Raw genomic sequence first — 71741 nt, 5'->3', positions numbered from 1 at the left:
AAGAGCTACACCTTAATATAGGTCCTCCTGATGAGAGGAGATATGACATATAAAATGAAGGATGAAAACAGCAATAAAAGGTTTTTGAGGATGATAAAAATATGATTTATAGTCAGGACCTAGTTTTAAATCTCATCAGCACTTACTAGAGCTATACTTACATATTGCTACGTTGTTGAAAGAAAAGTTGGTAAAGAATTCAGATTGTGGTGTTTAATTCACACAGTTACCTGCACAAGTTGCAACTGGCTTGAAAAATGCCAGTGTTAGTAAAAGTAAGAGAAGAGTGGTAATTGTTTATATTAATGGGGTAGCTGCCTTTTAAAACTGTAGTCAACCCTGTTTTGGGGTCTGAAATGTGCAGAACATATAAAATTTTATAGGGTAGTAGCAGCTGCTCCCAGTAACAGGTATTTGCTTCACAGCTTGTAACAGTTCAGTGATTCAGCTGCAACCTTTGATTTATTTTATTGTCTCATAACTTCATACTGTGTGTTTGGCCTTGATCTTGTTTCAGATGTTGTCTTCAGAGCATCCCAAACCTGATCTTTATAAACTGTTTGTAAGTGTTTGTGTGGAAAAAACATCTGAAGGAAATCAGGAGTTTCTCAGTACTACACCCTGCTCTTTAGCTATGTCACTGGAATGATCTTTATCAACAACCCCCAGCATATTATTCCCAAGACAGGTGATACTTTATCCTTCTGGCTTCAGAGGTTCCAACACAGTTCTGAAAAAAACCCTTTTAATAAATGATTTTTTGTTATTGGTGTTTTCAGGTTATTAAAAATGGTTCTGTGTACAGGCAAATAGAAACACAAAGCCAGGGCAGCAATATCCAGGGAATCATCAACTATGAGCTCTTTGCTGAATCTTCCCTCAGTGACATTTTTCCTTTAGGATTGTACCTATTTTCCAATTCCAAGCAATTGTTGAGTAGTTTCTACTTGCAAAATCCTCAAACAGATGTAATTCTCTGCCTGCCATGGGCAGAAAAAAAATCTCACATCTGTAAATCTTGTATTTTCTTCCTGACCCTGATACTTTTGAGAGCAGTGGCACGTGGCTGGACTTGCACAGCAATTTCTACTGTAACAGGGGTGCAGTGCAAGATGCTGACGGGCACCAGCAAATTCATAACCTCTAAAGAGGTTATGCAAAAAAAAAAGCAATACCAAGAAAATCCTCTCTTCACTTGCCATGCCACAAAATTTTGAGGCCAGGGCTGATTTTTTAACCCTGGGAAGAATTTGAAGCCTCTGAGGTTTGGGAGCCTCTGAGGTTTGGGAGCTTCTGGGCCTGAGTGGATGAGCTGGAATAAAATCCAATTTCTTGGCTGACTCTGCAAGGTTTGGGGTTTGTTGGCTTCTGCATTGGGATCCCTGGCCAGGGTTGGCCCTGAGCACCAGTAGCCTTGGTTACATGCAAGAGGGAATATGCTTTTGAGGATTGCAGTGAAATACTGCTGAGGGTGCTTTTGTGGCAATTTGGGGTCTGTTCAGCACCTGGGTAGGAGTTAATTGATGCTTCCTGAAGGGGCTTTCCCTATTATAACCTGCCCATGGCACCTCCTAGGCTGAGCCTTGGAGCTTGGCATGGCTGTGCTGCAATCCCTGAATTCCTGAGGAGCCTGCCTGTGTCCCCTGGCCCGTGCTGCTGCTGGCAGGAGGGGCTGGGACACCCTGTGTGCTAGCTTGGGCTGCTTTTGCCTGTGGCAGAGTGGGCTTAACACTAAGCAAATGTCAGAGCAAAGCCTTGCACAGATTTATTCTCATTCAGGGAAATGTGCAAATCTTGGCTACAAATATAGGAGCACAAATATTTGAGGGAAGGAAAATGAAGGATTAGTGCACACTCATATCATAACTGTGCCTCCAAATAGAGTTAATTATGGATATGCTTCCTCAGCCCTCCTGCTCCCCACAGGTTTTCCTTGACTAAATGAATTGTGAATCCTGTTCCTGTTGTCCGAGTTAAGTAGAGTGAAACCTGCCCTAAGTAATACTGGGAGGAAGTTTCAGTTGTGATTTTTTTATGATGAGCTTTGCCATTTAACATCATTAAACTCAGTTACCACAATTAAGTTTGCTCTAGGGCTTTTCTTGGTGCTTTTTTTGGATGTTTATTTAGTTGATTTATTTCAGTTCCTGAATATATAGAGCTTTAATGTTCCTGGTTTTGTCAACCTTCTAAAAAAATTCAGCTTTAAAAAAATTTATTTCTGAGAGCTTCCCAGATCAGAGAAACAACACTCTTGATTTCAGCATGAAGAGTCTGGAGTTGTTAGTGATTAAACTAATGAGCTGTATAATTATAACACAGAATGAGGTGCAGAGGTTTTGCAAACCATCCTTGCCCAGTTGCTGTAAAGCCAGTGCTTTCTGCCCTGCTGTTCCAGAGACTCTTTCCATGCAGGAATTGATTACATTTGCAAAATTTTCTTGTAAAATCTTTTTCCTTGTAAATATATTCTTTCCACACATCCAATGCTGATTCAGTTAGAAATGGGTTTGCATTTAGAGGAAACTTTTTCCCTTGTTCCGGGTAGAGCCTTTCTTACAGGTCCCAGACTGGATCTGGTAGGCAAAACCTGTGTATAACTATTGCCATCGTCATGATTCCTGGTCTCCAACCCTTGTTGTCTCTGGATCATGGCAAACAGATGGTGCTCAAGTTTTATTTGAATATCCAACTGCATTGGAAATGAGGCAAGATGAATTCAGCCATCACTAATAGTAACAATGCCAAACCCTCAGGAAGTTTCTTTCCTCTTCTGCTTTTCCATGGTCTTCTTTATAACTGTTACACAACTGTTTCATCTGGTTTTGGAGGTGCATCTATAAAATTTTCTGGTGTTTTGTGAGCTGAATCAAGATGATCAGGGTTCCTGTGCACACAAGTGTCCCTTTAGGTCTGTTCATCTTGTTGCTGTGTACAGAAATTGGATTTAATGCTGGAAAAAAAAAATAATCTCCATAAAGTTGAGTTACTGTTCTAGCAAGGTAAATGCAGCATTTTAATTGCATTTATAATTTGAGCCCAACCACTTGTGTATTAATAACTGTTTTCCTCACAGAGGTAACCAGCAACAACCACAGGCATTGAGCTTTGATCTAATTTTTGGAAAAATTGTTTAGCAATCACTGCTAATAGCTGGCTGATACTTGCATAGCATCCAAGTTCAACTGTACATTTGCCTTTCACAGGGCAGACTTGCAAATATGATCTGGCACCCAAACAGGCCTGTGCTAGACTAAAACTATTCATGTGTAGTTGGATAAATAAACAAATAAGGAATTTGGAGACTTTCAAGATTATTGAATATTTTTAATTGGGTATCTGGCTTTTTAACTAAGAACCACTCAGAATGGTCTTGAAACCAAGCTTTTAGGCTTCAAAAAGAATTTATTTGTTTCTAGATTTGGTATTTGTGATTAATTAATGGATTTCATGAGCTCTGAACAGTCTTAAGAGGGGGAAACTCTTCTCCAGGATGACGGATATATCCAAATGAACAGGTCTGTACTCTTTACTGTCAGGTTGATGCCCCTGAAGTGATGATCTCACTGATGGTTCTGTCCTGCTCTGCAGAAAAATGTTATTCTCTTGATGTCTGAAAATCACAGAAAAGGTGTGTGAGCCCTTAAATGGGAGTAAGTGCTTTTGCGAAGGGTGACATGAGGTGAAAAGGGGAAGTGGCAGCACAGGGGCTGTGCCGGCTCCTGAGCTGCAGAGCATAGGAAATGCTCCAAATATCAGATGTGTAAATTGAAATGGCCTCAAGGCAGCTTAATCTTATAGGGGAGAAATTGGCATGGTGCATAAACCAAGCAGAAATGGGCCTTGGCAGCTGCAGAGCAGCAGCAGCAGCAGCTCTGGGACAAGCTGTTCTGAACACTTTATTGCTCGTGGGCTCATGCTTGCTGCACTTCTGACCTGGGCAACATCTCCTGGTTTGATCTCGGCCTGATATCCCCCTCAACCAGGCCATCTGTGCCTTATCCTAGCCTGAGCCAGCTTTCCAGGGAATTCCTCCTTGCTGCCTATGATTTGCAGTGCTAGGGAGCGCTGCAAAACCACCCCAGGGTGGTGCAGGAGGTGGCTGAAGCAACCTTAGAGCTGAAGAAGGGAAGAAAACAGTGTCATGGAAATAATGCTTTCCCAAATACAGGCCATTCCCTGCCTTTTTTTGGGGATGGAGTGGGCAGGTTCCCCAGCACCTCTATGTTCAAATCTACTTGGGCGGTTTGGTGCCATAGGACTCGTTTCTGCTCTGCCATTGCTCTGTTCTGAGACAGTGTGGAGGGGTCATTGGGGCAGAATTAAAAGCTTTTTTGTTGCTCTTCTGCATGGTTTTTGGCACTGGGAAAACCTGTAGCTCTTGCAAAGCGTTCAGCATCCCTGAGCCTAAATACTATCGTAACATCAGACCTCACTGGATTTTGGCTTGAGGCTTGCATCCGGAAGTATTAAAATGCTTGTGTTAGACAGGAATGTTACCCTCGATATAAATTTCCATATAAAAACCTCGACTTGTCGTTTCTCCACATATTCCCCCTGATTGTCTCACTCTGATTTCTTTTTAATGCTGTTTCTGCTTGGCAAACACCACTGTGGTCCTAGCTGCATATCAGCCTTCGAGGGAGCTCCTACAGGGCAATGAGGCTTTAAAAATAAACAAAAATTAATATTTTTGGGGTTACCATGTGCTGTTTAAGGCTTGTACCTGGTGAAGGAAATATGCGAGCAATGAGTCGAGGGTGATGTGGGGGAACCCTACAGACTTCTCCCAGTGCCTGGGTGGCCACAGCTGTGGGCTTTCCCTGTGGGATGGGGCACCCTGTCCCTATCCCTGCGTTCTCCTGGTGCTGCTGTGCTGGGCGGGATGGCATTTACACCTCTAAAGCCTCCTGAGCTCTGCACTGGCAAAGGGCTGTGTGGTTGTTGGCTCCAGCCTCGGTGCTGCAGGGCATGATTTCAACCATGTCTATGGAGACCAATTTTCAACATCAAAACAAACCAGCGTAAGTGGAATTTATATTACCTTTTAAAAACACGAGTCAACAGAGCTGAGGGCTCTGCATCGAGGAAACCTCTTGGATTTGTTGGGAGAATCACTACAAATATTTTACGTCCTTTTGGGAACTCCAGGCAACCTCAGGAAGCTTCTGACGAGGATACCTGTTGAAATACCCCAGGTTAAATAGCTGGTCAGAGGGGGCTTGGGGCCTGTGGTGTGAGGCAGCACCCCCTCATCACCAAATATGTTCCACTGCTCGAAAGCACTATCTAATTTTCAAGGCCAGGCTGATCATTCTAAATTTCTAGAAAGTATTTTCCCCCCCTGAGGCACAGTATTTTCATTTTGGGTGATGGTGGTCAGGAGCAATCAGACCAAAAGCCTTGATCCCAAGTGTCTGAGTGTGTGCAAATCTGGGTGATCCCAGGGGGTGAAGAAATAGTCTGCTGTGCAGAGCTTAAAAATATCCCTGCAGCAGTATAACAGCAATGGAAGGGTTGCATTCAAATAAGAATATGCTGTAGTTGAGGATGTGTTGTGATGCTGCCCAAAGTCCATTGAAGAAGCAGAGTAAAGTAGGGCTGGGGGTGTTCCACCCTTCTCCAAAATGTACTTGAACACTCAGTGCTCAAATTCAAAATAATCTTGTAAATTCAGTAATAGAGGCTAAAAACCAGAATCTCAAAATTTTATGAGTATGTTTTATTTTTCTTCCTGAGCTGGTTAATGCTTATCCCAGTCTGGGGAAGGGAAACATACCAAGCTACTGGACTTAACATTTGCAAATAGCCTTGTTTAGGGATTTTGGCCTAAGTACAAGCATCAAATTATGACAAGATGAATAGTGACTTAAGTGCTTTCTTTTGTGCCAACAAGCTGCCAGCTTAGAGACATGTTTCCATTACCTGGGTACCTGCAGGTAGGTGGATTTGGATGGGATGTTGGTACTGAGTGGATCTTCATTTCTTTATGTATCCTACAACTGTAGCAGGTAGAGCTTTATCTGCATCTTTGATTGCTGTGATGTGAGTGTGGTGCCTCTCCAGCTTTTCTTTACTCTGGTATGCAAACAGCCTTTGTGCAAAGCACAGAGTGAAGCTTCACAGGAATGGCACAGTGGCCTGTTAAGTTCTGTCACCCCAGAGAATGCAGGTAATTTTTTTTTAAAAACAAGTAAGGAAATATATTCCTGCAAAATGTTTACTTGTGTTAGAACTGAGTAGCTTTCAGGCTGGTATGATTGATTGTCCATGAAATTCAGTTCTTTATTGGACATGTTCACTGTGCAATTCAAATCTTTCCTCCTCAGCATACCAGAGCAGAGGCAGAAATCTCCTGACCCCATTAAAGTTTCATGTTACTATTTTGATCCTTGTGGTTCAGTTTTTAGTACAAAATCACAGGTCTTGCAGAGAATTCTTGGCATGTTGGTTCATGTTCCTCTGCCTACCTACCTCTGCCAACTTGTAGAGCTCTCCTGAAACAAAACAGCCCTACTAAATATTGGGGTGCAGTCTATGGACTGATCCTGGGTTGCAAAATTTTCTGAAACCAGGTTTATTTTGGGAGAGAAAGCAGCAAATGCAAATTTCTGTTTTAATCACTCCAAGGATCAATTCGTGCTTAATTAGTGTGTGCAGAAACAGCTTTCTTGGAAACACCATTGTCTGCAGTGCTCTGGTTCCTGCTGCCTTCCCCCCAGGCATGCCTTTAAACTGGGCAGAAGTGTAATTTTTCTCCCTTGAAGGTGACTTTTTTTACAAACATTTGCTGCTGGCTGAGTTGGCTTTGATGCAGTTGTTGCCACTGCTGAGCTGGGTGTGATATTTGGGCACCGAACCTGGTGCTGGCAGCAACTATACAAAAACCTCACTAATGCAGGGGATGAAGGCAGCACCAACATGCTCTGTGCAGGCTGCTCCCTTCTTCTTTTGGTGGGATTTTCAGGTTTTGGGCATTTGGCACCATAAGAGCTGGTGCTGACGGCAGAGCTCCTGGCAAGGGTGTGCAACAGCTCCGGAGCTGCCGATGGCAAACTGGAAATGTTTCCCCTGTGCCTGCGGGTGCCAGGGGAATGGCTCCTGTCCAGGACAGCCACGTATTTAATGATCTTGGGAGGCTTTGCTGTGAATGTGTGCAGTTAAATCTCAGCCTGGTCTGGGCTTTAACATTCCCAGCATCTTGCTGTAACAGGGGGACAGGACCCAAACTCCAAGCTGTGTTTATGCTGTAGTGCATCTGCACAAGTGTGCAAAGGTTCAGCTTCATTCCCTGCTCTGATCCCCAGTTATTCCCAATGCTGGATTAGCTTTGTGGAGTTGTGGTTTCCTCTTTGCATGGTCTGCCATAACCCTGATGCTCTCCTGGGAGGTAGTGGTCAGTCCAGAGGCCTTTGCTGTTCAAATAAGCTGGGATAACTTCCTGCATGTGCATCACTTTGCATTTATCCCCTTTGGTTTTATTTGGCATTTCCTGCTCAATATTCAGAGCACTATAGGGGCTCTGTTTTCCAGAGGATGCTCATCTTTACCTGAACAACTGGATACCATTAGCAAAGTTTACTGTTCCCTGTCTTTTATCCACTTCTTACTCTGGGGCAGGTCCTTTGATACGTTGCCTGTAAGAGCAGCTCTGGCACAGTGCTGTTGAGCCAAATTCCTCCTCCAGGCACGCAACAGAAAATTTCACTTCATTTTTTTCACCACGGCATTATTGTTTCTTGCTTGTCTCCCTGATGTGTGGGTCCCCTTTGGCCCCATCAGCCTCCTGGGATGTTGCTTTTGCTGTGATTGTGAGAATTTTGATTTGCCAGTGCAGGCATTTGCAAGCTGCTCCTTTGGCCTGCCGTGTTTGTTTTCACCCGTGACCTTCCAGAGCTCAGGAACGTTTCCATTTGCTGTGTTCATGTAAAGCCTCAGCTTCTCAGAGAATGACTTATTGATTTTAATAATGCCTTTTACCCTGCTGCTTTGGTATGTTGGCTTCCCCTCTGCAGCCCTTGCTCCGAGCTTCCAAAATTTGTTTGTTTTCCTAGTTTCCATGCCGCCTGCAGGAATTTTGCTCTTTTGACTTCCCACTTGGGTGTTTGTTGTATATATTCTGTATAGGAAACATTCCTGTATGTTACACAGAGATACTTCAGAAACACTCCAGTGCAAGAAGAAAATGTGACCCTCCAGAGGAGGTGGTCTCAGGTTCAGATGTTTCTCGAGTGGCACTGGTAGGATTTAAACCTTGAGGTGCCTGTGTAACTTCCATGGCTGTGGTTTCAGAGTTTAACAGCATAAATATATTGCTTTTGTCAACCCAGCTGGCAGGCTGCTCCATTTGAAAGCCTTTCTGTGTGCTTGTTCAGGTGTATGGATGGGGGTGGGCCATGTCTTTGCTTTGGGAGATTTTGTGGACCTGCAGAAGCTTTAGTGGGTGTCTTAAGTGTTGAGGGGAGAGGAAAAATGAATGTTTTTTTACAGCAATGCAATGAAATGCAGCAGAGTGTGTTTGCAGGGCAGGGGCTGCTGGAGTGCTTAGCAGAGAGCTGCACCTTTTGAATGTTTATGCTGTTTGAATATAAATGTACTTTCTGGTTAGGTAGAAGTTACAAAAATATGATTAATATTTAAAAATAATTATCCAAATGCATTTCTATGAAGGGGCAGGGATGCAGAGTGCTGGGACCACTGGGATTCTGGAACAGAAAGCAAAATAATTTATCTCATGAGAAAGCATGTGACTGACAGAGTGGATGCGTTTGCAAACAAAACCTGGAGTTCACCTGATTCCAGTATTTTGGTCTGCAGGAATTGTTGCTGTGTATCTTGGTCCCTCAGCCAGTATCAAGGTGCTTGCTGATATAGCAGAGAATAAATCAGGGGGTGCCTTTAATGCTGCCTCGTTGTATTTCTGTGACATGATATTTGCTGCTTTTTCTGCTGAGAAAATACACACAGTAATTGTGAGACTTTAAGGAGTTAACTTGGAGGTCACTTACTTAAAAAAAAAATAACTTGTTCTATGCACATAATCAATATCAATATAAAGCAGGATTTCATATCTTTTCCCATGCAAAAATTACAAAAGCTGTTGTACTGCCCTGCAAATTTGCTTTGGCAACTCTAACCCAACCCTGTTTTATTAAACAGCTCTCTTTCCTCCTAATATATACAGAAATGTTTGATGTATAAACATCTTAACTAGACATCTGCTTTTCCCCAGATATAGAGCACAGTTAACTTTTTGCCCTATTCACTGAGGCTGAGCACTTTTTTCTGCTGGCCAGATGAAATAAAATTGGGTTTTGTAGCAGATGCAGCCCAGTTCAGTTTTGTATGACGCAGGTGTTCCCCCAGCTGGGAAGTGTGGAATTGTGCCATTTTGCTGAGATGATGGGGAGGTTTAGATATGTGAGGGCGTTAAAAATAATTCTCTGTGTTAACAGTGGGCTTTGTCCCTGGTGGGCTCCATATGCTCAACAGCTGACTGGGGCAGCAGCTGTTCTATATTTTATTAGGAGACTTATAAAGTTAGAAACACGGATGATCATTCAAAACACAAGCAACTCTTTGCAGTCATGGAAACGGGATTCAACAACAAACTTGCATTTGTGAGCCTTCCAAGCAAAATAATCCCACTGCACTGTGTTCAGGTGGTCCTGGGAAAGTGAATGAACTTGCATTTTGATTTCCTTAAGTTCTGTTTACTCAGTCCCATTTTTTCCCTCTATTTTCTCCCTCTTTTCTGTTTCTGAGAAGATAGTAAACTTTGCATGTGATCCCGATTTAGACTCTTCTCCAACACTGACAGATTTATATGAGAATCCTTCCAGGAGTGTGCTCTTGGTAATGGTCATGGCAGTGGGATACAGAGAAGGCTGAGAAAACACAATGCTATCATATAATTTCTTGGGATTTTAGTGTCCCTTATAATCCAAGTAGCTCTTCAAACTCTTGTTGCATGTTTGCTGCACTTGCATACAATTTGTAGGGAACAGGTGAAGCTCTACTTGCCTGGAGAACTGGAGGACCTATAGGTTTCCCTCCTGAAAATATGAAGGTTTTTGGTATGCAAAAGCTCTCATTCAGGCTCTGAACCATCTTCTGTGGGCTCCTTTCAGGCTCAGTCATGTACCCCACCCCTACCCAAAACAAAACCAACCACCCCCTGCCAGTTTCTGCAGAGCTCAGCTCTGCTCCTGTTTTGGTTTGGAGGGGCTGCTGTTATTCCAGCTCCTGGCTCTCATGGAAGTGCTGCCCACACCCAGTGACACGTTCAGGCTCAACCAGCCTGCAGAATAGTAACTCAGGGCTGGATAGGCACTCCTGAGCTCTGTGACAACCGTGACTTGGCCACTTTGGGCTCTCAGTGGTCTGCTGGACACCTGAATATTGCAAACAGACAGGGAGCAGGGCAGCTGTGTGTAAATAAAGTGGATTGAGCCAAGTATCCTGCACAGTGAGGTGCATCCTCTGAAGGCTGAGGATGACTTGGGCATGTGTGTGAGGTACAAGTGCCTCTGTTGCTTCTGCTGTTTGAGAGGTGTATAAATATTTTTATATATAATGACCAGTTTTGGGTTCCCGTCAGATGAGCAGAGTTTTAATAGGAAGGCTTAAAAGTGCTGTTGGTGAAACTGATATAAAAACTGGTTGAGTAAATCCTTGGGGCAGAGCCTGGCAGCTTGGGACTTCAGGGATGCTTTGTGGTTCTTTAATTTGTCCCAGGGACCAGCATGGTGGCCTTCAAGTCTGGGGTCTTAAGGAAACAAAGCCACTTGAGCCTCTTCTGGGTACCTCTTAAAGAAAGAATTGCCCATTTTAAACTTAAAAGCACCAAAACAGATTTTCTTGGAGTGGGCAATGCTGAGTTGCACAATTTGGAAGTTAAAAGTTGGTGTAAAAGAACAGTGCTGATATTGGGGGTGGAGGGGGGTGCCTGAGGGGAAGCACAGCTTGTGAGGATAGCCTACATCAAGAGACAAAGCTAATGAAAGGACATGTAGAGGTGAGTATGTGCCATTTGCCACGGGAATTACATGGAGGAGCAGGAGGCTGGAGGCATCTTGTTCAGTGCTTGTGTGGAACGAGGAGTTGCCTTTCAGACTGAGTGGGACTTGTAGGGATGAATGGGGAGGAAGGAGCTCCCTACAAGCCACTCTGTAGCAGAGATTTTCACCACGGCAAACCCCAGTTAAATCCCAATATAGAGCACCTGGGTGTGTCCTGGTGAGCCCCTCCCTGCTGGGAGAGATGAGGAGCGCTGGGGGTCTCACCCCACTGCTTCAAGCCCCAGGCAAAGATAATGTGACCCAGCCCCAGCACGATTTTCTGGCCTGTGCTGCAGCCACGTGCTCTGAGCCTTTGGCAGATGAAGTGTTTGTTTAAAGCCACAAATGACTTCCTGAAGGAATGATCATTGGATAATGGGGTCCTGCTCTGCAGTCTGCCCGGGCAGGGGGATGTGTTGCCCTCAACCACAGTGGCTGTGGCCTGTTCCAAGTTTTGTTTTGGAGTGAACCATTGCTGTCACTAAATCTTAATCTCAGTAGGCATCAGGCTTGTTCTTCTACAAAGGAATTGTGTTTTGAGTCGTCCAAGAACTCATCCTGTACAGGCTGAGATCTGACTGTTCAGACTTCAACATGGCTTTGCCAACTCCCACAGTATGTGACAATAACAGCAGTAGTAACAAACTACCTCAGAATAGACCAAATACAATATGGTAAGAGATCTTTATTAAGAATTTTGTACATCAAAGGATTAACTACTACATTTTAAACAAGAAATAAGATTTTACATATTACAAAAGATGTTATTAGTTCTTGAATTAGAAATAAATTTTATGAACACTGTACATGATACATCTGAGCTGTAAGAGCAAGAACAGGACTGAGTGCCTGAAAATGATATAACTTAATAAGAAAATGCACTCAATGCTTAGTATACAAAATAATATTTCTGGAAAATGTTAACTTCAGTCTGAAAATGCTGCCTCCTTCTGAGCAGTAACTACCAACAGTGTTCTCATGGACATTTGTGCCCTGTCTGGTGACTTCCCATTTGGAGTTTCTTTCTTTGTTGGAGACATTTTCTTTCTACAATCGATTTTTCTTGGAGAGAGCATAATGTTATTTCATGGTTATGGTTAACAAAATCTGCATACAAAAACTATTTCTCACAATGTCACTTTACCTCCAACCCAGATTAGAAAAACCAACCAACTGTGATAGGACATAAATGTCTACAGAAATAGATTTTTATTTACTGTTACCTTTTGTTACAAAGTAGTTAAAAATAAGAAATATATTTTAGCTTATCAGATAACCGTTACTTTGTGTATCATTTGTACTACATAATTTTTTTTCTTTTTTGAGATTCAGTGTAGCTGCATTAAAATTTAAAATAAAAACAAACAGAAGATCACTTTTAAATTGCATGACCTATTTGGCTAGGAAGGATGTGTGAAGCTTTACAGGATAGAATGAATATACAGTTCTCATATAAAAGCATAGTATGTATCTAGTCCAAGGAAGGTAATAAAAAAAGATTTAAATCTTTATACAGAAAGTGACAATGCCCATGTTATACTATGGAACACATCTACTAATTTGGAATTACAGGTGTAATGTGTGAATAAGAGAGATCAACTTACTAAACAAATTCTTTTAAAAAAGAGAGCAAAATCTATAAATAAAAATAGTAAGTGCTTTCTTTCTAATAATATTCTTTGGCTGCAGCGAGTGCCAGTGGAGGCTTGTTGCAAACACTAAAAGGCGTAAGGTCCCACGATGATCGTTAACCGCAGCACCGAGCTCGTGCGGTAGTTCAGGCTGTTCACTGTCAGCATCTCCAGGTCCACGATGTGCTCCCTGGGGCCCGACAGCGACTTCACCAGCACCAGCATCGCGCTCACCGCGCTGGTTTGCTGCAACAACAGCAACACGACAAAGCCCAGCTCAGTCCAACCCACAGCAATTCCCAGCGGCATCCCTGCTGCTGTGTCACTGCTCTGCCTCAAAGCACAGGCATGCACGAGGCAAGGGTGCTTTTAACACTTCCAAAGGGCCGTGACTAATCTCACACCTGGCTGTGCTGCAGGGAAAACTCCACCTGACTGAGGCCCACAGGAATAAACTGTGCTGCAAAATCTGTTCCTGGTTACGCTGACTCCCCCAGAGGATGTGGGAAGTGGTAATCTATCCCAAGATGGTCTTTGTTTAAACTCCATCTACCAGGTTTTAAAATAGAGAGAGAACAAGTAAAACAAGAGCCTTAATGTCTTTAACAGTGAGGGAGTTTGTTTAGTGGAGGGAAGCTCAAAAGTCTGTATTGTGGCTCATGCTCCAGAAGTTATGTTGTCCTTGTAAATGCTGGGAGTTTTTGTTACTGGTGTGTGCCTATTGCTATCCCCATCTTGTTTTGCTTCAAAGCACTTTTCTCAATCTGGGGTTATGCTGCTGGTTTGTCAAACAGTTTTGTCTTTTCCAGATGATGATAAAAGGGTCAGCTCCATCTCTCTCTTCACCTACTACAAATATTTTCTCCCCTTGTCACAAGTGTTGGGTGCATAGATGAATCCAGTCCATCTGCTGCATCCAGGAGCCAGCTCAGCATTTTACTACAACAGTAGGAATAACTTCTAAGTACATTTTTGTTTACCACAGTCCCCTGGCAGGAATAAACACGTGCTTCCTTATTTAGGGCCTTATTTCTTGTTGGGTGGCAACAGGAGGTGGGAATTGTTACTCCAAGGACCAGTCTGAAGGCCACACTGGAGTCTAACCCAGCTGGGACCTGTAGTGATCTTGTTTTTATTTTAAGCAAGTAGCTGTTTGTATTTTGGGGGTAGTTAGGGGATTTTGATGTGTAACCTGTAATCAGTGTTTTCTCCTGGATTTGTCATGTCACAATGAATGATATATGGATGAGTAATCCCCTGTTCCCACCTTGGGTAAACATGATGTGAATGGCAATACGGCAGCTTGGTACACTTATTGTACTATCAAAAGCTCATAATCTCCCAATTTGAAGGAAAATAATTAAACATTAAAACCTTCCAATTACTGTATTTCTGATAGAAAATTTTTGTGCTGAATCTGTTTTACTGAGTGTAAAGCCATATATGAAGGGAAAAGGATTTCCTGGGAATTTGTAAATATTGTAGGGGTTCAAGAAAATGAGATTTCTTCCCAAGAAAACCCTTAAAAAGCAGATGTTCTAGACACTCCTATTTATGTGTATCTACTTGAATGTATCCCACTAACAGGAAATACTGCTATCCCAAGTATTTTGAACTTCCTTGGCTTTTACTATGGGAAATAAAGATTTAATTATGTCTCAACAGCACTGTAAGTTGGCCTGAGCTTAGCTTGGGATGGGGCACAGATTTCTAGAATGCTGTTATTGATTTCTTCTTTTGCAAAATGACAAATGTAATTAATGTAATTGTGCAAGGAGTCTTTCTATAATTATGTCTTAAACAGATTTATCTGAAGTGTTGGTACAGAGAGAGGAAGGCAGGGAGTTAGTCTATGTGACTCTGACACGGGTGACCCAGGATTGCTAAATATTCCTGAGTTGAAAGAAACAGTTGGAGTCACAGTTTAGGGTTTTCAAGCAGTAAAGTAAAAGGCTTGTTAAAAACTGGAAACCAAGTACACTTGGTAAGGAAGCATCAAAAAGCCATTGAACTTGTACTTACCCTCAGGTAGAACTCCCCGTTCTCGTTGCCAGACTTGATCCTGAAGGTGTTGATGGTATTGGGGTAGATGGTGGTGGCCTGGATCTGGAAGATGTCGGAGGGCACGGTCCTGTCGGAGCGGATGCTCATGTACTTGTACACCACCGAGTAGGGCAGCTCCCGGCAAATGGCGTTGGACACCGGGCACACACAGCGGCTGCCACACAAACGGGAAGAGCAGAGGAAAAGATATTAAAGTACAATGTTCTGGTTCATTCCATCATGTCCCTTCTTGAGGATGAGCCTATAACACAAGATTTAATTTTTAATTTTTCCCTTACTTCTCCGAGGTAAGGACATAGGGCTCTTGACAAGGATTTCTGGGGTAACAACGGAACCCTCCATGGTAATTCCAGCAGATTTCATCCTCTCTGCATTCATTAGTGGTCTCACACTCATTTATATCTAGGAGGAAGGAGGAGGGACTGTGTCAAAGAAGATGGAAACAGGGTTGCTACAAATGTACTACACAAAAACCTGCTTATCTGTTGAAACCCATCAGCTTTCCATGTCCTTGTTCTTGTTTTCTGGGACTTGGCTATAAAGGGTTTCTCTGTGCAGAAGTGGAATAAACTTGCTTATTGGATGTTAAGACTGAATGCTTTTAGCTAACTGGAGATGCACATTAATCATATATAATGCAATTGTGGAAATGCTGTCAAGTTTATAATTAGCAAAGAATGATTGTACAGCTGAAAGCGTCCTGGAGACAGAGGAAAAAGGTCTCAAGGAAGAATTGTGATTACCTGCCTTTTGCAGCTTCTCAGTTGTTATAACCTGGATTTCGTGGTTTAAAGTGCTTCATTAATGGCTACATTTTCATCAAAATAGCTTTAGAAGGAATAGTGCAAACTTGTTTATCGTGCAAAGTAGAGCTTCTTTTGCCTGAGAAAAGAACCCTGAAGGGAGGTGGAGACTGTGAGCCTTGAACTGTATTAATGCTCTATTTCCTGTTAATGCCAGAGCCCCACTGTCTACCCACACGGTCTCCTAAATTTCATTCAGGCACAGAAAGGCTTTATCCAAAAGGAATCTCTTGGAAGGCACAAACAGGTTTTTAGATGCTTTAATCAACCATCCCGCAGTGCTCACTGTCAGCTGCTGTTGTTCAGAAGGGAAAGAAGTTAATCAGGATTTGTAAGACAAAATACTGATAAAGAAGAGGTATTTTCTCATGTTTTCTGGCCCTAATTATCACACCTCTTTATTTCTAAAAATATGTTCTGTTCAATCTGGTTCTGCATTACAGAAACAATAGTTCTTGCACTTAATATATTGTTCTGCAATATTCTCTAATAAGATGCAGAGACTTTTAGCACCACTGAGAAAAAACCACAAACTTGAAAATCCTGGCATTTGGTGGCATCTGGCCAGAATACTTATTTTTCTACACATGAATTATCTAAGCTGCTGAAGGCTTGCATTTTTTCCTCCTTTATCAGAAGAAGCATATCTTTAATTTTTACTGTGACAGGATTTAGGAATCTCTCTGAAAAGAAACATAATATAAAGACATGTTTCATGTCGTTAAAAAATGACCTGGATTTATTCAGAGATGTTGATCTCAAATTCAGAGCCACTACCTTGACATCCAAGACAAGTTTTACCCGAGGGCTGCAAAAACTGAAATTTTATCCTAGGAATCCAAAGGACTTGGAGTTTGAGCTGAAGGATTCAAATGAGATTAGAAGATATTTATTGAATCATCAAATGCTTTATCAACATATCTTCTGCTCTCAGCACAGTAATCCTGTCATGCAATACAACCATTTAGCTAGCAATCATGCTTAGCCTGAAGTGGTGTAAATAATGCAGGGCTGAACCTGCCAAGGGGCAGGCACTTACCTTGGCATGTTCTGCCTCCTACTACCTGGTATCCTTCAGGGCACACACAGGAGAATTTCCCTGGCTCGTTGACACACTGGTACTGACATATGTAACTTGAGGTTCTGCATTCGTCAGTGTCTGCAGAGAGCAAAAGAGCTTTGTGTCATTAGCTTTTAAAATTTGCCTAGTATCAGAACTAAATAAAATAGCTAAATGCTTGGGGGAAAAAGAATCTTAAAAGAGCTATCCAAAACCTGAAATGTGCTGTTTATCACCTTGAGAATGAAAGGATGAGCTCTGCTGGGATTTTGTTAGTAATCCTCCAAAAGAATAATTTTGGATTTGAGGAAGCAGAAGCTGAATTAGACTTCAGAGCAGGTTTGGGAAAATAACTCTTGAAATTGTGTATACTTGCAAAATTCCAAAATGTGATGACTTGGAAGAAAAAACCCACAGCTGTGAGATTAGTTAGTAAGGCAAAAATGTTGCCTTTGTACTTGTGCCCTACACTCATGGAGTAGCTCTCTGGGAAAGAGGGAAAGGTCTTTTTTTGCCTTCTAATAATAATCAGTGGATAGCATTCTCCTACCTCTTTATCCCTGTGTATCCATCAGTCCCTCATGAGGGCAGCCTGGTGTGAAACAGAACTGAACGGTGTATGCCATCAACAGGAAATGAATTTAAACCCATCAAGAGGAGGGGTTGGCTTGGGAAGCACAGATCTCCCTCCTCCTACCTCTGAGCAGAGCCCAGCTCTTGGGCTGGGGTCAGGGATGTCCTTGGAGGCTGCATGCTTGCTGTTCCCTGTTCTGTTCAAATAGGATTAGGTTAAGCAGCTTGGTTTAGCAGAGGGAGCATCTGTACCAGCTCTCCCAGCTCATTGGGGAGGGCAGTGCTGAAGCAGGGACCTCTCTGCCTTCAAGGCTGGTAGAAAGGATGGGGCTCCAAGGGTGAGGTCATCATGTGTCCAAAAGGAGATTAGGGCACCCCTGTGGAGCCTCTGGCAGAGGAAATAAAGTGTTGATTGTATAATTGTACAGGAGGCATGCTGTTTGTGTACACAGGCTGCAAAGCACCTCAAAAGCACACTTGTCACTCCCTTAAAATCAGGAATTGGAGGTTTTGTTTTCAGAGGAGCCTAACAACACACAAAATTTCCCTTGTTTTTGGTTTGCATTCCTTTCCAATTCATTTAATGATCATCAGTATTAGACCACCCACAATTCCAGGGAGTTTGTGCAGTCAGGGCTCAGAAACCTCTTTGTTCCCACTTAATATCTGAAGTGCAGCAATCTCTGTCCTGTTTTGCATTTCCTATAGAGACACCCATTCTTACCTGTATCTGAAATACCAGCAGCTACTCAGGTGTGAATTAGCCTCCTTTGTACCATAAAAAAAAAATATCTTAAGGGCTTTGGCTACAAACTCTACCCACAGAGTGTCTCTGATTCTGTCCCTTAGTTCACAGAAAGGCTTCAGGGCAAACAAAAACAAAGAAAAAAATTGATTTTCCAAGACAAAAAAAAGTCTTACCTTCACAGTTGATTCTGTCACTGCTTAGCTCAAAGCCTGGATTACACTGACAAATGAAAGAACCCAGGATATTGTAGCACTGCTGTGCACATGGGTTGTTGGCATCACATTCATTTATGTCTGAAAGGAAAAATGAGATCTTTTTATTGTGTAGGTGGTAATTAGGCTTGGTGGATGAGTCCTTAGGCTGGGCCTGTTGCTCAGCAGAAGCTTAGCTGGCTCTACCAATGTAGATCTGCAGACACTGGAGCAATATTAGATCTGTGCTTTATATTCCATGTAAAAACCAGTATTTTTCCAGGAATGAGGGTTATTCCAATGTGTGACGATTTCTCTCAAAAATGTTTAATGTGGCTATTAAGCTCCACATTCCAGCGCCTTTTTTGCAGGTATGAAATGCCAAGTCTCTATAAATAATTGATATAAGGAACACATACTGATAAGACCTCTCAGCATGCAGTGGTTAAGATTTATTTGAGCTATTTATTACTCTGAAAATTTGTTCTTTTAAATTCCATTGCAATTATAACATGAGCCTTTGAGGCCAGTAGAGTTCTGCAGAGCTCTAAGGCCTAGACCATATTGGGGGAAGGTATTTTTCTGTGCTACATTTTCCATGGTGTTGCCCATCCCAAGAACATTTTGAGGACACTGGTATGACAAGAGAAACAATTTTTAATGGGAAGTTTATATAAGTCTAATCACCTCTGGAATCTATAGCCCTCGTTTGGCACAGACTGTTGATTAACTGCTGCTCCTGTCAGTCTGTAGATTTAGTGGTTTTCCCTGTGTTTCCCTCCTGCATGTTTTCAATTCGTGTTTGTGTTTATCAGATATCTCCATCAGTAGAAAGCTGTGCTTGGAAAAAAACCTTTGAGTTCATGGCTTATAAATGTCAGCAACACTGTAATTTTACAAATGCATGTAAAAACTGACAAAGATGAGGTACTCAAAAATGAAGCAAATGAAGAGGATATGAATTCTCTGCATTCCTCCTAGTCCTGAAAAAATGAATGATAATAGGGGAAAACTCATCATATAGTCTTTTTCTTCCCCTGAGTTCCCTTCTGGCAACAGTGCATAGGATGTACATCATTCCTTCTCCAATACTACCAGGAGAAATAAATCTGGTGGCCAAAGCCCCAGTTCTGTTCATTTTCCAAGAAATATTGACCGATTTTCAATACAGGCAGAAGTCGTGACACAAATTTAATAGCTACAGCTGTCAAGTGCTGCTGTGGCAGATGTGACAGTTTGTCTTGATGCAGCAACCATCCATTCATAAATCTTCTCCTTAAGCTTTCCTCCCCTTTACCTGGTAGAAATGTGCCTGATGAGGCTGGGAGGCTGGAAAGCCAGGGAAGGGGTATTTGGTGAAGTGCTGAAAGAACTCACCTTCCATTTGAGCCATGGAAAGGGACAAATAAGTGACTTTTGTCACATGGGCATGGGCAATTTTTAAAATACTATGATTTGGTGGGAACCAAGCAATTCCTGTCTCAGTGCAGAGCTTGCAGGGTGCTTGGTGAGGGTTGGCAATACTTGGAAGGGATGGTGAAAGTGGAAAACACAGCCTCGTTTTTCTATGTATATAATATAGATTTTATATACACAAATTACACCTATAATAAGCTGACTATCTCCATCACCAGTCTCTTGATTTTACAGTCATTCTCTCTGTGCTTCTGCAGACAGTTACCTTTTATTATTACTCTCATCCTTCTAGAACAGATGTTATAATTTCAAACTGGACATCAGACTTTAAGTTTTACTGTGCAGCTTCCCTTAGTGTTGTATTTCTAAGGCAAACATCACAGCTGAAAGATCACTCTTAGTGAACCTTGTTTCAATTTTTAACTTTTTCTAGATATTCAAATGTGGTCTAAAGACTTTCTTTACCATGTGCTGAGGGTAATTGCCCTTAATTGCAGAGGTATAGTATTGATTGCTTTGATTCCCAGTTCTGGCCTGTGTGATGTGAACTGGGAATAATATCAGGAAAGCCAATAATAAAGCAGAACTGAAAGAATAATTAAATCTAGGATTAAATACTGAATATAAGGCTTTAGATGTTCCTTGGAAATCTGCTATGTCAACAAAATAACAGACATTCAAGAAAGCTCTAAATTTGTCTCCAACCCTCCTGTAACTCTCAGCTCACTAGGAGAGGAGCCTCTCAGTACAGTCTTTTCCCTGTTGGTGTTGATTTCCTTTCAGTGTGTCTGTGGCAGTTGTGTGCTGGTGTCTGTGTGTCCGGGGGGCTGCTGAGAGCGCTTACCTACGCAGGTGTGGTTGTTGGAGGCCAGCTGGAAGCCAGCGTTGCACTGGCAGTAGTAGGAGCCGGGCGTGTTCACGCAGCGGTGGTGGCAGTACGGGGGCAGGGTGCACTCGTCGATGTCTGGGGCACCAAAAACACCAGTTAGTTCACATGGAACCACAGCACTTCCCTGCTGTTCTTGTGTCTGAGAGAAGTTAATTGCACTTGATTAAAAGCAGAAGAGCTTGTGTGAGCTGGGCACTGCTTCCATGGATATTACAAGATACCCTTTATCTTTTCCTGTGACTGTTTTGTAACAAGTTTTTATGCTCCTTCTCTTCACTGTGCATTCCAACTTTATTTTATTGACTCAGTCCTGCAGTAGTGCTTGGTCTGGTTTATTTTGTGCAGGTAAAACTGAGTGTTTTGTTCAGCTTTCCCTGATCCCTCAGGATCAGACACGGTGCTGACCAACACAGCCAATGGGGCTTGGAGCTCATTTTCCCAAAAACTCGTACGCGACACTCCTGGCACATACTAAATCTTTTCAGCTCCATTAGGAACAGTCCAATTTTCTGTGCAAGTACAGGGGAATGGCAAGGATGGAGAATTAATGGGCCTGAAAAGGAAACAGGTGGTTGTGCTTCCACAGGGATCCCCAGACCCTGCCTTGCTCTTCAAGGGTTTTCCATTGCTCCCATTCCCCTGGCTGCCTGTCCTGGATACCTTCCCACCTAGCAGCACCACACCTGGCTGTGCATCTCTGGCACTGAGAGCCTTGCACAGCCTCTCCTTGCAGGTGAGCCCTGCTTTTGAGGTGGAGCAGTCTGCCTTTCCAAGAGTCAGCATTCCTGGTGTGCATCGGAGCAGGACTTTCACCTGCCTGCCACACAAAACATTCAGCACCCCATTCCCTTACCACTTTTGCATTTTAAAAGACTTCCCTGCATTCTGGAGGAGATAGTGGCTCTGGTTTTGCCTGGAAAACATGTTTTATTATTGCATTATCGTGTGTGTGCGTGTGCGCGCAGTGGCTGCCTTGAGCCGTGGCGGCTGGAGCTTGGTGAAGAAATCCAACGCTGTGCTCTGGGCTTGTACACAATGGGACATTTCAAAGGATCAACACTCACACAAATCAGAGCAGCATTCACTGGAACAAAGAAAGGCACTTCCCACATCCATGCCAGATCTTGCATTTCCTACCTCCAGCTGTTTCCACCATAGATGTGTTTAAGAAGAGGCCAAGATTTTTTTTTTTTTTTTTATAATGAGGAAAGTGTTTGTTTTAATATCAAGTGAAAAAATAATCTTTAGAAGTTAACCCTTTCTTTGTCAAATTTAGGGCTGAACTTAGTGGAGTGTTTTGGATGTTTCTGAATGAAAAGGCTTATGCTGGAAAATTCCTGGCTATCCATACAGTAGCAATTGTCACTGTAACTCTTGTTGCAGAGAGAAATTTGGAAGTGGAAATGGAATAAATTAAGGAGGCACAGTAGATTTCCATCCTTGACTTTTACAGGCCTAAGCTCATATAAGTAACTTTAAAAAAAAACAGGATTATACATATGAGCAATGCTTTGGTACATTTATACACATAAATGCTTTCAGGATCTGGCTCTTATTCGGTGGGAATTTTCCCTGTGGGATTAGGCACATCAGCTGTGGGCAGATCTAAAGGCTGAGATTCATCTGATCAATTGGACCAAATTTGTTTGAAAACAATTAATTCTCCCTGCAGTCATGCATTTCAGAAAAGACTCATTTGGCAATATGTGAACAAGCAAATTATAAAAAAAACAAAACAAACTAGAAAAAAAGTCAGAAATTGTTAGTGAATTTAGATTAAAATCGACCAATTGTTAAAACCATGTCTCTTTTTCTCCTTCTACCTTCAAGCCAAAATAGTCTGGAAAAATTTCTTTCAAATTTGAGAAACATTTCCTCCCATATGGAGAACCTCTATCAAGATCTGGCCCCAAGAACATTTTCTGGCTAAGCTGTTACAAAATCCCTAAAGACAGGCTTTATTCTGAAATGCTGACAGTACTAACTGTTGGGATGTACTTGTAATTTAGGTCAGTGTGTAATATGTAATACAGGTGTTATTCTTGGTTTTGACCTAAATAGGAGAAGGGAAATTTCACTTTCCAGACCTTTTCATAGATATATTTAGATGCATAAATGTGTTCACATTTAGGTATAAGGGTCTATCACCCTTCTCACTTCTGTCCTGTTTCCACTGAGACTTTCATTTAGGACCATGAGTCTTGATATCAGAAGTGCTGTTGTATGGCAGTAATATAATTTACCTGCTATATAAAAAATCCATATAAACCCTAGATATTAAAAAAAAAAAATGCATGACCTTCCAAAACTATTAATCTACCTACATTTCAAATTAGTCATCCTACTCCTGCACAGAGAACTGAGAAAAATCAGATACACCTGTGTTTACAGCAATTTTACAGTTCGAGGCCTGATCTGTGTCTCTTAGGAAAGATATAAGAATTTTTATTCTTACTATTTCTACAGCCCTTAGATTGGAATCCTGAAGAATGAGCTATGTCCAGAAATTGAAGTTATTCTAGGTGTGTACTAAAATCTTCTCAGTTTCTTACCTGTGGCCTTAGCAAGAAGAGATGAGATTAAGAATAAAAATTTAAAAAATATATTTTTGAAATTCTTATACACTTTGAAATGCAGGATCCCTGAAAGAGGAAAAACCCTCAACCACAAACACTTTTCTCCTAAGCTGCATACAACCAGTGCAGTGTCTTAGAAGAGGCTGTCTTGAATGTCACCTCCTGATGTCTAGATGTGACCCTTCATAGTCTGACAAACCCTAGGCTTATGGCTGGAGTGCCTCTAGAAGCAATTTATCCATTGAAATGGTAATTAAAGAGGAATCAAATGCAGGCTGAAGGAGCAGGGGGATGGCACTTTGGCATAATGTCCCCACCTGAGGGTGGGACAAAGAGAGGTGGTGTTTGCCCTGCACTCGAGTTTAAATCCATGCTATGCTTGCATGGCTCCCAAGGGTGCCAATAGCTTATCCTGGCACGGAGAATAAAGCCTGGTGGGTTTTAGAGGGTGCAGCTCACCTGTACCTGCATTCAGAATTTCCATCTCTCTCATTTGTGTTCAGAAAGCTGAGTCCTGGAGCAGGGCTGGGGGCTGGGGGAGGTGGGGCTTATTCCATGGACCTGGAGCTGAATCTCTGGGGAATGGTGTGCTTTGCTGCCATCCAGAACTCGTGGCAATCTCTGGGACACTGGGCAATGCCCCAACACAAACAATCACACAATGGGAACTATTAGCAGAACTCAGCTTGTGAACTCCAAGTGTTGATTGTCCTTAAAATAGCTCCTCATCCCATGTTTTAGTGATTAATTATTGTGGTAAAGTGACTATTCCATTGCATTCCAAAGTGAAACAGATGTTTCACACCACACATACTCATCTGCTTTATGACCAATATGAAGTTTGCAATGGTAGATAATGAATGAAAACCATTGGATGGAAAGCAACACTTACCAACACACTGCTCCCCTCGTTTCTGGTAGCCTGGAAGGCACTGGCAGCTGAAGGACCCTCTTAAATTGACACATACTTGGTCAGCTCTACAACTGTGGGTTCCAGTTGCACATTCATCTATATCTTTATAACAAAGAAAACAAGTGCAATATTAGTAGTTACATTTACTTAAAGTATTTAGCCTGTGGAAACGCTTTACACATCTTCAAGCTACCTATAAGTGCAAGCAGAAAAGTTCAGATGCACTCCCAAGATGTCATCTCAACACTTGCAGCTATCAGAAATCTGGTAATGTTTTAATTCTCATACACTGCCTTTGTAGCTATTTTCAGATATGGTTATTTTAAACACTTGTTTGTTAAATACCATTAATATTTTGTACTTGTCAGTCTAGAATTTTCTGTGAACTTTTTGCAGCTTCATCATATTTGAATCATTTGCTTGTTTTGTTTTGCTTTGGTTTTTTTTCCCACGCTGGTTGGATGTTTCATGCTGAACTACTCCAGAAAATTTCAGCAAATGTAGTTCAGCTCTTTCTCAAGAAGGAGAGGAGTTAGAAATATGTTGTTCTGCTGGTACTAAAAGGACTCTGCTGATCTCTTGCATGGTTCCTGTGCTCCATGCTTTGGACAGGGACTTGGAACTTGGTAGGCGGTAGGTGGAACCCCTCATCAGGAAGAAATCTGCCTCTTGTCATTCCCATGAAAATTCTCCTAATTCAGTCAATCTGTTCAAGCCTCTGGAACCAGTTTATGCATGTTTGTATTCGCACAGTAGAGCTAAAACTGCAAGTTCTAGTCCGATACTTTTCAGAGTAATTCAGGCAGCTTTTAGTTTGCACTCAATGCAGGTTTATTCAAGTATTAAAACAGCAGTTTCATTTAGCCTGCTCCATTATGACTGCTGGATGTACTTAATTATAATTAAACTGCATGTGCTGACAAATGAATTACAATTTGCTTTCTCATCTGAACATCCAAAATGTTGGAGAGTTTTTTATTGTAACATGACACAGTACAGTGAGATGACTTCTTAAGCTTGGCATAGTACACAATTTGGAGACTCTAGGCTGAATAAACAAATTCCTTAAAACTTATGATCTCTAGTTTACAAATCTCAGCTGACCTCTCTATTTGTATAGGCACTGGGGATGTTAGAACATCACCAGTGGCAGATTCTGGGTGGTGCTTTGGAAAAAATGATGGATTCTTTCTCATAACAAATGAAAATAATTTCAACCACAAGATTCAATAAAAAATAAACCATCAACAGTTTGAATTAGTTCTCAACGTTTGCCCTCTCCCCAAATGTCCAAATATTTTACATACATCTTCCCTTTCTTCGACAGAGAAGCTAAAGGCCTCTTATGTTAGGCTGTTCTTTGCATTTCTGCACAGTGTAAGTCTTGAAGCTGCTTTGCCGAGCTCACTGTTGTGTCCTGACACTGAAAAGCACATTCCCAGGTGTGAAGAAGACTTTTGGGGACTACAATTGACTACCTCCTGCCACCCCAATGTCAGGCAGCTCAAGGCAAGTCATTGCAGGGACCTCATGAGCTTTGTAGTCCCCGTTCCTACAAAAGCTGGAAATAAGATACTTGTACAATTCCAATCCTTTTTGTTGCAGACTGTGCTGGAGCAAAGAAAATTTATTTGATCTTTAGGAGCTTCATATATGAGTAAACACGAATTTGCCTTTTAAGATGGATGAAAATACATTGAATAACAAGTTACTCTAGCTAAAATGATTCATCGATTTACTTATGTATTCATGTTTTTTGGCTGTTCTTGATGGTAAGTTCAGCTGGACAGAAAAACAATTATTGCCAGCTTGCTGCTTCCCCATCTGGAAACCTTTGGAGGGTTTTGATGTTCTGGCCAAGATCTGGGTTTGTAAAAGTTGTGGGAAGTGAGGCAGCCTCCTGCCTTCCCTAGGAAAGGGTGATACTTGGAGTGGGTCTGCTCCCACCTGTGCAGGGAAATCCATGCTGGTGGAGCAAGGCTGATGGCCTAAAGGTTGTGTCTGAGGGAAATAGGGCAGGAGGAGAACAGCAGGCACCTGAAAAGGTTTCAGTGCTGGCATCTCCAGTATTGCAGTAGTTACAGATACGTCCTACAGCTGTGACTGATACGGGGTGAGGAAGAGAGTGAGCATTTATGTGCTGAAAGCAGTGCCAAATTCTGGTGCAATCCCAGAGCAGCCCAGCTCTTGTGGACTATGGGAAGGAGCACTGGTGGATTTAGCAGTGATGCTGCAGCTCTGCCTGTGAGCGAGGCCAGAGAGGACGCTCCAGCTCTTGGCACTCAGTGTGACCCAGATCACTGTCCATTACAGAAATAGTCTGTTTCCTAACTGTCCAGAGAGTTACTGGAGAACTAGAGGTGTGGGAGTCATTAGAAGGAAGCAACAGCAATGCTGGAGTTTCCTTGGCATGTGGCAGAGCGGCTTCATTTCTCTCTGAGGTGGTAGAGGCAGAGTTATTTACTTACCAGTGCACACCTACTTCTCTGTCCATGGGAAATGGCCCCATCCCACACTGGGGATTAATTTGGGATTCCCACAATGTGTTTGTGGCTCTTGAATGAGTTTGTTGTCTATCTGCAGTTCCTCAGGGTCTGACCAAACTCAAATTTCCAGATTGTTTTCCCAGTTATGTCTGCCCTGTAGGGAAATCATTCAATCCCAGGTCTTCATTCCATTGTTGAAATCAGACTTTTTCAGTCCATGAAATTCCTAGATTTACCATGACTCTCACAGTGCCTCTGACCTGACAATGCTTTTGAGGTTCCATCAAATCCTGCTCTTAGTCTGTATCAAATATGGGAATAAGACTGGGGATTATACAAAGCACATATTCTTCCCTAAATTCTACCACCTTATTCAATTTGATGTTTCTTGACAAAATCCTGGGCTGAAGTGGGAACAGTAAATGTGGCATTGGGAATCCAAACTTTTGGTTTCTGCCTGGTGCAGACACCCATGGCCATGATTTAGTCTCTGAGAAGACACTGCAGTCTGGGGCAAGGGTGTGATACAGGAACATCACAAAGCTCACCAGCTCTAATCCTGAGAGCAAGAGAAGTTTATCTGACCTTTCCTCTCTAGCACAAATGTTTAATAATGTGTTACGTGCATGTGTATTTATAATAATTAAAAAAAAAATTAAAACAAGGCTCTCCACTGCACACACTTGTCCCTCTGGGGAGAGGGTGAGAGAACAAACATGTGACAGATGTTTGTCATGTTGCTTAATGCACTACTGGAAAGCACTCAAGATACCACAGTGATGAGTGCAGTGTAAGAAACAGATCTAGAAAGAAAATATGGGGCTTTTACAAGCTCATTCTTGAGCATCTTTCCTCTACATCCTCTTTTCCAAATTTAGTGTCATCATGATAAAGTTCATCTCCAGAACTGTTTCAGCACCTCATTCCATAGCTGAGGCTTCTGCCTTAAGCAACTATCTTGCCTGATAAGAAAACACTCCCAAATCATTCCCCATCAACTTTGTTTAAATTTCATTTCTAGAAATTTCTAAATTTCTAAATGCAAAACAAGCATTTGTTTGTCTAGGTAAGCCATATAAATTACACCAGTAACTAGTAATAAAAATTATCTGATCTTTCTTTTTTTTTTTTTCTTTATCTTTTCTAATCTCAGCTAACATTTCTAAAGGTTGTGCTGTTCACTAGACATAAACACAGGCTGCAAGTTTGTATTAGTTAGTTAAAAAACCTGAATGGTGTTTGATTATTGATGCATGCAACCTGTGAAATACAGGTTAGTTCTTAAACTCATTGTATCTCTGAGTCTGATTGATGACATTCTCAGATTTTTATTCCCAGTTTTCCTCTGGACAGTTACATCCTGTGTAGGTAGAAAAATTCCTTTGAAATAGTCTGGGTGTCTTTAACAAACCTTTTGCAGATCAATCTTAATTAAAAATGGAGCTGGGTTACCGTCAGTGTCTTGATCACTGTAATAACTGAACTGAGGGAATTGTGTAGTCTTTCATTAGGCCACTTAAAATCAAACTTATTAAGGGATTTATTTGTACTTTGGTTAGAAAAGCTATTTGCAAAATGGGTTCAGATTGAGTAATTTCTGTCTGTTGCTTGTGTTACATCCAGAATACTGCACTGAAAGGATGTGACATTTCTGAAGGATTTGCAAAGCACAGCATTCAGGTTCTCTGAACACTTTGAATTCAGATTCATAAAGCATCATAACGGAGTCTTTAATCTCACTCTGTTTTTCCTGCAGGCTTGTGCTTGGTCAAACCTTGCTGTGCCCAGAATGGGTTGGGTGGTGTGGGCCTTTATCAAGTTGCTGTATAAAATCCTTAAAATAAAGTCAGGGTCAGTCTAAGGAGAAGTGGGGCAGAAACACAACAATTAAGGACACCATGGCTCAGTTAAATGACATGTGAGCTGCACTGCTCCTCCAGAAATGTGAACATAAGTCCTCAACTGTGCTGTGGCAAAGAGGGCTTTCAGACCCCAGTGACTCACCCTGATGTAAATACTGCCTTTTGCAGCAATTTCCAGGGCTTTTCTAGAAATTCCTTTTGGAAGTCTTTGCCATCCCTAATTCTCCGTGAGTTAAGAGAACGCTCTGAGTTGCACAGGCAAGTGTCTGAAGTTTGCAGGGTGCTACAGCCATGGTGTGAGAACCATGGAGGGCAGCAGAGCTCGCTCCTGTATTCCTTCAAAATATAAACCAACTCGCATTTCATAGTTTTAATTCCACAAGCCTCACTAATGGCTATACCTAGTGATTCCCTCATTTTCCAAAAATGTGCCCACACTGCCTCTTGAAGTGATTTGCACAATTCTGTCCCTCCACTGCTGACTTTGGCAGCCTGCTCCGTATTTCAACCACCATTTGTGTACAGAAACAGCCTGACCTGCTTTTAAGCTATAGCTTTCCCTAAAGCTTTCCCTAAACTTCATGTATGGCTCCCTCTTTTAGAGATAGTTTTTCTGCTTCTCTCCAGCACTCTATTCTCTCAGGGTCTTATCTAGATCCTTAAAATTTTCTTGCTAGTCTCTCTTTCTCAGCTCCAGCCCTGGCTCTGTTCCCTTCCCGCTGTGACTCACTTTTCCCAAACCCCCTGACTCATGCTGCTTGCTCACTTATGCAACAGTTTAATCTCTGCAATTTGCTTCGTATCATTAGAAGCAGCACATAAAACCAGGAGATGCATTTCACTAGGGCTTTGGACTTTTAGAGAAAAAATGCTATCCACATCCACCTTCATCTTATTTAGGCCACTTGAAGCTTTTCTCCTCCTTTCCAGCACATACCTGTATGTTGTGCTCAGAGTTGGAGAAATGTTTTCTTAACTAACTCAAGTGTGTCTTGCTCCTGTGACTAAAGTGTTCAGCTTCTTGCTGCTTGCTGGCTCTCAAAATATTGCAATATGTTACAGCACCCTCTTGCTCTCTGTGTACTTCCTCCTCTGTCCAAACAAAATGTTTTCAGGTTGCTTTTCTCTATCCTGGTCCATAGCAATATGAATATTCCACCACATAAAAAAAGAAAGCTCTTGAAATATTTTATGGGATTGAAATTCTTATTTCTGTCCTGACTGAGGAGCACCAGTGTAGCAGCTCCTGAATGGTTCATAGAAATCCAAATCTGTGATGGTCCCACCGATGTCATTGTTGCAATTGTCATGGATTGCAGTGAACCTGTTCTCAATTTGTTTTGAATGTAAACCATAAATATTTTACTTAATGGGTTTAAATTTTTTGAGTTCTCAGTGTGAGTGAGGCCAGAAAATGACTTGGTCTATTTTTCTAATGGATTCATCTGAAGAGCAAACATCAGCTCCCACGTCAGCAATGGCACCAGACAGTCTGATATCAGACACGCAGTGATCTGCACGGGGATGCAGCATCACTGACAATTTACTTAACCTCAGGGTTCTGTCAAAACTTTCCCTTTCTGCCTACTTCATTAACTTCTAATCTGTCTGTAAGATATTTTATACTGTCATCTTTCAGAAAGAACCACCTGAAGATAACATACTTGGAGAAATTAAACCTCTATAGTTCATCCATGAGTATGGGCTTATTTTATTTGACCAAATGAAGTATTCTGTCCCTTATTTATGTTTCTTATATTGTTCTTGCAATTGAAGCCAGGCTCACCACTATGTCGTTTCCTGGATCCTTCCTGATCCTTTCTTACACATAGGAACAACATAAGCAACCTCCAAATTCCCTGGTTCCCTCCCCAGCCTTAGCAAGCTATCAACAATTTCTGTCACAGGCTTTTCTATTTCCCTTGCTACTTCCTTCAACATTTGCGATGTTATTCATCTGGGCTGGATGCCCAGACAGCTTTTAACTCATTAGTGTTGGGAGGTTGTGCTTTGTGGTGGTGGAGCCCAGCATAAGATCTGTTACATAACATTGGGACAGGAGGCAGCAGGAGATGAAATATCTTGAGAAATTTCCAATTCCTGGAATGGCAAACCCTGCTAATGCAGAGAGACCTTCACTCCAATTGTTGTCACTGTCCAGTGGTGTCATGAGGGACCCTCTCAAATTCTGCACAACTCTGCAGCAGCCCAAAACCTTCCCCCTTTTTTACTGTTTTTTCCCTTTTAAATTTTCCTTTGCCCTTTCATGTGAGGTATATTGGCCTGATTGCCCTGGTAACAAGTTTTCACAGTTGAGCGAAGGTAACCTGCACAAATACTGGTTTGCACAGGAAAGAGATGTGAGAGCCAAGACCTACATTTAAGCAAATAGGTGAGGTAGAATGTTTAAATTAATGAGATTTTCCTGAAAAACTGTGCTCCATTTGGTGTGCTGAAATGTTTCCCCTCTCCCATTTGAGAGTGCAGCAAAGCAAGTTCCTTGTGGATTTATATCTTCCTGCTCCTGGATGTCATGGCAGAGCACAAGAGAAGCAAAGCAAAGCACTGATGTGGTGAATGTGCAAAAAGAGAATTGAATGCACAATTCATTGTGTGATTTTTGTCTTTGGACTGCAAACGTGTGAGCAACCTCTGTGGATTTGGGCAAGTTACTCAAGCACAATGATTCCAGGAATAGAAACGTACTGGAAAAGCATCCTTCTATTAACAGACCAGAGTTAACAAGCTGTTGTAAGTGAGCCTGCCCTGCAGTTTTCTGTCACAATTATCTATTGTCTCTGGTATGTCCAAAGGAAATTGACTTATCACCCAGAACAGCTCAATAAAGGAGTGAACCGTGGCTTTCAGCACTAGAACATCTCCCACATGCTTGTGAGAGGCAGGCAGCTGAGAAGGGAGAAAAAAAAATGAATGAAGTGATGAACTGATGCATTTGAAAATGTTTTTCTTCCTTTCTCCTGCTCCTTCCCTCTGTGTGAGATGCTCCTTCCCTCTCCAGCACACACCAAGCACTCTGGGAGGTGCATTGCACATGGGAAATGGCTCCTAATTCCAAGATCCTTTGGAATTAGATGGATACCTCATTATCCAGCCACAGCCACAGTGAATTAAATTAATGTGACACATAAAACATTGATAACACATTAAAATGATCACTGCAAGTGAGAGTGGTATGGCTGATATGGTATTAGTCTGAGGCTACAAAGCCACAAACTGCTCCAAAAAGTATTTCCTATCCAATGTGTATTGTTAAAATAAGAACGTGAACAATAACGTGTCCTTGCGTTTAAAGTTTCTCAAAGGGAAGAGCAATTTAATCCTCCATTAGAAGACCATATTGATAACTATTAATCTTTCCACTCATATCAAAGAAAAGTATTCCATGCTTTTGATGGATCTAGATTAATTTAAAAATTGTATTATTTGCTTTATTTTTGCTGGAGCCATAAATGGAGTCATTACAATCCACTAATTCAGAGCAATGTATCTGTGAGTCTCTGAATGCTTCAAAACATGAGTTGTCATAATGGAGAGCTTTTTGATTTACATTTTGCAATAGCTTATTTTTACTTTCAGTAGAGTATTTCCTGCTGTTGCTTTCTTGTGATTTTATGCTAGAGGTCTAACAACTTGTGCTTTTTGGTTCATGCCTGCCCAAGTGGGGATCACCCACCCATGATGACCAATACACTTGGACTGTGCTCAAAAACAACAAGGGTGGATTAAACTATTCCATTATTGCAGATGAAAGAGTTCTCCCCGACATCTGGCATATCATCTTCAAAACTGATATGGAACATTTCCATAAATTCAGCTTAACATTGTTTTTGTGAGTGTTCCAAAGTATTTTTAACATGAAGAAATAGCATGCAAACTAATTTCCTATTTGAAAGTAAATGTCTTATTCTTATTCCTAATTCACACAGTTATTAAAAAAGTAAAAAATAAAAAAGGATGTTCACTTAACTTGAAACATACTGGTTTGTTTACTTAAGTTAATGGAAAAGCTAGTCAGTGTTTGATGTAAAGCTGTCCCCTTGCTTGAAAGAAAACCAAACAACTGCTTTTGAATTATGAATATCTCCTAATACTTTCCAGAATTATCTGAAGGATGTATTTTTTTCTTAATTACATACACTTGAAAGTTCCAAGTTCCCTCTTCATTTCCATTTTGTTTATTTCTCTCCTTGGAAACCTCGTAAGCATTTTCCTTTAGCTAGGCTTGACTGAACAAAATATCACTGCTACAACCTGCAATACTGGGGAAATCAAGGCCTGAAAGCTGATTGTGGTTTTTAATTAGGAAGTTGAAGCTCATTAAAGCTTTGCAAGCATTTTCACAGCACTTACACTGGCAGCTGCTGGATCCCTGCAAAAGAAAATATAAATATCTACCCAAAAAGTGAGTTGAGGGCACACTTCAAAAACCAACATTCATTCTGAGAAAGTTCAGAAAACAGCTCCTGCAAAAAATGTTGCTTATCTTGTATGCTGGCATGTCTTCCACTGGTTTAGTCCCAATCAGAAGTAGAGGAACCTGATTTTGGGGCTTTTCGTAGTGGATGTGTTGCTGATCAGAGCAGCTCTGCTGACACAAGAAAAAAGGGACCTTTAGAAGGAACTTCAGATGTAAGACAAGTGGCTTAGAATATTTGATATGAGCCCAATTTTATCAATACCATCTCATTCCCCTTCAGCTTTTGCAGCCTGAATGAGCCTTTTTAGGAATTCCAGTTTCCAAGCTGAGAACATTTAAGTTCAAGCTGAGTTCAATAGCAGCTCTCCAAAGGAGAGGGCTTATCTAAATGATGGTATTGTTTTTAGCACTAATCATCCTATCTGTTGGCAGTACCAACATGCTGCAATCTCCACAGCTCCCCACATAAATAAGCAGATTCCTGATGCAGTTCCAGCTTCAGAAATGCCTTTGAAGGCATTATTTAGTTCTGAATTTTTTTAATGTGGTTATGTGATACTTTTAGCATGTGGCTGGATGTACCCACAGATGCCTTGTTTTGAAGAAACATATCTAAAATATATTTGAAGTGTTATTGGCAGGCACTGGGCTGTGAAATAGAAATGGTTAAAAGAAATTCTTATTTTCACGCCTCCTACAACTTCTGAATGATGGAAGAATAAAAGCAAATTATGGAAATAGTACTTTAAAAAGACACATCAGTTGATTTGGTCCAAAATATACTCTAGGGATGGGAGGGGACTGGAAGAGCTGGGATAGAAAAACAGAATGTTCAGGTTGCACAGTTCAAGTGAAGTGAAAGGGTGTGCAGAAGGTTTCTGTGGCAATATAAATTTGACTATGCCAAAAACAAGCAGTATTAGACAGTTTTGTTCTAACAAAACCATAAGGAACTGGATCTTATAAATTTTTGTTTGTCTGTTTTGAGCTAAGAATTCTTAATAACTGCTTCCTTCTTAGAATTTAAGTGGAAAATTCAATTTTCCATGTAATTCTTCACATGAAGAGGGCTTAAAATGTAATTTGGAGTTTTAAAAATTCTTTTTTTGTAAGAGAATGGATACAAGAGGTGAAGCTAGGCAGGATCAAAATTTAGGCAGAGGTATCAGGGGAAAAGAAATCAATCCTTTGAAGGTAAAATTAAAAAAAAAAAAAAAACAAAGAAAAAGCAGTATGGATACTAATGAAGAAAGGAAAAGGAACATGGGAAAAGCAAGACAGGAGTCCAGGGGAGATTGTGGAAAAGGGGAGATGGATGAGAGGGGCAATGAAATAAGCTGAGGGTGTGCAGTCCACTGAAGTTAGTAAGTTGGTTCTTGGGAAGTATATGTTGTTCTTTCAAAAACCTGACAAAAAAATTCTGAAAACTGAAAATTATTATTATTTTTGGCCCCACTCCAAGGTTTTTCTGGGGTTTAGCCACTTTTTTTTTTTTGTTGTTGTTTTTGTTTGGGAACAAAGAAAAAGAAAAAAAAAAGACACAAAAAATACTTTGTTCTTTCAATGAGTCAGTAATAAATACAAACGAACATTCTAAAAACCAGAAGTTTCCTTGGGAAGAGAAAGCTATTTTTTCTTCCAAATTTCCTTTGCCTTAAAATTGGGATGAGCTCTGCTCTCAGGCTGAAGATGTGCCTTCCCAGCTGCCTTTAAGCAATCAAGTAGAAGTAGCAATTGGGACAGTTTTGCTCCTTTCTTTTTTTTTTTTTTTTTTCCCCTGGTGTTTGGCTGGGAAGTTGCATGGGTTTGCCTCAGAATAGATGCTGTGCTACCATAATCCTGGCACTTTTCATTGCACATGAGATTTCAGCAGTGTTTCCTAGAGTAAGTGGAGAACTCCTGAAGCATTCTGAACATCCAGCTGCAGGGCTGGTGGGAGGGGGAAGTGCAGCAACCTGCTTTGTTTGCCTGAGCATGTGATTTTTTTCTTTTTCATTTTTTTTTCTTAAATACCTTGTGATCTTCACAGACTCCTGGCGAAGCTTAAAAGGTTAGTTTGAGTAGGGAGTGGCTATCATTTGTTTAGAAAATAAATAGCAAAAAGTAGGCCAAATACCAGTAAAGTTCCAGTTTTAAAATATTAAACTAACATACAACATTGCTGACCTGGAAAGGTCACATGAAGTGGGAGAAAGGATGTATTTAGAGTGATCGCCAGGCAGGACGTGGGATCTCTCACTGACTTGGCAATAGATACTTCAGCTCTATTTGCTGTTTCTAATGCTCCTTATTTGCCAAGTTCTTAAGTTTGACAAGATCCATGCTTTATTTGTCAGTATTTACATGGTATTAAGCAAGTGTGTAAATCCATTCAGAGGGTAACCAAAGCCTACCCCACCTGCTTTTTCTACTTCATCTTTGGATATAGACAGGATGATCAGAAACCCGGGAAAAGGGAAGCTTGGAGGGGGTTTTCCTTTGGGGACTGCTATCAGATAACAAGGTTATTTGTGACAAGTTTAAACTTGCTAAATCTGGATAGATTCAGTGCTTTCAAATCTATCACCCTGAGAATGAGAAAAGAAACAACTGCTGAAATGACAATAGAGCTGTTAGAATTCCTTCAGAAGAGGCAGGAAGATTTAATGGAAATGTAAAGATGTCAGCATGCCTCTCTATGGCCTGACTTTAGGGCTCTTGGCAAGCGTGGAGAAGAAAACCCAACACAGCAGATAAATAATTGCTGCCACATCATCCCAGCACATCATCATCACGGCTGGATGAGATGAAAGGTATTTACAAACCAGAGGCTGCCAGCAGAACACAGGCAGCCCCAGATTGATCCAGCTCCAGCTGTAATCAATAGGAGCCTTCAGCAAACTGGAGCCTGAAGAACAAACTGAGTGCTTTCTGAAATGCCTTACACAGTCAGCTCTGTAAAGCAAAGCTCAGCAGGAGCAGGGCATGAAGGATGCAGTGGAGTTTTGCTCCACACATTGTTTGGTGGGCTTCAAAATTATACTTTCCACTGACAACTGAAGCCCCATTTTTTGTTCTCCCCCTTAAATCTTCCACTCTTCTGTTTTTCTTTCTCTGTTCCTTTGGGTTCTGCCCTTCTAATTTTTCAAGGCAGAGGATGTGCCTTTGTTTGTGAACAGCAAGGTGAGTTTATGCCACCCTGTTAATGATATTTATGAATCATATATAACTGAATTTTTCCCATAGCCCAAAGGTGGCCAATTGCCCAAAGGCACTGCTCCTAATGCCTGTGTTTTCTATTTATAAGGTGTATTTTAGTTTACATCAGCAGCTGAGGGAAAGACTTCTGCTTGATATCACTTCTGCCAAATGAAACCCACAGAGAAACCAAGGCCAAAGGAATTCTGTACAAAAGTTGTCCGGGCTTTGTAATTTTGTTCACATGGGTACATAGTCGTATACACTAACTGCCAATAAAAACACTCTAAAATAGATACAGCACTATCTCCAGATGATCTTAAAATCTACAGGACACAGGTAAGGGAGCATGGAGAGACAACTAGGCTTTGAAAGGACACAGCCTGATGAGAAAATCAGCTTTTGCAAGGTGGTTGTGAGAGGAAAAGGAGCTCCTCCAACAATCCCCTCTACTCCCTGTAAGTTGATAAAATTCCTGAAAGAGCACTTTAGAACCAAATTAAATAAAATTGTTGCTTTTGAAGCCATTTGTGGTTCTGACCAAGTGTGGGTGCTCCTCAGAACATGTTGATGCTCTGTGAGCAGCAGAGCCAAGGACAGGCTCCAAGGAGGGAACACTGGTCTGGGCCATTGCTCTACCTCAGGAGAGTCCTGGCTCACTGGCAGAGGCTGAACAGCTCCAGCAGCACAGAGCCCAGGACACAGGGAGAAGATCTGTGGGACAATCATTAGCACCAATGCCCATCCAAACCAAGCTTTCTGCCTCCGGAGAACAGCAGGAATAAAAGGAATCGGCTTTGCAGCTACCGAGGGGCAGGGAAGGAACAAGTCTTGACAGACCTCCAGATACACTGGACGAGTTTTTTGAATACTTTGTGGCTTGAGATGCTTCTCTTGCTTCTGGTCCCAGGAAGAAAGGTGAGTGGGAAGCTTTAGCACCATAGAATGGCTGGGGTTGGAAGGAGTCTTAAAACTCATCCAATTCCAACCCTATGTCATGGGCAGGGACATCTTCTACTATCTCATGTTGCTGCAAACCCTGTCCAACCTGGCCTTGAACACTTCCAGGGATGGGGCAGCCACAACTTCTCTGGACAATCTGTGCCTGGGCCTCACCTCACAGTCAAGAATTTTTTCCCTGATATCTAATGTAAATCTACTCTCTCAATGCAAAGAAATAAATTGCAAAAAGTCCCTCTACGTCTTTCTTGTAGCCATCCTTCTGAAAATGCACTGAGGACCTTTCTTGTCCTTTTTTTTGTTTCCCCCCACAGGTTTTTTGCTCGGTTCTCTGTGTGTTCCATTCCCTTCTTTAAAAGGCATGACATCTCACATCTTTCTGCTCTTGCAAATGGAATGTATAAGCCAAGTGCCAGGGATGCCTGTCTGCATCCTGGCACATCTGAGGGATGCCCAGGACATTGTCAGTACATTATTTGGCACTGCCTGGCTGTCTGGAACTTTAAGTAGACAGCCATGAATGTGTGATGAAAATCGACTGCAGAGGTTAATGGCTGGTCAGGATCCACAGGGAAACATGAGGGCCTTAGATGCTGCTGAACATAGGCCAGTGGTGGTAGGTCAAAAGAAATTCTGCTCATAAATTCTTGCAGTATGGGAGAAGAGATTTCTCAATTTAGACTTTCATCAAAGCTATTGGATAAAGCAGTCAATCGCAGTTGGATTCTCAGAGATGCCTGCCTGCCTCAAATGCCTTCCAGATGGATTTCATTCCAGTGCATTGACTGTCCACTCAGCTTTGCAGTGGAGCAGGTAAAGGCAAGTCCATATTATCCTCATTGAGCTGCTGGATGTCAACAAAATTGGTGGCTCTTTCCTCATGGAAGTGCTATTCCAGGAACTGATGAGGCAAGAGGTAAACTGGCAAAAGATTAATCCTAGGGGAGGCTAATTATATCTAAGTAATTAATGCCAAGAGCAAAGAATAGAATGAAAAGGTGACGGAAGGAGAGATGTAACTGAGTATTAGGAAGATAGTCTATTTATAGATGGAGAAAGAATAAGTATCTATGAGCACATTCATTTCTTACCTACAGGATAAAGGAGGGGATCACTTAAAATTCTAAAGTTGAAGTCTTTTAAAGTAATTAAAAAATAATTTACTATTATTTATGCAATTACAGTTGTTAACTGGAATGTGTGCAACATTAAGCCCTCTCGCAAGCTAATCAACCTCAAATTCATTGTGTACGTTTGGGAGATCCAACCTGGATTTCTCTCTGTTCTTTGGTTTCAGAAGCTCTGGCTGTGGAGAAGGATTCCCTTGTTGTGCTGCTCCAAACCTTGAACCAAAACCCCATGAGGATGATGTTCAAGCAGCAAACAGAGAGGACAGAAGGGGGCACTTCAGAGGACAGGAAGAAATAGGTAATGAAAGTAGTGGGTTGTAAAGATTTTTTTTTTTTTTTTAACAGGTTTTTTAAGATACAAGGTTTCCAGACAGGGACTACTGAAGAGGAGGAGAAGTTTTTTAGCAGGCTGAAAACATGTGGGCTTCAGTAGCTTGAAGACTTTCATAGATAGCATTTAACCAACTGCCCTGATTTAGAGGCTGGGTTTAATTAATCAGATGCTACCAATAAATATGCAAAACACTAACAGAAGACTAATGCCAAGATTGGTTTCTAGCAGTTAATTGAACATCCTCTGTAGTGAGATCTGTATCTAAATTTATTTAGGAACTCACAGACTGTTAGTTTGCTTTGGAGATTTCATGGAAAGGCAAAAAAATCAGCATGAAAGAAAAAATGTCTCAGCTAATAACCACAGGGTCTTCTAAAGGGATTTCAGAGGTTCAAAAACACCTCTGAAAAAAGAAATCCAAGTCATGAAGGTTCTTGTACCCTGTTATTTTCTTGACTCGGAAGTGTTCAGTGTGTTTTAGGATCAAGTCCAAATAGTTTTTAAGGACTTAGGCCTTGTTTTCAATGAAAGGAAAATAAAAAGGAAGCAAAGTATAATAGATAAGTAAGGCTACATACATATTGAAAACAAAAATCTTTTCAAATCAAAGAACAATGATCTCTTATCTAGAGAAGGTTCAGCAAACAGGTTAATTCTTCATATCGCCATTAAACTCTTGGGCTTGATTTATTTCCCCTTATTTGTGCAGGAATTTTTATTTACCCCACAAGGCTTCACACTTTTTACATGTACATGTACTTGCCCAAAATGTCCAGTGGCGGAGAACAAGGTCCCTTGAGTCAGAAAAGCAATCTGAGAGGTTCCTGGAAAGATCTCTGTGGATGCAGTTATGTGTCATTCTGTCCTAAACCAGCCCCTGCATCCATCTGCTCCTCAGAAGGGATAAACTGATCTGGTTTGTAGATCATCAACAAGTTGGAAATTCAACTGCCACAAGAGATAAGATTTTACAGAGAAGATACTGAGGAATTAGTTCTTGTAACCAAGCCAGGCCTCATTTCCTAGAGAAGTGGCACAACATATTTAGTGAGTAGAAGTGACAGCATGGCTTCATCTGGCACTGCGAATTCACAGTCCTGTTTGGAGTCACCATAAGTCATCAACTGTAAAGTGTCTGGTTTCCTAAAGGAGCAGCTTTATTTCATTAACATTTTGAAAGTGACGTTGCTAATTGTACCATAATTTATCCAGGACCACAGTGTGAACTGCTGTTTTCAGTCAGGTTTTGGCCCTCGTTGCCAAGAGTTTAATAAAGAAAAGAGGAGGGGAGAGTAAGGAATTAAAGAGAAACAAGAATTGAAGGGTATCTAAAAGGGGCAGCATTGGTAGATGTGAGACAAGCTGGGATATTCAGCAGAGGGATTTGAAAACTGTCCCAGCAATGGAACTGCAAGCTGAGTAAACAGCCAATTCCTCCAGATCAAGGCTACTCCCTCTGATACTCTCAAGCATTTCCTACCCACCCATGAGTAGGATCAGCATGTGCCTGGTATTGCAGGCTTGCTCTGGCAAGTTTTTTAGTGAGGGGTTTTAAAATAAAAGTTCCTAGCAACAACCTGATTTAGGCTAGCAGTGAGAGTTGTGAAAACTGAGGCATGTGCAAAGGTGTCAGGTAAAATACTGGGATCTAAACATGTGCTTTACATGCTGGAATGCAACTGAAGGTGTTTTAATATGACACTTCAAAGTACAAACAGTGGTTTTATTTATTGAAATCAGTCTTGATATTCTCTCTTCACCTTGAGAAGCTTGGTGGGTGCTAGCTATGAAAATATCTGTAGTTATTCAGAGTTCAAGTAAGCACAGTCATGGATCAGTGAAACTTCCCTTCTTTCCCTGTTTGTGGATACACATTAATTTTTTTTTTTAAACTGTAAATTAAAAAGCTGCAGAGATTCATTTGTAGCAGGAGTTGGGTCATGGGAGGCTGGGAATGACATTCATCCAGTCTGTTCCTCAGGAAAATGTTTTCATTCAAACCTAGGGCTGCCCAGAATTGTTACCTCTCCTTATGGAGAAGACTTTTTCACATACACATTTGTAAGAAAACAAACCTGTTCTTCCCCCAAATCTGCATTTTTAGCACATCTTTTGTGTGTGTCAATCCAGGGTGACTTGTAAGAAGGGATTCTAGGTATAGGGGAAAACTTTTTTCACCACTAGGGCAGTCAAGGTGTGGAACAGGTGCCCAGAAAAATTCTGTGCTCTACTTCCATGGGGTTTTTCAAGCCCTGACTGGATAAATCTCCCAGGCCTGATCTCAGAGCAGAGCAGGATGTCAGGCTGGAGACCTTCCAAGGATCCTTCTCACCTGAATCGGGCTGCTGTAAACATACTCTAAGCTATTAACCAGAATGGAGAACTTTACTACCTTTCTTTCCTCTGACTTTTTATAGTGTTCTTCAGGCAGGAATTGAGTGCAGTGAGGTTTCTGACTAAATCATGTGAAGACTGTCACACAACTTTTTTTTAATGCAACCTAAGTAAGTAAATAAGTTCAAACCCAGAAAGTAAGTTCAGCCCAGTTGTGAATTAAGAGAAGAACTGTAAGGAAACCGGTTGGTCACCACTGGGCTAAACTGTGAAATTACTGCTAAGAATAGTTAACAATGGGACATAAGCATTTAATTTTTCAAATTAAGGACAAATTATAGGAATGGAAAAACCTGCATATTATCATTCCAGTTTTTAAGGGCTGTTGTCTGTGCAGCCCATCCCAAGTGCATCCCAGTGGGACAGTAATGCTGTCTTGAAGCTGGCTTTGTGTGACAAAGGCAGCTCTGGAACTCTGGGCCGTACAGCCGAGTGTGTGATGGTGCGTTCCACGGGGATGGGCTCCATCCAGGCACATCCCACAGCTGTCCTGCTCAGAATGTTACAGCCCGATGAAAAACTCTTTTTTGGTTCCTGCTGCCTTTTTGCTGTTTTTCCTGTTCTTACACACTTGGGGTTTTTCTTGCTGGCTGAACCTCCCAATGGCCATTGAGTATGTGGAAATCCCAACCAGTCCCTTCGGTGTCTTTAAGTCTTTACTTCCAGCTTCCTGCTCGGGGCTGTAGCAGGAGTGGGACCCCACCCTGAGGACCAGGCTGTGCAGTGGCTCCTCAGCCCCTGCTTGGTCACACATGAGGCATGTAAATGGAGCCCCTGGGGCTCCCTCAGCCTCCACCAGCCAGAATGCGCAGTGGCCACTTTTTGGCTGGCTTGGACATGACAGATACTAAAACAAAGAGTCAAATGCAAGGAATGATATAAGCTGCTCCTGCTGCTGCTTTTGTCCCGAATGCACCACTGAACACAGCAACTGTGGGGCGTGATGTGCTGGTTAAGTCACACATCATGGAATATTTGGAGTTGAAAGGGGTCATCAAGTCCAACCCTTAATGTAGGGAAGTGCATGCCCCATGAGGCTGTTTTTAGTGAAGGACAGTTCTTTCTCCATGCACATGTTGTTCAGGAGAATGAGACCTTGGAGGGCTCCTGGAAGCTGTGCCAGTACTCAGTGTCACTGAATTTCAGTATTGGTTGCTCTGCTCCACAATAACAAACCCTGATTCCTTCAATGACAATGTTCTTTTTGATATAGAAATTGCATTTGACAGCTAACAATCAGATTATTTACACACCACTTTGCCAGAATTAAAGAAACTTTAATCTGAATTTCCTAATGCTCTTAATTTAAAAAGAAACCTACACTGGTCTGTGCTCTCCCAAAAATGGCTCAACCTTCTGCAGCCTGTAGGGCCAGGAGTGGTTCCATTATGGCACTGAACATCTGATGTCCACCAGACTGATTAGCCAGAGCTTTGGGGAATTGGCTTTGTGCTCAACCCACAGATAACAGCCACCAAATCCAGCAAGGTGGAAAACATACTGACTCTGCTGTCTAAAACTGGGCACTGTGAGATACCTCAGAAAATTGCAGGTATTGCCAATATGCTCTTCAGCAATCAACCTCATCCTGACATTCATTCAGAATTGAGGATTGCCCTAAGCATAAATTAGGTTTGTTAACCTTTTCAAAAGTTGCTGCTTTTTAACTACTGCTCTTGCTGTATAAAATGTCCAGACCTTTGTTTGATCAAGTCTCTAAACTGTTGGCCTCACTCCTATCCCATGGCAGAGATTTCAGGAAGCGTTTCCTTTGGGGGCTTCCCTAACCATGCCACCTTCCAGCATCACAGATACTCAAACTGTGAATTTCAAAGTGGGAAAAAGCAGCTACAAACCTTTGATTATTTCTGTATGGTTTTGCTATGCTTTGATCTACTGTTAGAACCTCTCTTCATCCCCAAGCTGCTGCTTTCTGCTGCTGCTCCTGTTTTTCAGTATCCCCCTGTCCCAGTCTCTGCAAACAGCTGCCCTGCTCCTGAGCTGTTTCAGAGGGAAGGAAACCAAGCAAGTGAACTAATTCCTGCATCCCAAACAGCCCCTGCATGGCTCTGGAGCTGGGGAATCCCCCAGGAAGCTTTTAGGAGGGTGGAGAAAGCAGAGACAAGATCAAGACCAGCGCTCTAAAGCTGTGCTTAGGGGAAGAGCTGAGGGTGTTCGAGGGTGTTGCTGGGTGGATCTCCTTGGCTGGTTTTGGGGTTTGGCTCCTTTACATGGCTATGCTTTCAATTTATTTCAAAGGTGCCTGGAGCCTTATAAATCTGCATACATAGTAAGGAAGAGATTCTCCTCACAGTGGATACTGAACTCTGAGTGTAACCAGAATGAAGAGAATGTTTTGATTTAAATACATAATGAAGCAATATTTTCATAAAAATATCTTGTCTAGAAATGGGGAATTTTCTTTTTTAAAGGCATAGAGAGACACAGTTTCTAACAGAGGAATACTCTGGCTTGGAATACACACAAAAAAGATCCCCCTTCCCCAGAATCATTCTTTTTCACATGCTGATCAACAGATTAAAATCTATGAATATGATTTCTGGATTTTTAAATAATGGTCAGTGTTTTCAATGGGGAAAATGGGTGGGTGTTTTTCCTTCACCCAACTTTTCCTTCACAAATGCTCTCAGGAGTGTGGTTCTAACTCTCTTCCACCTCAGGTTAATTCAAGCTGGAAAGTTCTGCTGCTCCTGCAAACACCAGAAACCCAAGAGGTGCTCAGTGGTGTTAAGTCAATCATTTTTATCTGCTTGTACAGTGCTTTCTGCTCCAGAGAAAAAGTGCTGGAAATCTCAGCAATATCTCTGGGTATCGTAACCATCCCCAAATTATTTTCTAATCCGGTAGCACACAAGGAGAAAGTGGGAAAGAAAATTTGTCTTGATGCTTCAAGTTAAGCCACATAAGACTGAGGAAGGTCTGGATGCAGAGTACATACAGATGGGATGATGTCAGAGAAGAACACGTTTTTTTCTTTCCCCTTGGGAAGTGGGAATGACTTTTGGATTCTGCAAAAGTCTCTCCTGATTTAGTCTCCAACAACTTCTGGGAGGAGTAAAGTCAGGTGTCATCCACAGCCCACAGGGGCAGAGCAGGGGTTGCTCCAAAGCCCTGCTTATTTCTGACGTGATTCTGTGCTCACTGCCCTGTGAGATATTCCTATATTCCTGCTTTTAACTCACCCCAGGCGTGACACCCAAGTCCTTGTTTTACCTAGTCCTTGTTTTATCATCTCCAAGTTCTGTGGAGAACTGGCTCCTGATAAGAAAGTCCCTTGAGAGCAAATTAATTTATGAAGAAAGTGCTTTAAAAACTACAAGCAAGTATTTGCTGCTTCTGAAAGTGTATTTAATTCTACCTACTCTGAATCCCATGCACTTAAAATTCTCCCCAGAGTAAGTTTAGACAGGAGAGAGATTGTTTCTCCTGGATTCTATTTTTATAAGATAGGTAATGTCAGCTAAAATCACACTTAAATTTCTGCTCACTTTGCCATGTTTGATTCCTTTGCTCTGAATAAGATGGCTATTAAATGTTACCTTGTAGGCAACCTCTTTAAAACCACACAGAACATTGTTACCTGTCAAAAGTCCTTGTATTTCCCAATTATAAGAACTTTGGACAACTGTAGGAGTAGGCTGTTACAGTACTGATAAGGATTTCTTTCCAAATGTATAAAGCTACAAGATATCCAGGAATTGATTGTCCAAATTACTGCTTTTCTGGAATTATGGGGGTTTATATCCCATAATATGCCTGGGTTTTTTTTTCCCCCCCTTGAATTTCTTTAACTCTGGTGAATTTTAATTGAAATTGAAACCCAAACTTAACTCTTGGTATAAAGCCCAGTTCTACACAGCAATCTGCCTGGTCAGAGTTTGTGTCTGGTTTCCATCTGAGAGTGGGATTGGTTTGATTGCACACAATGTGCCCAGTTACCTGTTCACAGGATCCCAGCCATGCAGGCAGATGCACATAAAAACCCTGGAACGAGCTCTGCTTGTCCTCAGGAATCCCCATGGAGCATCTGTTCAGGCATGGACTGAACATGCTCAAGTGCAGGGTCAGATTTGCTTAAATCATCTCACACTGGGTCATGCACCAGACTAGGAGTTTCCTTCAGGTTAAATTCAGCTCATAAAGACAGGCTCAACAATATCTTCTTCTCAGAGCTGATCAAAACAGGCTTTATTAATTAATGTCCACTCAAAGGCATGAATTTTTTAAATCAGGAGTTAATAAAGCCAGATTGAGAGTTTTCCAAGGTAAACATCTCTTCCCAGGAGATAGACCTTCACACACTGAATCCTTTGTCATTCCATTGAAGAATTTTCCTTTAGAGTTATTTATTTAAGCCATTCAGTAAGAGCAACAGACAAGGAGCTACTGAATATCTAATTTTAAAAATGCTTAATTAAAATGCTTGGGATATATTTTGCCAGAAAAGGTCTAAGTAATTTCTGAGCCTCAATAACTTTTTCTTAGCACTGTAACTTATAAAAGTATATGTAACAAACGTTTTCTTAGTCACTTTTTTCAGCTTTGATCAGATAATTATACCTAACAAAAGTTAGACATTTCTCTCCTCTGCTTACAACAGGACCAACCTTTAACATTATTTCAGATTAACAAATAAGACACAAATGGGAATGAGCATTAAAGGCATTTTATAATAACTACATGTGTACTAAAATAGTTCAGAGCTCTGTAATTTGCAAGTCCCTCTTGTATTTTTAGTAAAGTTAAAAGGTAGATGAAAGAAGGTACACACAGCATTCCTGTGTATTTAGCATAGGGTTTTTTTTCAGGTTACATTTTGCTGTTTACTGAATTATGGCAAATAACCTTCTCTCCAAAACTGTTGTTATCTGGCTTCTGTGAAAACAAAATGTAGCAAATTAAAAATGAAACAGATATTCCTTTGTGAAATTTCATACTTTTTACTCATGAACTTTATATGTCTGATTACCTATTCCATTGTCATACAGAAAACAGAGATCTTACAAGCCCAGTTCAGATCTTCCAGCCTTGTGGATAGAAGCATCTAAACACTTTGACAGGTATGTGGCAAAATTCCCTTTGACAAGAACCCTTCAGCTCAAAGGAGGCTTAAATTTTGTGTGATTTATTCTAGACCAAGCATAAATGATGATAGCCCATAAAAAGTAGCTCAAAAAGCATCACAGAGGGGAATAAAAGAATAAAAATTCTTTAAATCTAATGAAAGGAGGTAGTTAAGCTCAGCTTACATTAATCCCAGTTAACACAGACACAGCACAAAGGAGTTGCCATGACAAAGTGCCTGCACAAGAGGAGTTGACTACACCACAAAAAATGTGGAATGTTTAAGATGCAACCTGGTAGGTGAACTCAAAAATTATACTCTCCTTGTGGTTTCTACCAGACCAAAAGTATCTCACCAGAAGGGAGTCCTGTAGCACTCCCACTGGTTTTGACAGTAGGAAAATGGCAAACCAGCAAGCCTAACTACCACTCTGAATGAATTCCTGCAGTGCTGGAGACTGGTGTGCTCTGCTGTAGGGCAGCAGATGGTATTCCCAGTATTCCCTAGCAAAAGACAGGGAGTGCAACACAGGCATCCCTGGGTGGTGCAGAGAGGAATCAAACAGGCCTCTGCTGCTTTTGCAGGAAGCTTTGTTCTTCCTGTAGGGCTGTTCTGGCACACAGAAACAGCAGCTATCATCTTCCCTGGCCAGCATGGGAAGGGAGATATCACTTGGAAAGAGAATAAAATGAGGAAAATAAATTTCAAAATTCAGCTCTTGAACTAATTTTCCAGCTTCCTAAATTTGTGTACCATCACTGGAGATGCTCAAGAAAGATCCTGGACCTTTGAAAATTGTGTCTGCAATGCTGAGATCCTTCTGAAACGTTCTAGCAAATGTGACTCAGTAACCCAGATAACAAGAGTGAAAATAAAACACAGGTAAGAGCACTTCCTTTATCCACTAATTAATCAGAAGTAGGAATCAGGTTTGAAACTGGAGGAAAAAAGTGGTGGTTGAGAGAAAATCATCTTGAGCAAGAAACTGGGGAGAGGAGGAGCACAGAGTGTTTCTCAGGAGGCTGAAGAGTGACAGTGCAGGATACTGTGAGGAAACAACTGCTAAAAGCAAGCGCAATGAGAACATCCCAGTGGCAATACGGTCACTATTAAATTACCTCAAAAAGGTGCTAAAAGCAGCTGCCAGTGTGCCTTGTTTGGGGAAGTGCCTGTATCACTGTGATGCTGTGGAATATATTCCTCTGAGAGCAGGTTTTGGCACAGGGAACACAGGGAGCACAGCACGTGCTGCACCAAGTCCTGTTTCGTGCCCTCTGGTGCTGTTGAGTGCAGCATGTGACAGCCCTCTCTCCTGGTGTGGTTTCCTGACGCACAGGTGTGGTTGTAGGATGCACAGATCTGAGTGTCTGCAACAGGTACAGGGAATTCCTCGAAGAGAGAAATAAGTGCTCTGAACTGTTTAATAGGGTGCCAAGTACTCTGGGATGCCAAGCCAGCAGGCATGAGCACATTCTTCCCCTTTGCTATCTGGTGTTATTCCTGATTGCATTGTGAAAAAGACCTCAGAGAGAGGAATTGTGAAGGAGGACAGATGGCTGGAGTTTGGACTTTCTTCAGGCCATGTGCCTTCTGAATCATTTGCTGTGTTTTGTCTGTCAAAACGTGAGCCTCCTCGGAGCTACTAAGGCAACAGGCTTTAAAATCAACAAATGCAGCCCACAAGGATGACAGCCGAGGGGACTACTGTGTGATTCCATTCTTCTGCAGCAAGAGGCCATGAGAACTGCTAATGAGTTTACTTAAACTTGAAGTCCAGTGCTTGCCTGCATAATCCCAATTCAGGAAGCTAAGGTAAATACAACTCGGGGAAGCTTGCTTGCCTCTAGTGCACTTCACAGGATGAGCAAATGGGAAGAATCTTTAGCAGCAATGCACTGAGCGTATTCCTGCAGAGGTCAGGACAATGGGAAAGCAGTAACTAACTCAGGAAAGGAAAGCAGCTGCTAGTATTTATGTTTGTGATGGATGTCACAGTAAAATGGTCCGAAAGAACACAGAATATCTCTCCAAGGGCTTGACTTGACACTCACAGCTGTGCAAATAGCATAAATGGGAAGATGATTCAGAGTGGCCCGACTTCAAAAATGCCCAAAACCAGGCCCTCAAAACAAGATGGGTTTTTGTGAATGTCCCTCTGGACCCTCAGGGCAACTAAAGAGATGCTGCTCTGCAGCAGAATGCAGCAGTTTCACAGATTAACATCTTGAACAGTTGGTTCGGGATGGGCTGGTGAAAGATGATCTCCGCATGATGTTTCCAAATGTACAAGGTATTAATTGGAAGCTATGAACAAAGAGCTGTGAAAGTGTCAGCTTCTGTCCTTCTGCAGGTTGTCTTAGACCTGCAGAATTCCTATGGCTTGTCCCAGTAATGAGTATTCAAGTGGCACATGTAACCAGGTCAGTCTCTTAGAGTGGCTACAGCTGGCAACAAGTGTTCCCCACTTCCTGGAGTGCTGCACAAACACATGGCCTGAGGGAGCACTTGGACCTACTGCCATCCTAAACCACCCAACCAGGCCTTATTTTTCCTGCCACAGTCTCTGTCTTCACCCTATCCTCAAACTCAACAGGCCTAGTGGTGTTCACAGAACCATAAAATAGTTTGGGTTGGAAGGAGACCTTGAGGATCATCTTGTCCCACCCTTGCCATGATTAGGGACACTTTCCACTATCCCAGCCCCATCCAACCTGGGCCTGAACACTTTCAGGGATGGGGCAGCCACAAGTAGCCCTGAAGGATTTTTGAAAGTACTCCTTTACCCACAGGAAGGGGGAAAACTTGGGATAGTACAATATTTTACAAAAAGCTCTCAAAAACATTTTGGTGACTAAGGAACAGCTATAGCTGTATTTGAGGCTGTGTCTGTATTAGAAAATGGGTTGAGCCCATAGGAGCAGATCCCAGCTTCATGCAGAGGCTCCAAAATCCCAGTCCATGCACTTCTGAGGCTCCTGAAGTCTGGCCCTGAAAGCTGAGTGCTCGTTAGTGGTGGTGGCACATCAGTGGCACCCCTGGGGTGCATTTCAGGTTGAGTTTCAGCTGGCTGGATGTGGCTGCATGTTCTAGGAGCTCTCAGGGAGGGGAATCAAAGTGCAATGAGTGGAGCTCATTAGGAGCTGCAGTGCCCCAGCCAAAATGCCAGGGAGGAACCTCCTGCCACAGCACAGCCAGGCTCTGCCAAGGGCAACCAAGTGCACCTGCACTCACACTCCTTTTATGTCTTTTATATGCCAGCTGTGCATCCCTGACATATGTAAATATATATAATATAAAGTGATTTTTCTATGGAAAACATCATGAACTGCTCCCCCTTGTCCCTCCTTAACAAGACAACAACCAAAAGGATTCTACAGATGCAAAATTTAGCCTTATTTGACTTATTCACAATTAACTTCTTGAATCAAAAGCATAGCTTGAGTATGATAAGTTACTTTGAAAAATACCAAAAAAACAAAACAAAACAAAAAACCTTAACCTCTACCAGTGTAAGGATACCTAAAGTGATTTTGAAGGGGGAAAAATAACCACAGCACGGAAAACAAATTCATCATTTGCTTTCTTCCACAGAGGAGGAAAAAAGCAACCAATGTCCATCAAGTTTCAACAGAACTCTGGAAAAATGTCTTTCTCCCACAGAAGCAAGCACTGATCTCTTGTATTGCAATCTGTCTGCCTCCTGTACTTGACATTGCAGCAGCACAAAGGGTTACAAACAGGCTGGAGAAGTATCAAAAGCTAATCTAGCTGAGAAGCAAAAATGTTTGCTTACTTTATTGCTTGTATTGCCAACATGATAGGAATTAAGGAAAATAAGTTCTTTTCCCTTCTCAAGTTTACAGTTTATTTGGTAGCTTTTTTGGTCCCTTTTTTCATTCAAGTGCCATTAACATTCTAAGAGAAGCCAGTACTTTCTTGGAGACTAGGCTTGACAAAATTGAATTAATTGGGTGATTTTCTTTTGAATTCAATAGGAGCAGACTCAAATCACAGAGAGCCTAACAACAAAGTAAAATAAAACTCAGTCCTGTATGCAGGCACAGAGTGCAGCTATTCATGGTTCTTATCAGGGAAAAGATGTCTGGTAACCTGAGTTAACTCAGCAATTTGTTTAAAATTATTTCTTACTCTGTTTTTTTGCTCTTCCCCATTACAGTGATACCCTCATAGGGACAGGGCTGAACATCCATGTGGCTTCCTGAAAGTGTGACCAGGTGCCACATATGGAAATCTCCCTGAGGGACAAATTTAGGAGTGACAGTAAAGTGGGAACTGACTGGGATGGAGATGAAGGGGATTTGATAAGTTCATAAACTCAGAATTTTAAGTGCAGTTCAAGTGTTTATGTTGAAGCACGACTTTTTGCACATGAGAGATCTTCCTCCAGAATAACCTCTCTCATTCTTGCTTCAGTTTGGGGGTTCCTGGCATCACTGCTCATAAAGAGTGTCTTAAGAGTGTCCCAGGAAATATTTGCTACCCCCACTTCTAACATCAATGTCGTCACACTAGAACATGTTTCTGCTCACTGGTAGTAATAAAAATGTGTGTCAGCACATCACTGGAGTGAAGTCTACCAGGACCAGTGTCATTTATGGGCATTTATTCCAAACACAGGAACCACAGGAGTGTTTTTGGCTTGTCATTCCCACACTGTTCCAAGCTCAAAAAGGGAGTGGATACTTGTGTTAAAACAGAAGGCCCCTCACACTGCAGCATGATGTCAGTAATTCAGCTCCTTGGAGCATGTTATTGTTTGAAACAGAGGTCTCCACACTTTCACATTGGTTATAAAATACTTAGTGCTGCTGGACTGGAAGGGAAATGTCATACATCTGCAAACAATTAGAAGGAGCTGGACTTCATATTTGATTTACTAAACAATAAAACAAGCTTAAGTGTGACTATATCTGTAAGTTACACTCCCTAGGAGCCTCAAGCAGCTATCATAGCAAAGTCTTTTAACCATAATTAAATAAATCCGCAGTGGGACCATTGCTGATCAAGATTATCTTTTATAAGATATTTTCAGCAGTGAAAAGCATGAAGATCATGAAACTGGATGCATGCTTTAAGTGCTCCAAAACTCTTTTATTCTTCATTTCAAGCACACTGTCCACTACCCTTTGTCCAGCTGGAATGCATTCAATACAATATATTTCAGCTTTTAAATACTAATATTTTTATGCTTTCTGCATTTAGATTGAAATGTTGGCATGAAGAAATTAGTAGCTTGATGCAGTTAAGCCCAAGATTTTACCATAGCTTGTGTGCCTGCTGGTTAAAACTTCTGGTACCATAATAGCACTTAGTTGTTGTTATAAATTAACCAAAGATTTGGGAATTGAATAGAAATATTTAGTTGCAAGTTCCGGGTAGCCAAAGCATGGAATAACGTAATAGTAATCTATCACCACCAATTTCTCTTCAACAAAACAGAAACCTTAACCGGTTGTCAGTCTCTCAGTTCAACCTAACCCTCAACCTTTGTTTGGAGCACAAACTATGGGTACTAAATGTGGTCAAACTGCCCTACTGTATCCCAAAGGTACACACCTAAAGCTAGCATAGCAAAAGGGATAGTCATGTTTTGAAATCTTCTAGCATGACTTGCATTCTTTAGCAAATAAAAATGTTATGTGCTGAAGTTGGAACAGTTTATTACAGTTCACCAGTGAAGAGTAGTGCCAGCAGCATCACCTGAAGGAGGGAGTACCGGGCCAAATCCAGAAGTTCTGCTCCTGGTTTTGCTGAGGCTTTGCCAAGTTAAACTAAGGAAAAAGCCTATTTTCCATCTAAGGAAAATTTTGATTTTCCCTTGGTGACCCCCAGTGAACGCCCAGGGTTCAGGAGATCTGACCTCCTGTGGTAGGTTCTGTACTTGACATTCTTGAATCAGAGTGACAGAAATGTTGGACATGAGCAGATAAGCCAGAAATGCAACTCTGAGGCTTTGCCTACAAAAATAACTCCTCTAGCCTCCATGATGATTACTGTGGTCCAGAATGACAGGGAATTTACTTACTAGTGATAAATAATGTCCTGTGTACATGAATACCAGGGAGAAGGAAACTACCACTGTGTATTACAGCCTGCCCTGATTACAGTCCCTAAAGTACTATTTTATGTGATTATACTGCTGCAGTCCACAAAGTGGAAAAGATGAACCATGGGGTCAAGTTTTGCCCTCTCTTTGCATGGGTGTCCCTCCAATGTGCTTGAAAAGCAAGTTTGTGAGCAAGGGGTAGAATATATTTCTATGAAAGAAAACAAAACAATGGCCAAAACATTTGTTACTTCAGCAAGTAGAAGAGTAAACTGTTTATATAAAATAATAAATGAAACAGTCTTGGTTTACAGAAGTGCTTGTGAGGCTGGTTCCTGAATGCATACAATTAACATTGCTAATGCCCTGAGAATTTTTGGCACTGTGTGTGGTGTATGTACACTCAGATGAAAGCTCTTCATTGCCATAGTTTCAAAGAGTAGCCAGGCTAGGACTGGAAGTAAACTGGCAGGGTCTGCCTAGGGCTACTTCCACAGAGATCAGAAGAGCACATGATGTTCAGAAGTTGGGTTCCTACTGCTGGAGGAATATTCCTTATCCACAATAAAAATATAGGACCCTTCTGCACTGCAGCCTGCTCTAAGCAAAACCTCATCCTGCGGTTATTTTTTGTTCATTCAGCATTCACTTACTGAAAAAATACAGAGTTCTGCAAACCTTTTCAAATTGCTTACACCTTGCTGCATTGCCCACTCTTTTCAGAGCACTTTCTTTCCTAGACATACTTAATACAACACAAAATGCTTCACTAGAGTACTTTTAAGACATTTTTTAGGAGCTGCAGACACTGGAATTAATTCAACTTTTTAGCCCAAAAGTAGATGGAACAGACTGTAGAGGTTGCAGCAAACTGCACATTCTGATGCCTTGAACAACACAGACTGTAAAGGTTGCAACAAACTGCACATTCTGATACTTTGAACAACAACAGTGGCATTTCTATATTTTATTTTTGTATCCTTAAAGGTGTTAATGGAGCATCAGTCCCTTCCAGTCAGTGCAAGGGCTACAGGCTGTCATTCCCCTGGGTCTGTGGTCACCCACACTGCAAGTGCACCGGGAGCAGAAGTGAGGCAGGCACTGGCTTACCTTGGCACACGTTGTGGTCACTTTGCTCATACCCAGCTGCACACTGGATTTGGTGGGTTGGGTTGGGAGGGGCGCGCTGGGGGTCGGCTGGGGTCCGGCGAATGACACTGTTTCGACCACTTGTGGATTCAGCTGCTGCTTCTTCTCGCTCATTTACAATAATTTGCGCTGTTCTGGGTAGACAGAGGTATCCTCCATAGTGGTTAACACATTTCATCCCACCTTTACATGCATCTGGGACTATTTCACATTCATCAATATCTGTGGTTAGCAACAACACAAGTCATGCTTTTAACAGTCAAACCTTCTGCAACAGCCATTAACACAAAGAACACGACAAGACAGGCATGCACACCTCCCTGTCCAAAACAGGGGTGTGCAGTGAGAATACTTTAAGAATACCAGTGACAAGTCTGTCTTTGAAAATTATTTACTGTACCTTTGCACCGTTGCCTAACAGGATCCCATTCATAGCCATCTGTGCATTGCTGTGGAGAAAAAAAAAAAAATTTGGTTACTTGGGATTCTTTGTTTTGGAAAAACAGTGTAGTCAGTGAACTCCAAGTGTGACACAAAGGGAAATGCAATACCTTGGTAGGCTAGACAAATGGCAATTGGTACAGCACTGCTGTGTAGGAACAGCAAAACCTGTGGGTCCCTTCCCACTTGGAATGCTCTATGACACACAGACAGTGCCTCTGTCTCACGAAGTTCCCAGTATATTGTTTGTTGTGAGCAGGCTGGGGAGCAAAGTGAGAAAACCATTGCTTTCTCCTTCCCTTGTTCCTGTGCCCTGTGTTATACCATCTCTCCTTGGCTGGATCCTTGGATGATCTTATGTGTGACCAAGCTGGCCAGAATGAAAATCTTCTTATGAAAAGCAACCAGTTTTTCTGAATTTAGATCTTATTCCCTGCCTTCCAACAGGTGAACCTCTTTCATTCCCAGACTCACTTTGCCAGAGGGACTAAGAAGACTCTGCCCCTGGACTTCACCCTCTCTCCCATTAGCACTATAGCAATTGGGAAGGATCCCATGACAGCTGGAAATTCATTCACATGCTTTTTAATCATATGACTCCAGAAACTGCCGTCTAGGAAGGACAATTTATATTGTGAGACACACAATAAATGGTTACAGTTTATAACAGCAGGGCTACTTATTTATACAAGACTTTGCAAAATTCAAACAAGGCTATACGCAGCAACTATTCATATCAATGCACACCAGCAAGTTCAGGAAAGATTTTAAATAGTCTGCTCTGTATCTTCATTATTCCTTTGCCCAAAACCATTAAATTATCCAGAAGGCAGTCATTTTATTTGCAGGTCACAGTTACAGAGACTGATTAGCGAAGTATCATGGTGCTGCAGAAGAAACCTTTAAAATATTAAAATATCATTGAATCAACCAGACTGTGCTATGTAGGTGCATCTTGGGCTGCTCAGGGTATTACTTTAATGGCCCCATACAAAAAAAGAATGGAGTTGACTAATGTAATTAGTCACAGTCAAGCAAGCTAAATCTTAATGCAACTCCTCTGCTACTGAGGGACTTACAAGTGACAAACTTGACTTTCTGATGCCAAGATCCACTTTTTGCAGGTCTTCTCCTCAAGTTATTTTGAGGGACCTGTTACTGACGGACTCTGACTCGGCAGGAGGATTGAAAATATTTTCTTCTCTTGCAGGTGACACCAGCGATTTGTCAAATGTGGCAGCAAGTTGTAGCTTGGAAGGGTTTTTCTCCCCAAGGGGTAAGTGGACACTCTCTAAAGGATTGACTACATGCTGAGTTGACAACTTCAAAGTTACTGTAGCTATGAAAAGGCAAACCCAAAAGAAAACAGCTAATTCATGCATTTACTGAATCACCCAATTCCTGTTAATGCACAACAGAAGTACTGTCTGTTTAACTGCAAGGAGCCAAGTCCATCTATTACTGCAGCCAAAGGCTTTTACAATAGCAAAGGATTTGGCCCTCCATGGATACAATATGTGCATGAGAAACAGTAGCATCCCAAGAACAAAATCTCCTAAAGCTGTTTTTTTTTTGTTTCATTTTACATGATCAGCGTTTAACCATCAGTGAAGCACCTAAAGGGTAAGACCTCCTTGAAAATGGAACATAGGTGCCCAAGTCACATAGGCTTACTAGAAATGTTCAATTGGTATAATCAGAATTATCCACAATGCACAATTAAACCCCCCTCATACAATAACTGTGAGAAGGGAGGAGGGTTCCACTTATATACAGGGACTTTAAAACAAAAGTAAATCACAGAAGCCTCTAAATAAAACTACTCCCAGCCTTCAAAACCCTAATGTTTCTAAAGCCCAATGTTAAAGTATTTTATTACTGACTTCCTGAAGCTTACTTGAGGCTTCTTTAAGCCCTGACTTCTACAAGAAGGTCCAAATCTGCAATATTTACTTGCTTGAGCCATCCCACTGACTTCAGTGGGATTACTTGTATAAAACACAATCCCGGGTTTTGGCTGTGGTTCTCTAACTTTTTGCATGTGTGCAGAATTTTCTGCTTGTGTGGCATTGAGCTGATGTGTGTGTGCATATCCAGAGGTCCACCCATATGAAGCAAGTTGCAGGGATTACAACTGTAATCAGATGTGAAAATTCAGGTTTTTCCCCAGCCCAAGCTGGGGTAATTGCCACTCCTTCCATGACATGCATTATGCAAGTGAAGCACTGAACACAAGCAGATTGAAAAGAAGAAGCCTGACAAAAAGGCCTTTAAATCTCTTAGCCTGCTACTTGGTTGCAAGCAGAACCTATTTCCAGTATTCTTGAACGATTTTATCAAGCCATGCAAAACCACTGCTTAAAATCAGCTTAAAAAAGAACAGTTCCATGATCACTCCGGGATTCAGATGCTTCATTAAGAGCCCCAAATTTGGAAGTACTTACATTTTGTTAAAAGTGGCTTGAAACATCCATAAGAAAACACAAAAGAATGTTTGACCTAATTATCTGTCAAACTCCATATATTTCAAATGAAGGTCCTAGGGACCCTGCATTTATGAAAATGGCTTTAAAAAAAAATTGTCCAGTTCCTCATGTGAGTACATAGATAAACTTTTCAAAAAAAGCAGTTGTAATGTATTTTGCTCAATCTTGTCAACTTGAACTTTTAAACACTCTTTGATTGCAGGAACAGCTTCTTTTATGGTTAACATTCAAACTCATCGCCCTCTGTAGCACATGCTATACATTGGCAAGAAATTCGGTTTTACTTAAGGGTCATTTAGCAAAGAATCCCCTCAAAGCAGTAATTATCTCCAAGTCCTTTAAACCTTACCGTGTACGTTATGGTTTCCTCAGTTTCCTGCGAATGTACTGTAAAAAGAACGAGCGCAGCCAAGAACATAGCTGTCAACATCGTGAACCTTGAAAGAAAGGAAAAACAAATCAAGCAGGAATGCTTTTAGCGGTCTCCTTTGCTGGAAGAGACCGCAGCACCCCTGGGACTGGGCTGGGACCGGGTCCTGCCCGGGGAGCTCACCCAGCTCCTACCTGGGAGAGGCGGCCCGGCGCTGCCCGCTCGCTCCCGCACGGAGAGGGTGAGGTTTGGCCGTGCTTCCCAGCCCGGGGATTTTATCCAGCTGGGAGAGAGGGGCGGAAATAACCAGTCAATGGAGCTTAAAACACCCCAGCGCTCATCGGGAGCAGCGCCGGACAAGGCGCGGGCAGCGGCACTGCCCGGCCGGCGCACGCTTTGGGGCGGAAGAGCGATTTTTCAGTCAAAGCGAGGCGTAGGGAACAGCCCGCACCTGCCGGGCTCTGCCAGGGACCCGCTGGGGCAGAGCCCTGCCCGGGGGCGGCGGGCACGGAGCCGCCCGCGCTGCCCGCTCCTACCTGCGGCACCGGGCGAGCGCCAGTCGCTGCTCCCGTCCACCTCTTCCGCTGCGCTGTCGGCGGCCGCTCGCTCTCCTCGCCCCGCTGCCGGTGCGGTGTCGGCGGCCGCTCGTTCCCTTCGCCCCGGTGTCCGTGCGTGCCGGCGGCCGCTCGTTCCTTTTCCCGCGGTGTCCGCGCGGTGCCGGCGGCCGCTCGCTGTCCTTCCCCGCGGTGCTGCGCGGCGCCGGCGGCCGGCGGTGCCCGTTCTCCCGCTGCCGGCAGCCGCTGTCCGTGCCCGACGGCCGCCGCTCCCCCGCCGCTGTCGGTGCGTGCCCGGTGCCGGCCCCGGGCTAAATAGAACGGGCGCCTGTCCCGCCGGCGCCGCGCGCGCCCCCTGCCGTCCCCGCGGGCGCGCGCGGGGCAGGTGCGGCCCCACCGCCATGTTGGGGCCGCGGGGGCAGCCCCGGGCACGGCCCCGCGCGGGCAGGGGCAGCCGTGAGGGCGGGCGGGCGGGGCGGGGCGGGGCGGCCCCGGGGCCGCTCCCTCACGGGTGCGTCTCCGAGGGAGCGCGGCACGGCCGTGGTTTGGTCGTGTGTCGTGAGTGGTGCAACGGTAGAGTCCTTAAGGTTGGGGAAAAAAGAGCTTTGAGGCTATCGGGCCCATCTCTACCATGTTCACAATCACAACCGTAACCAGATGTAGAAATGAGACTGGAAAAACGGGGTTTTCCTCAGTCCAAGCTTGTGTAATTTCCTCACCTTCCATGACATTGCATTAGGCAAGCCAAACACTGAATGCAAGCAGATCTAAAAGAAAATAAACTTACAAAAAGGATCTCTTAGCCTTCACCTGGTTGCAAACAAAATTTACTTCCAATATTCTTTTCCTCGCGTCCCACATCCACGCATTTTTGAGCATTTCCTTGGGTGATGACTCCACCACTGCTTTGGGCAGCCCCTTTCAGTGCTTTGCAACTCTTTCCTTGATTTTTTTTTTTTTTTTTTTTTTAAATGCCTAATCTAAACCTTCACAGGAAATTTAAAATAGCAGGATTGTGGCCGTTAAAAATTCGGTAGTTAAAAGCCTTGAGGAGCCCTCCACATGGCAATGCCTCTTCCTCAGGCACCACCTAAGTTCAGCAGTCATCACTTCTACAATATCTTTTTAGGCTATGAAATGCTGTTATTTCCCCACCCACGGGGACAGCTCATAGACAGAAGGAAGGATGATGAGGCATTGCAAGGGTTTAGAAACTTTGGTGGGTTTGGGTGAGGAGAAGGTGTCTAGGAACATCTTCACTGGATCTTTATGTAATTCCCCATTTTGCTTCTGGGGGGCCTGTGGCACAGTAGAGCAGCTCTATTCTCTTCCTGTAGTTCAACAGGAGGTCTTTAGTTTTGAAATAAGTTTTTGCCTCCTTAATGTAGACCTTGAAAGGCCTGGAGAACTGGAAATCTGAAAAAATGTTTTACTATGCTGCAGACCTCTGACACTGCTGGCCTGGAGAATGGCTTTCCTATACAACCCCTAAATTCTTAACATTATAGTTGATCTTACAAAAAGCATGAATTCTTTTTTGGACAGCCATACAGTGCTCATTAATTTTGTCTCTGAATCAAAACACTTCTTATCTGTTCTAGAATCAGCCAAGCTGGTAGTTTTACAATACTTGTAGCTGCAACCATATGTTGCCTATCTTTTATTTTTTTAGGTGAGAGAAGGCAGGATTTTTTCTCTTTCATTGCAGTTTCTGGGCCTACAGGTAAGTGGGACTCCTAAAAATGTACTTACAATCCACACACCTCACTTCTAAATAAAGAACAGAAGCAACAACATGGTGTAATAAAAAAAAAAAAAAATCTAAGTTCACTACATTATAGGACATTTTTTGTGTACTTTTGTGTGCACATTAATTTCATATTCAGCAGGCTATCTTTTGATATGTGTTATCCTGCTCCAAAATAATTCCTTTAAAGTCTTCATTTCATTATTTAGAAATACAGCTTCACAGTGTTAGATTGACTCTGAATTGTTCACTTCTGTCGGCGTAAATTGGATTCCCATTTGTGATGTGATCCCTCATATATTTTAAACTTTACTGTTTCTTGCTTATAGGAAAAAATGCAGGTATTTCTAATAGTCTAATGAATGCAAAATAGCATAATAATTGCTTTTATCTACTTGGCAGCACTACTTAGCGAGTATTGAATTGTCATTTGAATTGTGGCATTGTCATCCATGCCACGCAAAGAGAACAAAATTTAAGCTGTTGGGTTCTGGATTAAGTAAAAATGTTTAAAAGTCTTGTCTTAAGTTACCACATAGGAAACACTGCCTGTATTACAGGACTGCAATTGTTTATTTTTCCCTCTGGAAAAATGTTCTGCAGAGCAGAGAAGAGCAGGATCATCATTTTGGAAGGTGTCTGAATGCTGGCTGAGCAGGGACTCCCTTCCCTTGGCTTCAGCCAGTGTTATACATTTACTGAAATGCCCCATTCTGCCAAGGATGGTTGTCAGTCCTTTAAATGGAGGTAGGAGACTCAGTCCATGATTTGGTAGTTCAGATATTCCCTGCTGAGACAACTGGAAACTTGCCTGGTGTGGGAGAGCAGAACTTAAACAGTTGGAAATGCTGATGGGAGTGTGAGGTATGTGAACGAGCTGAAGGACAACTTATTTACATATCTGGGGTGTCTGAACATGTCCCTGTTGTCAAACCATCCCTCCTTCCGTGCTGACCATGAACAGCTTGGTACTGCTGAGGCCAACCCCTACATCAATTGAAGAAGTCCTGTCAGGCTGGTTCCTAATTTTCCTTTTTTTCCTTACTTTTGGCTCCTTCTGAAAGTTGTGCACTCTATTCCCTACTGTTTTAGTGAACTCTTTGTCACATTTCAGTTTTTGCTTTCTTTAAACCCCACAGTTTTCATAAATTCTTTAGCTCAAATGTGTTTATGACTTCAATGTTCACATTTTTTCTTCCTGGCAGGATGTGTTGCCACCCCCCATTGTCCTCGAAAACCCAAGGATAGGTACGCTGAAGGAAGACTGTGTGTGGTTAAAATGTCACTGCACTCCCAACTAATTCTGGCTGCTAGAATTGTCCCTGGGGGCAGCAGACAGCTGGACATAATTTAGAGCAGGCTGGGATTGATACTAGAGGCTAGCCCGAAAAGGAGGAAAACAAAATTGCAGTTTAATCGGTTCTACTCCCAGATCTGACCCCCTTTTCCTGTTTCAAACATCACTCCCTAGAACAGAAATGAAGCACATGGAGAATTTCAGCAACTCGTGTTTGCCAGCTTGGGGGACCATCACTGTCAATTTAAGATGGTTTCTGTCTCTGAGTGCATCATATTGAGTAGGACTGGAGTTGTCTAAACTCAGAGTGGGAATGGTGGAGATGCTATTTTCATGTTGGACTCACAGGAATTTTAGAACATAAATTATTTTGATAGCATGGCAAGCTGCCTTTTTGCCACGCTGCCTACAAATGTCAAATTTTTTTCCATGTTTCAACTTGGAAGTGAAATAATGTTGGTGAAGGATAAACTGTGAAGAATTAGAGGTCTGATTTTATATTGCAAATTAAACTTGACAAATGTTAAACTTTTATTTGAGGTAATATTTTACAAGTTTATTTATCTTCAAAGGAGGTATCCTGAGTATATTGTATGTGCCATGAAGTGTTACTGTACTGTAAACTTGATTTGAAAGAAGGTCTGTGTTAGGTAATTCCTCTCACTTTTCATAGAAAGCTGAGAGCGGTAAAAATTCACCATATCAGTTTCTTATCACAGGTGTTGAAATGACAAAAAGTTAATGACGACTAAAATGTCAGTAGCAAGGGGCAGAGAACAAATTCTCTCCTCTTTAATCCTCCCATTCAATCTAAACATATATTTATTGCGATTCTTTGTTTCTTGCTTTGCAGTAGAGTTCATAGGTGACAGATGATGCAAACACAGAATTAGAGAAAAATGACAAAGAAAAGATATGAAAGTGGGATTGTAAAAATCTAGGAGTAGCATTTTAGCCTTTATTTTCAAGTTATTTCCTGTATGAGAGATCTTGAATGAGTTTTGTTATGCTGAGGCCTCTGGCTAACTTGGGCAAACCATTGCTTTCATTTTTAAATGTCTAAGAATGCTCTGAGGATATTAAAGTATAATGTTATTGCCATTAAAAAAAAAAAAAAATTGCTAAAGATCAGGCCTGTGGTCTGCATACAATTTGTCAAGCACGCAATTTGCTTGTCTGCTGCATTTTATGGGGTTGTGATCCTGTGTTTTGTGTGTTTCTGTGGACTCCAGCAGAAATCTGGATGGCCAGATAAGGTGGTGACTATTCCCGCTGGAGTCCTTTGTCAGTAAAAGAAACATGAGGGAGAGAGTGAGTGAGTGGGAAAGGCAGTTCCCAGAGGTTGTCCATCTTTTTTGTTGGTGCAGTTGTGCAGCCCTAATAAATTAGGAATTGAAGGGCTTTGGAAGGATGAGGGATTTTCAGATACAGCTGAAAACAACACAAGAAATATGGGGGCGATGGTGTGTGGGAAGGATGAGCCCATTTCACTTTCCATAGTGGTTCATCACCTTTTGCATCTCAGAGAATGAGGATTTTCCAGGACTGCAAACCTCTCCTTGTGATACTCTCAGGTGATGTTGGTTTTAGGCTCCCCTTTACACAATGAGAGAATATGGTTAATGGATGTTTTCTCAGTGTTTTCAAGGCTGTAAGTTTGAGGTCCATCTTACACAAGTTTACTCATGCCCCCAGAATATTTGTTTTTATGGATTAACCATACAGGTAAAGACCCTTTGATGTGGTAAGAATTTCAGATATGGCAAATCTGGGCTGTAGCTTAAATTGCACTGTAGTGATTTGCTTTTGCTAAGTAATTGTGTCTGCAATTTAAATATTCTTCCTCTCTTTAGCTTGTATTTCTGACTTCTTCAGTTTTTATACTGTGCAGCAACTCTTTTCCATTCTCTAGCAGTGATTTCTTTTTCTTTTTTTGTCTTTCTCATGCCAGATAAGAGAAACAGCAGCCCAGAACACATTCATCAGTGTAGATTTGTGGTTTCTGTAACATCGGAGTTGTCATTTCTTCTCCTTTTTCTTCTGGAAAACCAGTCTTGCTGCACATAGGAGTTGAAGTCTGATGCTGTACTAGGTTTCAACCAATTTGGTTAAAATGAGAACTTTTTCCCAGAAATATAACCCATCTGAGGAGTGGGCAGCCTTTCTGATGTTCAAAATCCTAGCTTGAGTATATACTGTTTTTCTGATTAAGCTGTGTCAGTGCAGTTCCTTGCTCTGGCTAAGAGGCAACATAGAAATGGCAGAATTCAAATCCAGTATCACCCAGAATATGTTGGAGACAGCTTTCAACTCTAGTTTTGGCTTCCTTTGTGCAAATCATTTAATCAATTTCTTGGTATACTCTCTCTGAAATGAGGAAAAGATGTGACTCTTGCTTAGGGATGGGAGGTGGGTGCATTCACTTACCTGTCTAGGATTTCCAAAGACAGTTGATTGTCTTGGACGCTCAGATTCCATTCCAAGTCCAGGAGTTTGGATGCTTGTCTGTGATGCTGTCTTCAGGCCTTCTGTGGGCACCTCAGCATCCCCTTAGCTGCAAGGAAAATCAGGCAGAACTCACCTACTGTGGGTGGGATGAGTAAAAACTATGCCCTCTCTTTATCCTCCCTCCATGTAGCAAATCCATTTCCCTTCCTGTGTCAGTTCTGAGAGGGGTAAGAGTGGGTTGATATGAATGGAATACCTTTGTATGACCCACATGGATTTCTGACTGGCAGCTCAACTCCAGCAGGTTGTTCAAGCCTTAGTTTTCATTTTTTGCAATTTTCCAGCATTGCATTTATCTCCAGATTTTGGGAATTAATTTGAATAATTTAACCTTTCTTAAGAGGATTTAGAGTATTCCCGATGGTCAGAAAGTGCTAAAGACCTTCAAGGCAGACATTCATGTTTGAAACGCTTAACACAAAGCTTTCTGCAGAGCCTCGTGGGCATAAAGTTGACTGTGACAGTGCTGTGATCTTTCAGCACAACCAAACTGAGACCTCTCAGAAATGCTGTGGTAAAGGGGACTCTTAGAGGAACAGATTTCTGAGGTAGAGCTCTTGCTAAAGACTTTTGCTTTTTACATTTCAGGAACATCAGGATCAGTAGGTATATTAAACAATAATTTGGTTCCATAAGCATCTTCTGAACTTCCTGAATTTTCCTCTCTTTTTCTTTTGAGAAAAAAAGTTAGTAATAAGGGAAAAGCAGAAACATTTTTTGATTATATTTTGTGGGGGTGAACTTGGCAAACAACCTGTCTAGTTAACCTATTAATTATTGTCCAGAGACACAACTTTTCTGCTCAATATCTGCATGTTAATACTACAGGATGTATATCAGAGCATTTTAATTCCCTGGAATATTAAGCTTAGTGCTTGTCTTTAAGCTGTCATACAGAAAGCAGAATCCAAATACCAGTGGGGATTTTCCTATCTGCGAGATTGATGGGGTTATCCTCTCACTCCTCTTTGCAGATACCTGTGGTTGAAAGGGATCAAAATTCTGGAAAGGGCTGGAAGATGATACCATGAAAAGCTGGCACAGAAACACCCATAACCCTGTATGCTCCCAAAATATTCTCTGTAGGAGTTTAACCACATCAGAGAAAAATTCAGTTTTGGGAGTGGGGCAGTGGGAATACCACATCTCCAAGTCATTGAAGTGGAGAGGCTGCAGAACAACCCCAACATGTCATTTGTGTCATAGACTAACACATCACTTACTGTATATTCATTTTAAGTCACATGTAACACAAGGATTCTTTTTTTTAATTAATCTGTTCAAGTTCTCATTCTCTGGAAACGCAAACACCAGCAAATTAATTCCTGCTCATTCACCCATTACTGTGCTTGAACTGTTGTAATTTAGAAGTGATAAAGGCCCAAAATAACCTGATAGATTAAAAAAAAATCCCAGCCCCCCCTCTCCACCCCAGAGCAGAGAAGTTCAGTTCACTCTCTTATGTCACTCCAGAAACCCCAGAGGTCCCTTTGACCAACAATAGTCTCAGTGTGTCAGGGGCCACGGGGCTCTTTGGCACCACAGCTGCAGGTCATAAATGCAGTTCTGGAGATTAAGGTATTAAAATGTGCCTCTTTGGGGGCTGCACAGCACAACAAGGCCAGAGGCGTTGCCTTGTGTCCCCAGGGCAGCCTGGTGGCTCCCCAGGCTGTCAGGTTTGCATGGAGCATACACCAAGAGCTTCCTGTGAGGATTTGTCCTCAACAGTGGTGTGGTTTGTCATTTCCTCTGCCAGCCCGGGAGTGTTTGCTGCTCCAGGCTCCCACTTCCTGCAGAAGGTGGGTGACAGAGGTTTGCTGAGCAGGAATTCAGTGAACATCAGGCAAAGGAGATGTAGATGCTTGAAGGAAAGCACTGGATGCTTTGTGCATACCAGATTGCAACTGGAGCACTGCTCTGTCCTCATGGCTTTCCATGCATTTATAAAATTCCAACTAAAAGAGCAAGAGACATGTGGCAAGAGCTGCTTGCATCAGTGCAGAGGGGTGGGAGTGGATTTACCTACTCACTGTTTTACTAACACTTCCAGACTTCCTATTTATTACTTTTTACCCCATTTTATGTAAAAAAGGTTTTTGATTTTCAGCTCCCTTACTCTTGGGGGAAAAAAATGCCTTTCTCACTGTCATGTTTGACAGCACTTTAAACAGTGAGCTGTGGTTGTAGAAATTTTGACTTCTAGAGGCAATTCTTAGAATGTACTCAGGGTTTTAAGGCTTGGTCATTTCTGCCCATATTCATCCTTCATTTTTCAAATGTAGATCTCTTAATAGAGCTTTTACCATAGAAATTCCACTTCTGCAAGAAAACACTGGAGCAGAAAAAGCAGGATTGATTGAGCTTAAATCAAAGTAGCGCCCTTGGTTCAACATTTTGTCAGCAAACTGTGGCTGAGTTATTAATTATCTGTCTCAGTTTGTAAGTACCTGGAATCTGTAAATCTTTCAGGAAGGCCTTTAATATACAAATCTCTACATGTTACTGGAGCTCCTGACTGGTATCTCTGAGGAAGCTGTGGACACACAGAAATATGTAATCCTAAAGATGGATGATTTAAGTGTGTTGAAGCAAATTGTTAGGTTGTGTGATTGTAAATAGCTTCTTTGGCACTTGTTGCTGTAGGACTAAGGGTCAGATTCTTTCTCTGCCTTGCACTGGAGATGCATCCAAATTCGCGTAGTCTGACTGCAGCGGGTTGGGAGCCTGTTCCATTTTTGTGGGTAGCTGTGCATGTGGCTTTTGGGGACAGGTCCTGTAGTTGCTGCTAAATTCCTTGCTGCTTTAAAAGGAAGTGCACAAAAACAGAGGAGGTGGCTTTAGCCTCAGGACTGTGGCACTGCAGTTATTAAGAGGGGCCTTTCCATGTTTTTCCCATGCTTTCCTAAAAGCATAAAGAGAAATATAATTTTGTTTCTCTGAAGGTAGAGAATTCTCTAATTGAGGGGGTTTTGCAGCATTCCTTTAGAGCTAATAATGATTCAAAGTTAACAATCACGTAATATGTATACAAAACACTTCCATGCAGAGAATGTCAGTGGCATTTTTTGGATGGAATGACTCCAGATTCTTCATTCAATTGACTTTCATCTCCAGCAGGGCTGTCATTATTTAGTAAAAACCTTCTACAGTGCAGGAAATGTACCTGTGAGGAAGGCCCGAAGTGTGGCAAGGTGTGGTGCTTAAAATGGGTTTAAAGTGCTAGAACACACTTGATTTAGCATTGGAAGGGGAAGGGCAGGATCCTCTCCACTGCAATCCACTTGGTGTGGATTCACAGTTTCTCTCTGTTAGAAATTTGAGGTTTTTAGTGTGAATCTTAGGAAGGGAAAGAAGTGCTGTTACAATACTTCATTTAGAGTCAGGAGGCCTTCTGTCACTGCACTGCTGCCTTTTCAGAATGACTTCCAGTGTCAGGCAAAATATAGAGGCATGGAAGAAAGATTATTTACAGTAATGTTTAGTAGAGAAAAACTCCTAATTTTCCAGGAGGAAATGAAGTTCACACACATTTCCTCCACAAAAAAACTAGGGTGTTTTTTGTCCACCTTGAGATCTGAATGAAATCTTTATTCCCAGTTGGCAGTGACAAAGCATACCTTTGGTGACAGGCAGCAAAAGGGATTAATCATCTGGCGAATTTATTAACAGCAGTAATAAATTAGAGCTCTCAGGGATGCTCAATGATTTTACTAGCTTGAATTTAAAAGTATGTGAATTGTTTAAGTGAATTGCAAGATAATAGTAATGAGACATTTGCTCACAATTGAGCTTCTACTTCTCAAACTATCAGTTGTTTAGTGGTCTGGACCAATGAAGTGCTAAAAGCTAAATACTATAAAATGTTAAACTTTGATGAAAGATACGAAGACAGAAACTGTTTCTTTTGCCAACACTGTGGTCAACAGCTGAGTGCCCTGACCTGATTACTTAAGCTGATGTTTTTCCTAAATCTGTCATGAATCAGTAATTATCAAGTTTTGCAATACTCAATGATTCTCTTGTGAATAGCAAAATTATTGTCTTATTGTAGGTTGGTATTTTCTGAAAAGAAGTGTTCAACTCTTGCATCTGCAGCCTCTATACAGTATGCTTGGCTTTTTTTTTTTTTTCCTTTTTTTTTTTGCCTGGAGACCTGTGGAATGCCACAACAAATCTCCTGAAGAGTTTCACAAAATGTGAGGAGAATTCAATCTGGTCTAATCTGGAAATGACCCCTCTGGTGTCTTATAAAATAAACTTTGGTGTCAGCGTGTTTTTCCAGTCATGGTTGGAAGATTTCCAGTACAAGTATTTAGTTATGGGGCTTGACTTGTAGGGCTTCTAATAGGAAAAGGAACTTGTACAACATATTGTTTTTATTAGTGGGTTGTTCTCATAGCAATTTAATATGGCAATGACAGAAAAAATTCCCTTTTGCCTTGAGCCAAGCACCATGCAGTTGTGTGAGGTGGGTGTGCATGGGGACAGCAGTGGGACCGTGTCCCTGAATGAGGCTGGAAATTAAATCTATGTTTCCAAGATTGTGGTGGCATAATGCTAACAGCTGGCCTTGGAGCCCTAGTAATCCCTGCAGCCTTTGGCAGAGTTTTCTGGGAAATAAGAGACCAGAATTAGGGGAACTTATCATATAAGGTAAGTGAGAGATGTGGTAACATGATGAATTGTCTTTTTAGTAATTTCAACAGAAAAGGTGGGATGGCCAGACCTCTTTGTGGGGCTTATTTGGTGATGTTTTGGGCTCCACACACATCTGTGGCTATCCCCCTGTGGAAATTGACTGCACTTCAAGCCATATGTGAGGGCACTGTGGAGCTGCCATCCCTGCATCCTTGTCCGGGGAATGCCACTGAGGATGTGGTGAGTGGGAATGTGCTCCCCACTGGCAAAAGTCGGGGGGGAGAACATGCAAACAAGCAAATCTAAACGCGAATGTTCACATCTAACACTGGTGGGGATTTATCCTAATGATAGGGGAGTTGATAGCAGGAAAATGAAAAAGAAGGAAAAAACGAGGAAATTTGAGCTATCCAGTTATTTTCGGGTGAAAATTGCTTAACTTAAATTTGTGGTTTTAAGTAAATATGCACATTAAAAGAATGCTGACCTTTAAAAACGTGAGTTTAGATGATTTGCTATTGTTGCATATACACTTACAGGCAGCAGAAAATACCATAAGCCTGTGAGATTGGGAATGCACCATGGAAACAAACACCACCCTGGCAAAATAAAGAGATGTGTCCTCAATGGATCTCCATTAAAAAGCTCAGCAGAGCTCCTTCTGAGCTCTGCATGAAGGGATACTCCAAACTTCTCAAAGAAAAATGCACAGCGAAGTGGGGAATTAAACGGTATCACCGTGCTTTGCTGTAAAACAAAGAAGGCTTTTATGAGAGCTGAAGTGGTAAATTGTGGATCTATTGTGTTGGAATGCGATGAATAATTCCTCTGGGAGATAAGGAAAAGGATCTAGAAATGTAGTGCTGCCCTCCAGTGGCGGCATGAGGGGGTTTGTCTCCAGTGCTCGCAGGAGTATTTCCGAAAGGACTGGGTAGTTACAGTTCAAATGTCAAGGCAGCAGTGGAGAAGAGGGGATATGAGACACAGCCAAACTTGCCCTAGTCTGGAACTGCTGAATTGGTGGTTTACCCAAGGTTATTCTCAGCCAGAGGAAAAAAGTCTTCCCTGTGTGCTACATTAATCCTCCTCACTTCTAGTTTGCAAAATCTTCTGCTCTAGATCATTAAGAAAGGATTTAATGGATGAAATGGGCTAAAATGATGAATAGTCTGAGCAGACTCACCTTGAAAAGGGGGATAATGCCTTTGTGGAGAGTGCCAGCAGAATCTAATATATGCAATTAAACTAATTTTCATCTAGTTTAAACTGTGGTAATAACTCCTCTCCACACCCCTTAAGTCAGTTTGCCTCTTCAACATGGCATGAAAGAGAAAAGAATAAGTTATATAAGTCATGTAGCAAGCTGCTACCTACAAACATTGTGTCCTATGTGAGGCTTCAGCAGTTGCCTTTCCAAAGCAATTACCAGTCCCTCTATGATACTAGGGAAAGCACAGGAAGCACAGTACTAGGGAATGCCTACAGAAGCATCTTTCCTTGTGATCTTAGCAGCAGCACAGCTGCCTAGTGAGGGTTAAACTTTTCTGTCTTGTTGTGGTGTTTTCTGAGGCTGCTGTTCTATCTTCATCTTCTGTGCAAAATATGGTTTCTGTTTCCATTTGATTAAAGTTGTGTAAGACAAATTCAGAAAAGAATCTGAGTCTGGCAAGACTAGGAATCCTAAATACAACCACTTGTCTTAAGGTTCAGGTTCTGGGAATACCAGAGTGTTTCAGATTCCCAGAGTGCACCACAAGGGTATCTGGGAGGGGCTGTGTTACTCCAGTGTGTGTCTTGAGATGATAATGGATATGTGTGAGGGGAAGGGTATGAAAGGCTCTTGTTGAAAAGTTTCTTTGTGTGTATTAATATCAGTGTAGATAAAAGGAGAAGTAAAGATAACATTGATGGCAAACATTTTTTGATCAATGTTTGTTGCCTGTGCAGAGTCTTCAGAGACTCAAATGAGAGGGAGGAGTTCTGCTGGGGAAGTCAGTGTAATAGGCAGAGTCTAAGGAGCACTGAAGAATCAGGCTTCCCTTTATCCATGCTTATGGGGCACACTTCCTTCCTATTCATGTTTCCTACAGTCTCTTTTATTCTGCTCTTAGTGAAAGCAATGCTGCTTGGAAGACAAAAATCAGTTTTGGTGGGTACAGAAGCCCTGGGAATATGGACAGACATATGAAAATACACGTACCAGCACACACACACAGAGCAATTGCAGCTGTGTGAGGGCCTTTCTGGTGACACCTGCTCTGTTTCCATGGCTTCTGCAGAGTTTTCTCTGTAAGCTACACAAAGCAGGTGCTGCAGGTTATCTCTGGGGTTAGGAGTTAGGAGGAGCCTTTCTGAGCATGGAGCTAGGAAGTCAGAATGTGGTGCTGGAGTCCACAGTCAAAGACCTCGCTCCAGAAAATCCTGGCCTTCTCTAAGTTGCTGTGATTAAGGCAAAGTCTTTTCCTTGGTGGGTTGAGGTCTGACTCATCTCCATGGCTCGTTCCCTCCAGCAAATACTCCCTTCTATTAAGGTAAGATTAGACATTGTGGCTCAGTTCCATTGGTCAGGGTATTTTTTGATCTGTCCTGAATATGATTGACTTCAGAGGCTGACTGTAGTATCTGATGCTGATTTTTGATGTAGACAGATGCAGATGCTCTGTAGAAGCTGCTTAGTGATTTTATAGACACTTGGAGGCAAGTTGGAGGGAAACTTCCAGGGATATCTAAGGCCAGTTATCCAGTTATGGGTAGGGAGTAAAATATCATGTCAATTCATATAGATGTTAATTCATATAGATGTTAACTCATAATCCACTACGTTGATGTACATGTAATATTCCTATAATGGCAGCCTGAGGCTTTAAACCTTATCAAACTTCTGAGCATAGAAGATTAGACTGAAGCACATGACAGCTGAAGTTACTACATATGAAACAGTGAAATAGTTTGTTAATATTTTGTTACATCTGTCCCTTTATGTGGGTTATTTTGTCCCACATCACACAATACAGCATATCCTGGAGTAGGTGTTGTTTTCCTTGATTTTCCCATCTGTCCCATGCCCCTAACCCCATCTGGCTCTCCAGGGTTCAGTGTTGCCCCTGTGGTACTTTGGTTCAGTGCTTTTCATTTAGATTTTAGTTCAGCGGGTAGTGTGGGATATCTCAAACAGAAGAAAAATGCTCAACAGAGGAGCAAACAACTGTTCTGTGCTTAGGGCCATCTTCACCTTTCATCAAGCCTCTCAGAACTGCTCTGAGGCTGGAATGTGAGGTAGTTGCCGGCTCCTCTGGTGTCTGTTTTATTTTGTGTGAGATACAATCTGTGTCAAGGATGTTCCCCAGACTATCTGCGGAGGTTAATTTGCTTGAGAAGCACACTTGCAGCATCCTTCAGGCACTGGATAGAAGACAGAGCAGTTGGCTCTCTCCGGAAGTTCCTGCTGCCCTGTAGCTACAGAGCCAAGATCATAACTTTGTTTCCCAGCACAGCCATTCCCTCTCCTGCTCCAGGGGGAGCGTAACCGCTGCAGCGGAGCTCTCTGTCGGTTCAGCAGCGCAGAGCTGCTAGCGGCAGGAGCCGGGAGCTGTTTTCCGACGGGCTTGGCAGATCCCCACAAACACCAGGTATCCGTCGAACTGAATTTGCCAGTTCCTCCGGCTGCCCTGGGGAGCTTGTAAGCTCCTTGAGCCACATTTCTGCCCACATGGAAGTTACAAGACGTGACAGCTCTGCCAACAGGGCTGGTAAATTCCAAGAAGCCCAGATACTGGATTCACAGAAATTACAGCCCTGCTGACCACACTGGTCGAAGCAGAAATGTTTTGGAGTTTCATGCGCCTTAGCTGTTTCTCCGTGTGATTTACAAGTTCCAGTTGTGCATCTGCGTAAAGGGCTTTGCCACAGGCAGCCGGAGCTGTCGTTGGCTGCAGTCGCAGCCAGCACGGTGCACAGGCAGCCCTTGGAGCCCTTGCAGTGCTGATGGGTTCTCAGCAGAGCTTCTAAACCTGGTGGTCTCTGGCCAGGGTCATTTGGAGCATGTCCCTCCTGTTGATTTAGCAGCTTCAGGGATGGCATATAATCTAGCACATCACTAATGACCTTGTACTTTTATTGGAGCCTAAAATTAACGATTTGGGGAGATAATAAATTCTACTTCTCAACCAGCAAGTTTGGAAACCTCTCCATAGTATCTTGATGTGGAGGGAGATTGGAAGTAAAGTCAAGTTATCAAATAATAGGAATATGATTTTTGTGATTTTTCTACAGAAATATTTAGATGACATTTCTAAATTCTCTTAGTGTTTTCCTCTGGTAAGACACCAGACATGATGTATTTAGATGGCAAAGAGCAGGGGAGGGGAGGATGGGAGTGGGGGCTTAGTTTTATAAAGTCAGGGTAAATTGGCTAAAACCACATTTTACACTCATGTTTTGTCTGTCAGAATTTACAAGCACCCTATCAACTGTAGGAACTGCACTGAGAAAGGAAAAACACTCCAGTTTTCTTAAAATATCTGACATTTGGAGAATTTGATAGAAAAAAATATAAAAGTGCTGAACTTTTTTTTTTTTTTTTAATGGATAATGGGCATTATATTATATCAGCTATTTGGATCAAAGGTTTCTAAATAACCGTGATGTCTTTCCCCTTCATGTTCTGTAGACACCGAGGTAGAAACAGCATTTT

General features: G+C 42.0%; 1 protein-coding gene across 2 annotated transcripts; it reads right to left on the bottom strand.

The window, feature by feature from the left end:
- Positions 1 to 11725: 11725 nt before the first annotated feature.
- On the bottom strand, positions 11726 to 57124 carry EFEMP1 (EGF-like fibulin extracellular matrix protein 1). Of its 2 annotated transcripts, XM_021527521.2 has the most exons (12): positions 56841 to 57122; positions 56499 to 56587; positions 56284 to 56371; positions 53408 to 53456; positions 52969 to 53229; positions 23904 to 24026; positions 20391 to 20510; positions 18113 to 18232; positions 16598 to 16717; positions 15034 to 15157; positions 14714 to 14909; positions 11726 to 12937 (listed from the first exon to the last, which is right to left on the bottom strand). In XM_021527521.2, the coding sequence occupies exons 3-12, from the start codon at positions 56362 to 56364 to the stop codon at positions 12779 to 12781; spliced, it is 1353 nt and encodes a 450-aa protein (XP_021383196.1). In that variant the 5' UTR covers positions 56365 to 56371; positions 56499 to 56587; positions 56841 to 57122; the 3' UTR covers positions 11726 to 12778. The 2 variants fall into 2 exon arrangements, with proteins under 2 accessions (XP_021383196.1, XP_021383197.1); XM_021527522.2 differs by lacking the exon at positions 56499 to 56587 and having other exon boundaries at positions 56841 to 57124.
- Positions 57125 to 71741: the final 14617 nt, after the last annotated feature.

This window comes from Lonchura striata, chromosome 3 (assembly GCF_046129695.1).
Source record: "Lonchura striata isolate bLonStr1 chromosome 3, bLonStr1.mat, whole genome shotgun sequence".
In the NCBI taxonomy this organism is placed as follows: Eukaryota; Metazoa; Chordata; class Aves; order Passeriformes; family Estrildidae; genus Lonchura; species Lonchura striata.
The sequence above is the reverse complement of the archived record's forward strand: the minus strand, read 5'-3'. Positions and strand labels throughout refer to the sequence as shown.

Bases quoted from the DNA above. Each gene is read 5' to 3' on its own strand.
- EFEMP1 (XM_021527522.2), bottom strand. From the start codon at position 56,364: ATGTTGACAGCTATGTTCTTGGCTGCGCTCGTTCTTTTTACAGTACAT. The intron at 20,511-23,903 runs GTAAGTGTTGCT...TTGGTGCCCCAG, and splicing joins ACGAGGGGAGCAGTGTGTTG to ACATCGACGAGTGCACCCTG. The intron at 18,233-20,390 runs GTAAGCGCTCTC...TTTTCCTTTCAG, and splicing joins CAACAACCACACCTGCGTAG to ACATAAATGAATGTGATGCC.